This window comes from Parambassis ranga, chromosome 5 (genome assembly GCF_900634625.1).
Source record: "Parambassis ranga chromosome 5, fParRan2.1, whole genome shotgun sequence".
Taxonomy (NCBI): domain Eukaryota; kingdom Metazoa; phylum Chordata; class Actinopteri; family Ambassidae; genus Parambassis; species Parambassis ranga.
In genome coordinates this window covers 29,179,776-29,251,242 of record NC_041026.1, presented here as the reverse complement: position 1 = coordinate 29,251,242, position 71,467 = coordinate 29,179,776, and the positions used below count along the sequence as shown (strand labels likewise).

The 71,467-nt window shown below is 40.9% G+C and overlaps 4 protein-coding genes and 1 non-coding gene across 6 annotated transcripts; 3 read left to right on the top strand and 2 right to left on the bottom strand.

Moving 5' to 3' along the window:
• The first annotated feature begins 336 nt into the window (after nucleotides 1–336).
• On the top strand, nucleotides 337–449 carry LOC114436932 (U5 spliceosomal RNA). The gene has a single exon (XR_003670819.1). It is a non-coding gene; the product is annotated as a U5 spliceosomal RNA (small nuclear RNA).
• Nucleotides 450–686: 237 nt separating this feature from the next.
• On the top strand, nucleotides 687–14,663 carry LOC114435943 (solute carrier family 41 member 1-like). Its single transcript, XM_028405932.1, has 8 exons — nucleotides 687–695; nucleotides 1,325–1,469; nucleotides 5,781–5,927; nucleotides 6,793–6,937; nucleotides 10,795–10,874; nucleotides 12,029–12,163; nucleotides 12,546–12,694; nucleotides 12,776–14,663. The coding sequence occupies exons 1-8, from the start codon at nucleotides 687–689 to the stop codon at nucleotides 12,953–12,955; spliced, it is 990 nt and encodes a 329-aa protein (XP_028261733.1). The 3' UTR covers nucleotides 12,956–14,663.
• An 18,774-nt stretch (nucleotides 14,664–33,437) lies between these two features.
• LOC114435942 (solute carrier family 41 member 1-like) lies at nucleotides 33,438–35,932 on the top strand. Its single transcript, XM_028405931.1, has 7 exons — nucleotides 33,438–33,508; nucleotides 33,603–33,682; nucleotides 34,821–34,947; nucleotides 35,476–35,495; nucleotides 35,579–35,637; nucleotides 35,719–35,853; nucleotides 35,927–35,932. Exons 1-7 carry the CDS (start codon nucleotides 33,438–33,440, stop codon nucleotides 35,930–35,932), a joined length of 498 nt encoding a protein of 165 aa, XP_028261732.1.
• A 775-nt stretch (nucleotides 35,933–36,707) lies between these two features.
• LOC114436117 (carbohydrate sulfotransferase 11-like) lies at nucleotides 36,708–54,118 on the bottom strand. 2 transcript variants are annotated; one of them, XM_028406217.1, is made up of 4 exons: nucleotides 53,577–53,626; nucleotides 43,885–43,964; nucleotides 43,599–43,773; nucleotides 36,708–37,925 (listed from the first exon to the last, which is right to left on the bottom strand). In XM_028406217.1, the coding sequence occupies exons 3-4, from the start codon at nucleotides 43,626–43,628 to the stop codon at nucleotides 37,080–37,082; spliced, it is 876 nt and encodes a 291-aa protein (XP_028262018.1). In that variant the 5' UTR covers nucleotides 43,629–43,773; nucleotides 43,885–43,964; nucleotides 53,577–53,626; the 3' UTR covers nucleotides 36,708–37,079. The 2 variants fall into 2 exon arrangements, with proteins under 2 accessions (XP_028262018.1, XP_028262016.1); XM_028406215.1 differs by lacking the exon at nucleotides 43,599–43,773 and having other exon boundaries at nucleotides 53,577–54,118.
• Nucleotides 54,119–60,841: 6,723 nt separating this feature from the next.
• On the bottom strand, nucleotides 60,842–69,112 carry txnrd3 (thioredoxin reductase 3). Its single transcript, XM_028406290.1, has 16 exons — nucleotides 68,755–69,112; nucleotides 68,101–68,161; nucleotides 66,966–67,075; nucleotides 66,069–66,176; nucleotides 65,814–65,886; nucleotides 65,610–65,729; nucleotides 65,366–65,508; nucleotides 65,061–65,176; nucleotides 64,485–64,710; nucleotides 64,300–64,392; nucleotides 64,128–64,204; nucleotides 63,296–63,452; nucleotides 63,050–63,157; nucleotides 62,763–62,858; nucleotides 62,534–62,668; nucleotides 60,842–61,907 (listed from the first exon to the last, which is right to left on the bottom strand). The coding sequence occupies exons 1-16, from the start codon at nucleotides 68,869–68,871 to the stop codon at nucleotides 61,845–61,847; spliced, it is 1,803 nt and encodes a 600-aa protein (XP_028262091.1). The 5' UTR covers nucleotides 68,872–69,112; the 3' UTR covers nucleotides 60,842–61,844.
• Nucleotides 69,113–71,467: the final 2,355 nt, after the last annotated feature.

The window sequence follows — 71,467 nt, the reverse complement described above, 5'->3', positions numbered from 1 at the left end:
TTTCTGTCAGGTCACATGATCCATCGCAGCTGGATTCAGTCAGTGTGTTTGTGGTTCAGACCCATCAGTGTGCTTTGAGGAACCAGGCAATGTTAGAGGCCTGTTCCATATATTGCATTTACATGGACACTCAATTTACTGGGAGACAACCTGTCAGAGATGATGATTCGTCTCATCACTTTCAAGTTATAAAAACACAGTAAAGTGAGAATGTATCACATTCATAGAATGAATAATGAAAACAACACACATTTGAACATTTTCTCCCACATTAAACCATAGGTGAGGTACTTGTTTCCAAAATGGCAGACCCCTTGATGGGAGCAGAAACAACATCGCTTTTGTTTCTCTTCAACTTGTATAAATCTTTCGCCTTTTACTAAAGATTTCCGTGGAGGGGAACCACAAGAGTTTATTCCAATTTTTGATGCCCTGCATCTGTGTGGGGTTTCTGATGGGTTTAAGAACAAACAGAACATGACTGGTCTTTAGAGCACATGTCGATATGCCCTGCAGTAATCAATCTGTGAGGATTTGCAGTAGGTGAGAGAACACTGTGTCATGTTGCACAAAGATTACTTTGCATTTGTTTTGGATTCTATCGAACCACTTCATCAGTTGTACCGAGTATGGGTTCATTCATCCAAACCTTCATTTTAGTGACATCTAGTGGTGAAGGATTTACAATGAACAGAGTAAAGTGTCACATTCATAGAATGAATATTGAAAACAACACACATTTGTGTGTTTCAGACCCATCATTGTGCTTTGAGGAACCAGCCAATGTTAGAGGCCTGTTCCATATAATGCATTTACATGGACACTGTATTTAGTAAAAGATAACCTGTCAGAGATGGTGATTCATCTAATCACTTTCAAGTGATAAACACACACCGTTTTTCACTGTAAAGTTAGAATATTATTACAAAAATGTGGTTCTATTTGGCTTCAGTTTCAGATGTGTGTAAACACACTTGCATGTCTTGTGGGTTTCTGACCGGTTAAAAAAAGTGGGATTTTGTTTTTTACTTTAAAGTCACCCAATACACTCATCTCTTTCCTTTTTTGCTCTGTATTTAAAATTTATGCCCACACTGTACAGATGTTGTTAAACAGGTGGGCTTCTGGTTGACCAGTCAGTCAACTGCATGCATATTTTTGGTTCTTCTCCCATTTTCACTGCTCAGGAATGTATTTTGTGTGACAGCTGTACAATGTGTTAATAGATCAGACTGTCTTTACACACAGACAAATTTTTACTGGTCTCTAATGACACCCTCCATAAAAACCCTTGTGTCCCTTTTTATTGTGTGTTTGTCCACAGGTCCAGGCAACGGTTGTGGGATTCTTGGCATCAGTTGCAGCAGTGGTTCTCGGGGCTCTGACCAGGAGCAGAGTGGATTTTATTCAGGTTGCTGTCCTGTGTGCCAGCAGCGTCACCACCGCTTTCATCGCTGCACTCTGTCTTGGTCAGTCAGGAATCAACATAAAAAAATAAAACCCAGGACAGTAGTCGCTTTTGTTGCGTCTCCCCTAATTCAATTAAATTCCATTTTATTAATTTATATAGCACCTTTCACAATCAAAAAAAATAAAATATAGGTGTCTATAGGTGTTTTATAGCAACACAGAGCCTGAACCCTGAGCAAGCTGACAGTGGCAAGGAAAAACTCCCTTTAAACAGGAAGAAACCTTGAACAAGACCCACTCATTAGAGGGGAATCATCCTACTCAGAGCCAGCCAGGTAAAGGAGGAGAAGAAGAGGTCAATAGGACAGAGAAAATGAATGAGCAAAGAGAGAGAGAGAGAGTGAGAAACATAACACATTGTAATTCTTGTATGTTTTAAAATGTATTAATTATACTAGCACTAGATCAACGATATAGGTGGGTGTTGACAGTAAACATTGTGTTAGAGGGCCAGACACAGGTCAGAGAGAGGAAGAAACACAAAACAGCAGCATAGGCCTATAGCAGCTTGGCTATGATAAAGATTAAAGGTTACCTGTGGCTGTAGCCATACAACAAGAGACTGTAACGTACCTACCGTTCCTACACACTATTTTAGACTAGTTATACACCTTACTAAACAGAAAGGTTTTGAGTCTACTCTGGGAGGCGGAGGAGGTGTCTGCCTCTCAGACCCAGATTGGTAACTGGTTCCATAGTAGCGGTGCCTGATAGCTAAAGGCTCGTCCTCCCATTCTACTTTTATTCTAGTTTTATATATTCTAGGTACTGCAAGTAGTTCTGCACTCTGAGTGTTGTATCAGGAATATATGGTATTCTATCCTGTAGGTACAATTGAGCTAGTTCAGAGAATTTTCTATTCAAGTCTATTATGAATTTCCCAGAAGCTAGTAAAGGGAAGCTAAAATGGGGGATATAGGATCCCTTTTGCTTATTCCTGTCAGAACTCTAGCTGCTGTGTTCTGGATCAACTGCAGAAGTAGCTGTAGTAAACCTTTTTGTCATGTGCTGTTAAAGGTAGGGTAGGAGATTTTGAAAACAGATTTTGAAGGTAAACACATGCCCCTTTCTCTCGGAGCTCACCCCCAAGCCACGCCTCCAATCACATGGACGTGCATTACCTGAAGACAAGCTGCGGTCTGTGACTTCGACCATCATGCACGTACCTCTCTGGTGCGTGCAGAGCAGGAAGAGAGTGACAACCAGCCAATACTCCGCGCAGGGTCGTCCCGGAGGATTGGCTGATGTTTTTAGTGTTTTATAGCTTCCACAGATGATTAATATTCTTCGTTTTAACGCGAACTACCTAACTAATTGGTTGCTATCGGATTGTAAAGAGAAGTTACACTAATATAACAAAAAGTGCATCATAATGAATAGGGATGTCCCGATCAGGTTTTTTTGCCTTTGAGTCCGAGTCATTTGATTTTATCTGCCGATACCAAGTCCCGATCCGATACTTCCAAGATTCTCCATAAGATCAATAAACTTTAATTTCTAAAGAACATTTAACCTTGGAAAGGCCCCCAATCATCAACTTTATTATTATTATGATTGTTATTATTAATGATATTAATATTAATGTTAATATTATTATTATGAGTAGTGGTAGGCCTATTACCATAGCTTATCTGAGCATAGTCAATGGAGTTAAGTCAAACCAACTAGCACGTCATGAGCAACAGAGCCAAACAACACGCACTCTCTGGGAGTGGGCTCACCTGTGCGCATCAGGCTGCAGTGAATTTTACAAACGCCACCATGTAGACAGAAACACATAGAAACTGATAGCAGAGATGGCACAAGAGGACTGGGCAACTAGAATGGGCGGCGCTGCAGCGAGTGCCGCCAGTGAGAAGGCAGAGAACTTCACTCGTACAACGCGGACTCTCTCTGAGAGCAGGTTCTATACATGAGCATGTTTAGTGTCGTGGTGAATTGTGGAAAAGTGTTGAAACGGTGTTCTGCAGCTTCACAGCTCTCTGTGTTGCTGTAACGTCCAAGCCCTGCAGCGCTGTGACGCACCGTGGCGACGCAGACAGCGAGCTGACTGTGGTCTGCTCAGAACATCCCGTAAACGTTGCACAATGAGTTAAAAAAATAAGAACTACCTTTTGATTTGACACATTTTAAGACAGAAGCCGCGGGCCATATAAAGTTCGACGGCCTTTATACGCTACGACGCACCGGAGTGACGCCTTTTGTCATCCAGTCTCTTTGGCAGCGAGAGGGAGAGAGAGAGAGAAAGAGAGGAAAACAAACCAGCATGCAAATGTAATTTATCGCAGCGGAAAAACTTAATTTATCGTGCAATTAATTGATTTATCGCGACAGGCCTAGTCAGAGCCACCCTGCACAGAAGGCGTTAACTTTGAGAGCCCTAATAAATATATATCCGAGTCCTGATCGGGAGGTAACAGCCGATTCCGATCGAGTCTGAAATCACGTAATCGGGCCCGATTTCCGATCACGTGATCGGATCGGGACATCCCTAATAATGAAATCTCCGACCCTACCTTTAAGTCTGTTAGAGTAAATTCAAAAGTTAATAAATAGTGGACAGGATTTTGAGACCGCTCTAGCAGGTTCTAGGTTCTAGGTCGTAGGTGAGAGCCAGATAGAGGGTGTGATTGTCACAGTGTGTGGGTTCATTTACTAACTGAGAGACTCCAACTGAACCAATCACGCTTGGTTAGTCGCTTGGTGAGTCGACATCCATATGAATGTTAAAATCTCCCCCTATAATGACTTTATCTGTGCTGAGCACTAAACTTGATACAAAGTCTGAAAACTCCAGCAGCAGCAGGTGAATGATACACTACGACGAGTAAAACAAATTCTGTCTTCCAGCTTCCGTAAGACAGGCTGACCCCGGATTTATACCAGATGCATTACTGCAGCGCAGCGTCAAGCGCTGTGAACCGGATCCAGCGCGTTTTTAGAAACGTCCCAGAAGCGTTGCTGCACGATGCTCCGCGAGTGATACGCTGCAGTTCTATTTTGGAGATGTGTCGTGCCCAAGACGCGTCTATTTGAGTTTCCGGTGGATTTTCAAAATAAAACACTGTCAGACTGAACTCTCGCTGATTTAACATCGCTACCGGCAGATAAACAGCCACAGCCATGTACAAGGAGAGATTCCGTTTGAAAATTAGAGAAACGGCATTTTATATGATAGAACATGCTTTTATACGGACAACATCAGAAATGAATTTAGGCAGGGAGAGAAGCAGCAGCTGTTCTCAGAGTGCAAGTTGAGGAGCTGCCCTGTGTGTTGAGGGAGTAAACTGAGTTTTCAGTAACTGCTCTGTAACCCAGCCTGACACATAGAGAGGACATTAACCATCAGATAAACAGGCAGATTACTACGTGACTTGTGAATCTCACGAGAGTGTGGAGGCAGCGCTACGCTTCTGAAACGCTCCTGGTGTAAATTCATGTTGTGAGACAGACGGGCGTGATACTATCGCAAGCCATTCATATCACATTTCGTACGCCGTACGGCGTTTTCCAAACGGCCACTCATAACGCCATACGGAGTTTTCTAATATTCTAATGATCTCCGCCCCATAACTTGCTCAGCCACTACAGTTCACTTTTCAACAGCCTATCAGCAGAGAAGAAGGACGGACCGCACTGATTCAGCACCGATCTCCTTTGCTGTATCACTTTGGTCTGAGTCATGCAAAACTTTCATTTCTCGTTAAAGAAATAAACTGAATTATCTTGACAATAACATTTGTTGTACTTACTCCAGTCTCTCTCTGAAACGCCCCAAAACAGGGAACAGTTTGTTAGAACTTTAAACAAAAAAGGACTGAAAATAAGTGAACACCAGTGGGTGAGGAATTTGTTGTGTTTGTTGTAATATTACATTCAGAATAATCCGGTAGTTATGTGGACCGAAGTGTAGTACTGGCGAAATGTGATATGAATTGCTTGCGATATATATTACGTCCGTAAAGCGCCACGGTGCGTTTTCACGTCCAGTATAAATCCAGGGTGAGAGTGAGACTCTCAAAAGAACTATGAGTAGATTTAGGTTTAGGATTAATCCGGAGAGTGGAGCGGTAGATTGCTGCCACTCCTCCTCCTCAGCCTGTGCCTTCAGGAATAAGGGGTTGAATCATTTCAACATATCAGACTGATGATCAATGATCAAATTAATACATAAGAGGGATTTAGAAATGAGAGATCAAAATCAGTTCTGTTTAATAGGTTCTAAGTGCTTGTTAGTGTGTATTTTTACTAAGGGTTCTTTTGATTAACACCTTTTCGATTTTGTGCCCATTCGTCACATATTGTATCAGGTCTGGTGATGGTGGCAGTGATCATCGGTTCCAGGAAGGTGGGCATCAACCCAGATAATGTGGCTACGCCCATCGCTGCCAGCCTCGGTGACCTCATCACTCTGTCTTTGCTGGCTGGAGTCAGCAGCCTCTTCTTCTGTTACAAAGGTCTGAAGTCACAAAAACAATATTTCATAGTAGTAGTCTAACTACAGTGCTGCTTGAGTTTATAAACCATTTAGATTTTTATATATTTCGGCATAAGTATAACCCAAAACATCAGCTAAAGTTCTGACAGTGGAGAAAGAGAACCTAATCAAACAGATAATCAAATATGGCTATGTGTAGGTGACAAAGTATGTGAACCTTTGCTTTCAGCACCATCTTTAACTCCTTAATCAGTTGTCCACTATGAGGAATTTTAGCCCATTCTTCGATACAGAATGTGAGATGTTGAAGGCTAACAATGGACTCTCACGCACTCTCATTGTGTTTGAAATTGTGCAGTTAAAACACCTTGGAGATTGTTGGATAAACGTTTCCAACCTTACCCTCAGGACCTCAGAAATGTCCTTTGAATATTATTGATTATTATAACTTCCACAAACACGTTGTGAAGATCAGACTTTAATAGATCACTGTTGTTTAAGATAAACAGAGCGCTCACTGTCATCCTCTATTGAACCACCTCTGATGGATGAATGGATTCTTATTTGGCCTTCAAATCAACTGATAATCCTTCAGGTTAATATTGTGCCACTCAAACAAAGACAATATTGTATCATTTTCTTCAATACATTTTCTGTGAAAAAAATGATGTGTGGGTTTATATTCATGCGGAAATATATTTTTTAAAAATTCTTTACAAATTCTCAAGCAGTACTATATTTCAGCCAGAGGAGGGCAGCAAGGTTAATATTTTATTCTTTAAAAGCCTACCAGGAGGCAGCAGCATTGTGTTTTTTAGACATGCTGTTATATACAGTGTGCAGTGTGTAATCACAGATTTACAGTAGTTCATACTGTTCTCCAGACATTTGGTACCTTCCTTCTCTGGTATGTGGCTTCTTCCTCCTCCTCATCCCTGCATGGGTTGTTATTGCCAGCCGCTCCCCACCAATCAAAGAAGTCCTAAAGTCTGGCTGGCAGCCTGTCATTTTGGCCATGTCCATCAGCAGGTGAGCTGTATTAATCTATGTTGATGAAGATTCTCAGTCATCCAGGTCATCATACGTAGAGAAGATTGAAGGCGTCTGGACTTGTAGAGTTTTCTAGAAGACGTTTCGCTGCTCATCCAAGCAGCTTCATCAGTTCTAACTGTTTGGTGGGGAAACATGATTTATATGTGGTTACAGACCTATGTGGGTGGGTCTGGGTAAAACTTAAAAAAAACTTACAAACAATAGCACTAAATGTTTCCATACTTACCTGTGATGTTCTGGCTGACTGGGCCAGGTGTGTCTAACGACTGGCTAACGACTACGAAACTGCCGGAGGGGGACTGGTTGACAGCCCTTTGTTCTTACTGTGAGTATGTGCAAACTTCCTGGGAATGGATGGAATCACTGCATTGTATGTGGTAGAAAGATGATGTCTGAGGCCACCACCTCTGTTAAGGGAAGGTTTTTCCAGCTTAACATAGATGGCTTCCTTGACTCCTCTTTCATACCACCTTTCCTCCCTGTCTAAAATGTGAACGTTGTTGTCCTCAAAGGAGTGTCCTTTGTCTTTGAGGTGGAGGTGAACAGCTGAGTCTTGTCCTGAGGAGGTGGCTCTCCTGTGCTGAGCCATTCTTCTGTGGAGTGGTTGTTTAGTTTCTCCAATGTACAGACCAGAGCATTCCTCACTGCACTGGACTGCATATATCACATTGCTGTGTTTCTCCCTGGGAATCTTATCCTTCGGGTGAACCAGTCTCTGTCTCAGTGTTGTCATAGGTTTGAAATGGACCGGTATGTCATGGTTGTTGAAGATCCTGCGGAGTTTCTCTGATACTCCTGACACATATGGAATGGAGATGTTCTTTCTCCGCCTGGTGTTGTCATTCTTCTTGTTGTTGGGGGGTCTTGTTTTTGTGGCTTTGATGAGTGCCCACTTCAGGTAGCCACATGTTTGCAGGGCCTTCCTGATGTGGTGTTGCTCCTTCTTCTTCCCCTCTGAGCTGGTGGGTACAGTTTGTGCTCTGTGCTGCAGGGTCCTGATGACTCCCAGTTTGTGTTCCAGTGGGTGGTGTGAATCAAACAACAGGTACTGGTCCGTGTGTGTGGGTTTCCTGTACACTTCCACATTGAGGCTCCTGTCCTCATCAATATGTACTGTGCAGTCCAAGAAGGCCAGATTGTTGTCCTTGGTGTCCTCGCGAGTGAACTTGATGTTGTTATCCACTGCGTTGATGTGTTCTGTGAACCGTTCCACTTCGTTGGTCTTGATTTTGACCCAGGTGTCATCCACATATCTAAACCAGTGGGTGGGGGTGGTTCCAGGATAGGAACTCAGGGCTCTTCTCTCCACTTCTTCCATGTAGAGGTTGGCCACAATAGCAGACACAGGTGATCCCATCGCACAGCCGTGCTTCTGTCTGTAAAAGTTCCCATTGTACTGGAAATAAGTGGTGGTCAGGCAGAGGTCCAGCAGGTCACAGATGTGGTCTGGCATTAGGTTGGTTCTCTCCTTGAGTGTGCTGTCTTGTGTGAGGCACATCCTTACCATCTCTGTGGCTTCTGATGTAGGGATGCAGGTGAACAAGGAGGTGACATCAAATGAGACCATGGTGTCATCTGGGTCCATTTGGATCTTCTCCACCTTGTTCACAAAGTCCTGCGAGTTGTGAATGTGATGTGGTGTGTCACCTACCAGTGGTGTCAGGAGTTCAGCCAAGTGCTTAGCCACGTTGTATGTGACTGAGTTTGTGCTGCTGACGATGGGTCTGAGGGGGACTCCTTCCTTGTGTATCTTGGGGAGTCCATACAGGCGTGGAGTGGCTTCCCCAGGATACAGTCGAAAGTAGAGCTTGTGGTTGATGATTTGGTCCTTCTCCAGTTTTTGTAGGTAGCTGACTAGTTTCTTCTTGTAGTTTCCGGTGGGGTCCCTCTTCAGTGTCTCATATGTGGCTGTGTCACTGAGGAGATCTGTCACTTTGGAGTGGTAGTCCTGTGTGTTGAGCACCACTGTGCATCTTCCTTTGTCTGCTGATAAGATGGTAATGTCCCGGTCCTTTTGTAGTGCAATCAGGGCCTTCCTTTCATCACTGGAGAGGTTGGATGGCGGTGCTTTAGCAGTGGAGAGTGTGGCTGTGACCTTCAAGCGGAGTTGCTCAGCTTCTGTCTGTCAGGTTGTTGTTCTTGATGGCTGACTCTGTGGCTGTGATGAGGTCCACCACTGGAATCTGCTCTGGCGAGATGGCAAAGTTGAGTCCTTTGGCCAACACGTCTTTTTCCGGCTGGCTCAGTTGTCTGTCTGAAAGGTTCTTTACCCATTTGTCCTGGGTGTCCTGCTGTGGCAGTGAGTGGTCCTCCCTCCTCCATGTGTGAAGGTTAGCTGCATTTTTAACAGAGAAAGTTTTCAATTTATGGAATTTGCGTTTTTGTCGTTCCTTACCCCTGGTGTGCTGTGCCGTCTGGACTTTTTCAGTCAGTTTGATGACTTCATCCATGACTTCGCTGGGTAGGAGGGTGGCAAGCTGTGATCTTGTTTGCTCCGTGGTGACCATGAGAGTGTCTATGGTGAAGTTGACACTCTCACCACCCCCACCCACTGGTTTAGATATGTGGATGTCAAAATCAAGACCAACGAAGTGGAACGGTTCACAGAACACATCAACGCAGTGGATAACAACATCAAGTTCAAGGACAAGGACAACAATCTGGCCTTCTTGGACTGCACAGTACATATTGAGGAGGACAGGAGCCTCAATGTGGAAGTGTACAGGAAACCCACACACACGGACCAGTACCTGTTGTTTGATTCACACCACCCACTGGAACACAAACTGGGAGTCATCAGGACCCTGCAGCACAGAGCACAAACTGTACCCACCAGCTCAGAGGGGAAGAAGAAGGAGCAACACCACATCAGGAAGGCCCTGCAAACATGTGGCTACCCAAAGTGGGCACTCATCAAAGCCACAAAAACAAGACCCCCCAACAACAAGAAGAATGACAACACCAGGCGGAGAAAGAACATCTCCATTCCATATGTGTCAGGAGTATCAGAGAAACTCCGCAGGATCTTCAACAACCATGACATACCGGTCCATTTCAAACCTATGACAACACTGAGACAGAGACTGGTTCACCCGAAGGATAAGATTCCCAGGGAGAAACACAGCAATGTGATATATGCAGTCCAGTGCAGTGAGGAATGCTCTGGTCTGTACATTGGAGAAACTAAACAACCACTCCACAGAAGAATGGCTCAGCACAGGAGAGCCACCTCCTCAGGACAAGACTCAGCTGTTCACCTCCACCTCAAAGACAAAGGACACTCCTTTGAGGACAACAACGTTCACATTTTAGACAGGGAGGAAAGGTGGTATGAAAGAGGAGTCAAGGAAGCCATCTATGTTAAGCTGGAAAAACCTTCCCTTAACAGAGGTGGTGGCCTCAGACATCATCTTTCTACCACATACAATGCAGTGATTCCATCCATTCCCAGGAAGTTTGCACATACTCACAGTAAGAACAAAGGGCTGTCAACCAGTCCCCCTCCGGCAGTTTCATAGTCGTTAGCCAGTCGTTAGACACACCTGGCCCAGTCAGCCAGAACATCACAGGTAAGTATGGAAACATTTAGTGCTATTGTTTGTAAGTTTTTTTTAAGTTTTACCCAGACCCACCCACATAGGTCTGTAACCACATATAAACCATGTTTCCCCACCAAACAGAACTGATGAAGCTGCTTGGATGAGCAGCGAAACGTCTTCTAGAAAACTCTACAAGTCCAGACGCCTTGCTTCAATCTTCTCTACCCTGTTTGATTGTGTGCAGGTGATCTCCTTGCTCACTTTCATGCACTGTGTGTCTTTGTTCCTCCAAAGCATCGGTGGCCTCATTCTAGATAAAACTGTGAGCAATCCAAACTTTGAAGGTATGGCAGTGTTCACTCCCGTCATCAATGGTGAGTAGAAGATCATGATAAGCACAGTACACTTATGTTGCATTCCAGTGCAGTCAGAGATTAGAATTTCCTTGCACCCTGCCTGTTATTACATACTATATTTATAGCATGTGTTCATTTGATCAAAACACTTTCTAATATGTCTTCCTTGTACAGTATTGTATTTTTTCCTCTTAAGACGTTGGAAAATCTCACTTACCAGTTGCCTGAAACGCAGCATTAGACCATTACATAAAACGTCCACACTTATAAACAATATGAGTCTGAGTTTATACTGGCCGCTTTGTCAGGATGTACTTATTATACAGCTCATTGCTAACATAAACATGCTTTTAGTTATAAATCTAACATATAATATAATATCAAACAGGTGTTGACCAATCAATCTTGAAACATGCTAAACCCGTAATGGGTAATGGCTTGAAACATGCTAAACCCGTAATGGGTTTAGTATGTTTCAAGATTGAAGGCCACAATACTTACATAAACCACAAGCCTGATCAGAATGCCAACTATGCATTGAGTGGCTCTGGTTTATCTAGCCTCAGTGCTACTAAAAGTACAGGAAGTGCATTTGCATTCCAATTCTATCCAAGGATTGTTTTTTGAAGATGTTTCGCCACTCCCCCAAGTGGCTTCTTCAGTTCTGCAACTATTCTGGTTGGGAATCTGAGTTTTATGTGTTAAGGACCTCTGTGGGTGGATCTTGCAGGAACTAACATTACTATTATCCCTATAGTTGGTTAATGGTCAGTTAACGACCAGAAACTGTGTCTGGGTCATGTGCAGGACTAGTTGACGGCCCATCGTTAGAGTTTGAATGGGAGTAGAGTCTGCTAGGAAGGGATGAAGGGGCAGAGTCACCTATTCACAACTCTGTCCCTTCATCCCTTCCTGCTTTTTTTTCCTTTTTACCCATCAGTTCATCCTACTGGTACAATAATGTACCTTTCGCTCTCAGCAGTGATTTTGTACCCGTAATGGTCCTCATTTGTCACCCTGAGGACCATCTCTGTACTTCCAGGGTACATTCCTGACAAATTTACCTTTTAGGTACAAAAATGATCCCCTTATTTTTCTGTGTGTAATGTGATGTTCTTTGATTATGCAACATTGTTATTTTGTGTAAATATTGAAATGTACTTGTGTTTAAGGTGTAGGTGGAAATCTTGTGGCCATTCAGGCCAGCAGGATGTCTACCTACCTCCACTACTGGAGTGTTCCTGGAGCTCTTCCAGCTAAAATGAGCGGGAAGTGTCCTGGACCCTGTGCCACCTTCTGCTCTTCAGGTCAGACACACAAAAATACTCCAAAAACGCTAGATTTAGTTTTTTAGTCATGTAATCAGTGGATCTGAGAGAGACACAGAGCTTAATGGGATGACCAGGTATGTGATTAGATGAGTGGTTCCCAAACTTACCTTGTCAAGGTAACTCAATTTCTGGATATTAAAAAAGAAATACAATATTACGATTAATTAAAAATGGTAAGAAATATATGTCATTTTATTTTTGCCCTAGAAATGAAGCGAAGATAGATAACAAGTTTTGCCAAATCAAAAAGCAAAAAAATGTGTGACTAAACATATCAAGCCTGCCATCTACATGTTAAAACTACAAGTTAAAAGCCAGGATGAGTGGTTGATTTTTGTTTATTTTTCTGTTTACTTAGATGTAAACTCCAAATCTGCCAGTGTGCTGATCACCATGGTAGTCCCGGGTCACCTCCTCTTCCTGTACACCATCCACCTCCTGCATGGAGGCCACACTGCCATGTCAGCCACCTTCATCATCTGCTACCTGTCTGCAGCTCTGCTTCAGGTTAGCCAACCCGGGGAAGGTTTATTAATTAATGTAACCAGATAATCTCATTTAAAACTCAACATAATTGTTACTATCCAGGTGATGATTTTGCTCCATGTAGCCAGCCTGATGGTGCGCTGGCTGTGGCGAAGGGGCCTGGATCCAGACAACTTCTCCATCCCCTACCTCACAGCTCTGGGTGACCTGCTGGGGACCGGCTTCTTGGCTCTGAGTTTCAGGCTTATTCTGATGATCAGTTCTACTGGGACTGGAGCCTGACACAGATACTGTGGTCCTGCATGTTCTGAATGGACTCATTTACTCACTCATGTACTCCTCACTATATGCAAGTGGCTGAAACATACTGCAAAGCTTGTTGGAATAAAGACAGACAGTGAGGTAGAAGACAAGAGGAGATTAGTATGGAGTTGTATTTTTGCCTTAATGCTGAGCCGGGTATAGTAGATTGGGATCAGAATAAATACAAAATATTTTTTATGTTATTAACCATAGGGACAATAATAAGTGGGGACACCCAGCTCACAAAATTTTTTTTAATTAAATTTTTTCAAAATAAGTGGGTGGCAATTCATGTGTTATGTAGGTGTTAGCTACTGCTAATCTAGCAAGTGCTAGCTACAGAAGCAGCAAGATGTTTATATAAAGACCTGAATGCAGATTTTTATCAGTCATAAAATTGAGTATGTAACTAAAATTACAGACAAGCACTTCATTTTGCCACCTTAGCTGAGTGGGTAGCAGTTTAAGTGTTATTTAGGGCTGTGTTCAAAATCACCCTTACTTAGGAGTGTGTTGTAGGGGACAATAAAGTGACCTCATCAGGAAAATGAAAAATACATTTCAAACACTACCAGCATCATTTTCTTGGTGGTGTTAATTGCTTTGTTGCTGTTGCATGATTAACACATGCTGCATCGTGATGTTAGATAATGCTAGTGAGCTATGCTTGTACACTGCTTTTCATGATGAATTGTAGGATAAAGTAAGTGCACTTTATGGGGTTTAATAATCCTCAATACACATTCAGATAGTACTACAACATGGCAAACTCTACTATAGTGTGAGTAGGGGTGATTTTGGACACAGGTTAGCTACTGATAATATGGCAAATTCTGGGTACAGAGGCACAGAGGCTGCCTACCAAGATATTTAAAGACCTATGTGCAGATTTTTATTAGAAGTTTTTCAACTAGGGTATGTAACCAACTATACATGCATGTTGTCTAGAATGTCTTTCCATCCATTTTGTGATCCCAGCTTTGTCCTGACAGTGCTAACCACGGAACCACTATGGCATTCTTGCCTAGCTTGTGATCCTGGTAATTAGTGTTAAATGGGATATGATTGGCAATAAAATCAATACTTTCACAAAGCCCCACCCGTTCCAGTGGACCCTTGGATATAAGGGTCAGGCCTTCATCCTGTGAGATCATTGTGCACTGCGGACAGATGTATGTATCTTCAACAAACAGATTAAATTATCTTTTCATGCTCAGGATTAAGGTACAAATATAACACTGTGTGAAGAAATGCCTGCAAATAGATAGAGTAAGATGAGGACAGTGTCTGACTTGCAATTTGCCAGCTCACTGCAGTCAATATTTGTACACTGTTCCCTGGAGTCTCTCTGGCCTCTAGTATATTAACAGCACTGAGCTCAGGCTTTGCAGAAACAAGTGGAAATCAAATACAAGCACCGTATTACACATCTGTCAGCTCTTGTGTTAGATGGCAAATGATAGTATTAAGGCAATAATAACCTATATAATTGAGTGTATATTAATCTGTTAGTCTGAATGAATGTTAGATTTGTATTTGGTTTGATGTAGATTTGTGCCTTTTAAACCTGGATGAGCCTTGTGTTCACATGAGTACTGGGTATAGCCTGTTGTATTCACAGCAACCGTCTCAGTGTTAGTATGTGTGATTTACTTGCATCTGTGTACGGGGCCTTTTTCCATTGCTTTGATATGCACTTTTAGAAGGGTGCTTGTCCTCTGTCTGAAATGAACACCCTAATATGGTTATATTTTGACAGACATTAAGCTTGAGAATTTGTAGTGCTTTTATGTTTGTAAACATGTGTAGAAGAATCTCTTTGCAGCCATGATTCAATAAAATGCTGACATGTAAGTTCTTGCAGAAATGAATTTATTTGAAAATTGTCAGAGAAACTATATATCTATTTTGGTTTGGCAGTCTGAAATAACACAATAAATGAAAACAATATCATAGTTACACAGACATCGCTGCCTACACTCTAAAAAAAATCAAAGGCACGTACGTTTAGAGACATTCAGCATCTAAATAGGATTTAAAATTTTGCTAGAGAGACCATCTGTTGTGCACTTAAAAACGACAAAAGACATTGAATGGTGTCTCAGACATTCAGAGTAAAATAAAATCTGATCACATCCTGATCGTTTCCTTCGCTTCCTGAGCTGTCATCAGGATGATGCTTTAAAACAGGAATTTGTAACATCTTTAAAACAAAAAACTGGACTTCAAGTCAAGTCTGTGGTGGAGTGATATCCCAGCCCCTGAACTTGAGGTAGGCTGGTATAGAGTAGTTGAAGAGCAGGCGATCATCTGTCCAGAGAAAGCATACTTTTGGTCTCAACCATATCTTTCCTCTGAGAATCAGACAAATGAGGGAAGATACTGTTAAGTTTAGGAAACATATCAGAGTTTTCAGTCGCCCATGAACAACTGCACCAGAGGGAATTTCAACATCAACCTCAGACCCCGACTGTTTATCACAACCATCAGCATTAGACAACGGTGTAGACAGAGCAGCCCCACTAGCAGTTTCAGCACTGGACAGCGCCACCAGGATACAGCGGGTCAATGATTTCAGCACCGGACAGCGACAGAACATATACAATATGGTCAGAAATTACAGTTTTTTCTGATTGCTTAAGCACATTTCTGTAACTATTGGCTATTTGTGCAAAACTCTACACACAAATAAAAAAACCTTACACCAAATCAGCAAAACATTGTAGATCTCTTGCAAAAGCCAATACATCTTGCTTAACTCTTCAAACCTTTGTAAAAATGGTATTTTTGTACCACACAGTTAACACAAACCATCATTTTACTAAGCACACAATGTGCCAACTACACACTGATGGTATTAACTGAAAACACATCTGGCTTTTGCTTTCTCTGTGCACAAGGTATGTCCATGTGAGGGCAAACTTTTGTCATAAATAGTTCTAGAAACACAGGGATTCAAATTTCAAGTATGAATGTTTATTCACACACATCAAAACAAACACAAGAAAACATACAATTTCACTGAAAGAGAGAGAGAGAGAGAAAATCAGTCTCATTGTCTCTCTGGGTCCGGCCACAGAATTTCATCAACGTCGCATGCAATGTCTTCTAGTCCAAGGCACCGGGGAACATGTCTCCTGGAGTGCCGTATCCAGGCCTGACATGATGCCTGGTCCATATCCTCGCATGCCTCCTTCCAGATGCTGGATGTCTAGTAATTCTGTGGAGTAGCAGTTTCAGTTTTACATGTACAGTATTGTTGTTTTTCTCATTAGAGTATGGTACACCTACAAAAGTTAGAGTGAGGGAACTGTACTAACCCATTCTCATCAATATGTCCTTATGATGCTTGCTACAGTGTAGCGGCTCAGGCTGAACCCGTTGTCCAGCTTCCCTCAGGGTCATTCCATGGTTGATCACATGATCCACTATTGTAGCTCCGATGACATCAGTAATTCTATTTCTTCTTACCCTTCCTCCTTCCTCTTCACCTCCTCGTCCTCTTCCTCTAAATTCACCTCCTAGTCTTCGTCCTCCTCCTCTTCCTCATGTTCCTCCTCTAATTCTCACTCTTCTCAGTTTCCTTCTCTCTCCATTGTTCTCCACACTGAAGCTTACCTGTGGCTTATTCACAGAGCTCATGCTGATTGCAAAGTGAACTAATGATGTAAAACAGTTCTCACATGTGACAGTGTAGCCAGACAGTTGGCAAAATAGTGTAAATACTAGCCATACATGTGTATAGTTTTACTAGGAGTGTGTTGATCATTTGGAAATTGTGTGTAAAGCAGTGAGTTGTGTTTACAGTTCAGCAAAAAGAGTGCTGTGAAGTGGATTATATTTATACAATTGCAAATTGTGTGTTACAAAAGTGCAAATTGAGTGTAAAGCAGTTTTTTGGCTTTTAGTTTTGCAAACTCAGTGAGTGATTTTGCTATAACTATTAAGAGTTTTAGAAATTGTGCTATAAGAATCATTGTTAGTGTTTACAGTTTTTTCTGATTGCTTAAACACTATCAATGATTCTTATAGCACAATTTCTAAAACTATTAATAGTTATAGCAAAACCACTCACTGAGTTTGCAAAACTAAAAGCAAAAAAACTGCTTTACACTCAATTTGCACTTTTGTAACACACAATTTGCAATTGTATAAATATAATCCACTGCACAGCACTCTTTTTGCTGAACTGTAAACACAACTCACTGCTTTACACACAATTTCTAAATAATCAACACACTCCTAGTAAAACTACACACATTTATGGCTGGTATTTACACTATTTTGCCAACTGTCTGGCTACACTGTCACATGTGAGAACTGTTTTACATCATTAGTTCACTTTGCAATCAGCATGAGCTCTGTAAATAAGCCACAGGTAAGCTTCAGTGTGGAGAACAATGGAGGAAGAAGAAGACTGAGAAGAGTGAGAATTAGAGGAGGATGAGAACATGAGGAAGCAGGAGGAAGAGGAGGAGGACGAAGACTAGGAGGTGAATTTAGAGGAAGAGGACGAGGAGGTGAAGAGGAAGGAGGAAGAGTAAGAAGAAATAGAATTACTGATGTCATCGGAGCTACAATAGTGGATCATGTGATCAACCATGGAATGACCCTGAGGGAAACTGGACAACAGGTTCAGCCTGAGCCGCTACACTGTAGCAAGCATCATAAGGACATATTGATGAGAATGGGTTAGTACAGTTCCCTCACACTAAGTTTTGTAGGTGTACCATACTCTAATGAGAAAAACAACAATACTGTACATGTAAAACTGAAACTGTTACTCCACAGAATTACTAGACATCCAGCATCTGGAAGGAGGCATGCGAGGATATGGACCAGGCATCATGTCAGGCCTGGATACGGCACTCCAGGAGACATGTTCCCCGGTGCCTTGGACTAGAAGACATTGCATGTGATGTTGATGAAATTCTGTGGCCGGACCCAGAGAGACAATGAGACTGATTTTCTCTCTCTCTCTCTCTCTTTCAGTGAAATTGTATATTTTCTTGTGATTGTTTTGATGTGTGTGAATAAACATTCATACTTGAAATTTGAATCCCTGTGTGTTTATAGAACTATTTATGACAAAAGTTTGACCTCACATGGACAGACCTTGTGCACAGAGAAAGCAAAAGCCAGATGTGTTTTCAGTTACAGTTTTTTCTGATTGCTTAAGCACATTTCTGTAACTATTGGCTATTTGTGCAAAACTCTACACACAAATAAAAAAACCTTACACCAAATCAGCAAAACATTGTAGATCTCTTGCAAAAGCTAATACATCTTGCTTAACTCTTCAAACTTTTGTAAAAATGGTATTTTTGTACCACACAGTTAACACAAACCATCATATTACTAAGCACACAATGTGCCAACTACACACTGATGGTATTAACTGAAAACACATCTGGCTTTTGCTTTCTCTGTGCATAAGGTCTGTCCATGTGAGGCCAAACTTTTGTCATAAATAGTTCTATAAACACACAGGGATTCAAATTTCAAGTATGAATGTTTATTCACACACATCAAAACAAACACAAGAAAACATACAATTTCACTGAAAGAGAGAGAAAATCAGTCTCATTGTCTCTCTGGGTCCGGCCACAGAATTTCATCGTCTCATGCAATGTCTTCTAGTCCAAGGCACCGGGGAACATGTCTCCTGGAGTGCCGTATCCAGGCCTGACATGATGCCTGGTCCATATCCTCGCATGCCTCCTTCCAGATGCTGGATGTCTAGTAATTCTGTGGAGTAGCAGTTTCAGTTTTACATGTACAGTATTGTTGTTTTTCTCATTAGAGTATGGTACACCTACAAAACTTAGTGTGAGGGAACTGTACTAACCCATTCTCATCAATATGTCCTTATGATGCTTGCTACAGTGTAGCGGCTCAGGCTGAACCCGTTGTCCAGCTTCCCTCAGGGTCAATCCATGGTTCATCACATGATCCACTATTGTAGCTCCGATGACATCAGTAATTCTATTTCTTCTTACCCTTCCTCCTTCCTCTTCACCCCCTCGTCCTCTTCCTCTAAATTCACCTCCTAGTCTTCGTCCTCCTCCTCTTCCTCATGTTCCTCCTCTAATTCTCACTCTTCTCAGTCTCCTTCTCCCTCCATTGTTCTCCACACTGAAGCTTACCTGTGGCTTATTCACAGTAATCATGCTGATTGCAAAGTGAACTAATGATGTAAAACAGTTCTCACATGTGACAGTGTAGCAAGACAGTTGGCAAAATAGTGTAAATACCAGCCATAAATGTGTGTAGTTTTACTAGGAGTGTGTTGATCATTTGGAAGTTGTGTGTAAAGCAGTGAGTTGTGTTTACAGTTCAGCAAAAACAGTGCTGTGAAGTGGATTATATTTATACAATTGCAAATTGTGTGTTACAAAAGTGCAAATTGAGTGTAAAGCAGTTTTTTTGCTTTTAGTTTTGCAAACTCAGTGAGTGATTTTGCTATAACTATTAATAGTTTTAGAAATTGTGCTATAAGAATCATAGTTAGTGTTTAAGCAATCAGAAAAAACTGTAATACCATCAGTGTGTAGTTGGCACATTGTGTGCTTAGTAATATGATGGTTTGTGTTAACTGTGTGGTACAAAAATACCATTTTTACAAAGGTTTGAAGAGTTAAGCAAGATGTATTAGCTTTTGCAAGAGATCTACAATGTTTTGCTGATTTGGTGTAAGGTTTTTTTATTTGTGTGTAGAGTTTTGCACAAATAGCCAATAGTTACAGAAATGTGCTTAAGCAATCAGAAAAAACTGTAATACCATCAGTGTGTAGTTGGCACATTGTATGCTTCTAGTTATGTGAACACACACTACATGATAATACAATGCAGAATAAAATTCTTTAACCCACCTCATCATTGTTGAAGGACATTATAAAACACAACACGCAGCATCCTCAGTCCATCTCTCTTCACAAATAGGTCTCTTAGTTTTCCAGAAATTTCCCCTAAAATAAGTTTTGATTTTCTCTTAAGAGACAAAATAAGACTTTATTGATTGATTTGTTACAGCAGCTGTTGTGGATGTCATTCCTGTTCTCTGTTTTTGGTTTTTCTCCTCCCTGATTGTTTCCACCTGTGTCTTGTCTTCCTCCTTTTCTTTAGTTCTGTGCTCCCCTTTGTCCTTGTCGGATCATTGTTCATCATACCTGCGTGTTGTGGTTTGCTTGTTTTCGTGTCCTCCTTGTCTTTTTGTCCTCTTGTTCCTTTCCTTGGATTTATTTTTTATTTTAGTATTTATTCCTTGGTTTTATTTTGTACTTTGGTTGAACTCTTGGAATTCCTTCTTAGATTTTGTTCCTTGCCTTTTATGTTGTCAAGCCCTGGACCTTGTGTTGTGTTTTGACTTTGACTTCACCTATTGTTGGACTAGTATCTTTTCTGCATTTGGGACCTCCTTAATCACGCACAGCAGCAGAACAAATAATAAGACAATACACAGTGTGCTACTAGAGAAGCATGAAAATGAGGAAACTAGAATTAAAAATAAAAGAGAAAAAATAAAAATAAGAACGTTCTTAGCAACAGATGCTTGCTCCAAACCTTGTGTGGTAAGTCCTCAAACACTGAAACTGAGTGGACATGCTGTCCAAAATTGGAACTTCTTGAGACTGGTGCCTCTGATAATTGGTGACAAAGTGCAGGACCCCCAAGACAATGTGTGGCAGTTAATTTTGTGGCTTAAGGACATTGTTGACCTGACCAGTTACCAGTTACATTTCCTGTTTTATTTTTTAGTCACTGTTCTCCCTCTTGTTTCTGGTGTTTTGACTTCCCCTTCCTCGTGCGTGTTCCCTCCTCCTCCTGTTGATTACCTGCTCCGCCCTAATGTGCCTCACCTGTGTCCTATTGTCTTCCCGCCCTCTTTTGTATAAAGTCTGTGTTTCTTCCCTCTCGTTGCCAGTTCGTTTTGGGAGTAATCCAAGTGTTCCAGCCTTTCTTCAGCCTGTTGGTTTCAGTGAGTAATTTGGTGTAGCTTTCAGCCCTGTGTTTTTGGATTCCTTGTGTTTGACCCTGTTTGGACTTTGGAACTACGCTTTTGTCTTTTGTACTTTTGTTCACGCTGACTGATCACCCGTGTACCGAACCCTGGCTAGCATTAAAGGAACTGAGTTTTTTTCACCTCCGGCTTCGTCTGCATTTGTGTCCGCCATCTTACAATCCCTGACAGCAAATTTCCAAGGCTCAGGTCGCTTACCTGGATGTTCTCATCCAAGAATATTTGGAAACCAGGAAGGCACTATTTCCAGAAAACAATTTGAGACCTAAACACCATTACTTGCAGCATTATCCAGGACTAATCCTGAAATTTGGCCAACTCATTCGGCTATGGACTATGCGTTTAGAGAGCAAACATAGTTACTTCAAAAGATGTACAAGGCATCTTAAAAATTTCACAAATCTGTGTTTGTCTCTTTCAGAGAGGCATCAGATGTTTCAGGCCTGTCTTTATGCTGGTTGGGTGAGTCCTCCAGCTTTGCAAATAAAAGATGGCTCACCATTTTACTCAGAGCTTTACAGTGAGCAAGTTAAAGATGCAATCTTCCAGTTTGGCTTCACTAAAAGAAATGCAAAAACTCCTGTTGATGTGCAGTATAATCGGATAATTTACAGGTAGGGACAATTTGTTGTCACAAAGAATGATCCTCATTCTCATTAAAGATGATATTGCACTTCATTTTCTGACGAGACTGTATGATGGGGAATTTCTTTCACACTACCACATGTACTCTGTAAAAAAACAGCACTGGAAGATTAGAGTGCAAAAAGGTTAGTGAACTGAATGACATCCTTTATTTTTTCTTTTTATTTTTTTATTACATATTCAATGAATACCAGGTTGTCCCATTGAAGCACAGTCTCATGTCACACTAAATCAGAAGGCCAGATGCTAAACTGACTTTTGTGTCTTAACAGATATGGCTGAATCACACAGGTTAAGCGATGTTGTAACAGCAGTGCTTCCCAGTCTTCCTGATCAAGTTGTCCGTTGAAGATACTTTGAAGGCACTTGGTGCAGCAACAACAGACGATTTACAGTACATTACAGAGGGAGACTTGCTGCCAGTATTAAAGCCCATACAAGCCAGGAGATTGGTTGCTGCCTGTGCCTGATGAGTGTGAGTGTAAATCATTGCCACTACAAAACTGCACAATTCTCATATAGCAAGTAATCTAATTTTTATATAAATGCAATGTTTTTTAATATTATTTTGAAGCCTTACAAATGTATCAACATGCTACATTCTGTTACAGAGTACAAAAAACATTAAAGGCTCAATAATTTAAAATTGTTGTGCCAAACTGGGTATAAATTTTCAGATACCATGGGAGGAGCTTCCGATGGAGAATGTGCCACCAACACCCTGCCTTATTGTGTGTGGTAAGTAAACAACCAAATCTGTAAGCTTTCTCTACCGGTATACTAACACCACATTTTACCTGATAATAAGTTCTGCCATGAATCTCATCCTATATTGAAATACTTTATTTATTTTTTTTATTTATGTTTATTATTATGGTCTTCCTGCTTTGCCGCTGAGACATTTATGTTAAGCATCCACAAAAAGATCGTCAACGACCACAACACTGCCTTCACATCTGCTCTGCCTGATGTTTGGGAGTTACTACTGCTTCAACATACACTACCCAGTGGAACTACGGTCTGCACTGGAGTTTCTCCAAAGGCAAAATTTCTTTCGTTTTTTAAAATATCACAAAATGCAAGGCATTTGATATCAGATTTAAGTCTGAGATCAGAGTGAAGACTCTCAGACTGACTGAGTGTGTACTCAGTCAGTCTCCAAACTCCAATTTTTCTTCTTCTTCCACTAAATACTTAAATATTCTGAAATTAAAAATCGGCTATTACACGCGAGACAGATCTACTTGTGCAGCCTTCACAGCTTCACAGCCATAATCATTTCCAAAGCTTGTGCACAAATAAATCTTCTCTTCATGCTGCTTGCTGCTCTTGTCACAATCAAAGGACCAGGAAGATGCATGCAAGACCACTAGTTTTTTTTTTTTTGTTTAGTCTGAACCGCTCAGAATCAAAGGGCCACACACTTACTTTTAGGGCTGCAACTAACTATTTTAGTTGACTAAAGTGTAGATTAGGTGTGGTTAGTCAATGATTATTTATTATTAAGTTATTTATCTATGGCATCTATTTAGTAACATGCACATGTACGTATAGTCGTGCGGAGCGCAACACGCCATGGAAAAGGGGCACTTGACTGTAATTCTCTCTCTCTCTCAACTGAGATCACACTAAGACACTAACCTAAAAGTAAAGTCACTCTACTGGAGGACATGTTTTCCAAAAGCTAAAAAAAAAAAACTTCAGACACCAGAACTCCTGGATGTTTTCATTTTACATTCTTATGCATTGCCATTGTACGCCTGCATTAGGTACACTTCACTTGCTTAGTAACTTTATTTTCCTTAAACACCCAGACTTTAGATCATCGCAGTCTCAGCCCATACACCATTTTAGGTCAAACTCCACCTGACGCTCAGTTCTTTTCAGTTGTAAACCTAGCTGATGCTTTCTTTTCTGTTCCAGTTCACCCTGATTCACAGTTCGGGTTTGCTTTTCAGTTCAAGGGCAAAAGAAACACAGACTCGTCTCTGTCAGGGCCTCACATGCAGCCCATTGAGGCATTCTTTGTTTGATCTTGTTTGATTAAGAATAATAATAATAGAGGGGAATTGTGGTGGGAAAATGAGTCCTATCATTTGTCCTTGTAAATAAGATAAAGGAGAACTGCAGCTGCATCACACTCATAGAAGGTTATTGCTATGGCGTTCATGTTCTTTAAAAATCTCGCCATCAAAACGATTGTAGCAGAATGAGTGGCATCATGCCTGGCTTGGTTGATATCCCACCTGAGAATATTTTCTCTCATTCATGAAGGTGGTTCTTTTCAATAAATCCTGAGAAAGGCACCAAAGTCGAGTGGAATAAGAAAACAGTGTACTCAGCCAGTCTGAGAGTCTTCACACTGGATATTATATATACCACAGCTGTTGTGTTAGTAAATATTTTATAAGGAAATCATGCTGATAAGAAGTCTGGTGGATGTCATATTCCTTAAGTATATGACTCACTTCTCTCAAGTGTTACATTTTAGACATTCTGTGCAGTCATATAGAAAGTATTTTTTTTTTAGATTTATGCTGCAAGATTTGACACTTTTGCTCTTTTATGGAAGATTGTATTTTGCCAATATGAAAATGATACACTGATGCCACTTTGTGGTTAGATTTAATTAACTTTACTTAAATCTTCTGAAATTAAAAATCGGCTGTTACACGAGAGACAGATCTATCATGCCTGGCTTGGTTGGGTCCCTATTGGCACATGGCCACTAGAGGGCAGCCTATAAAAGGCCTCTTGGCTTCCCTCTCTTGTCTCTTTGGCATAGGCCCGTCTCCTTGGTTGCCTCATTTCCTCTTCGACTGTCACCGGTGCAGGTTGGCTGATCGCGGTCACGCTGTCGTTCATGGCTGTGATTTATTTACCGATCGGGTTTGGGGTGGCCGCAAGGTAATGAACTCCTGCATGGTAACTCCACTCTTAGGTCTGCTACATATTTGTGCTGCTGGGTGAGCAGGAGGCCTCTTTCCCCGCTACGCGTAGCGTGATCAGCCTCACTGGTGCGTAGCCTGCATCTGTGGCGATGCTCCTACAGCAGACTCTCATGCTGCCTTTCAATGTAACCCGTAACAGGGAACGCAACGAGTGGCTGTCTGGAGCCTGCTGCGGGGTGGACGCCGCTGCTGCTTTGCCCTGTCCGGTCGTCTTCGTATGGGCTAGCGCCGGCGACTGTTAACTGCTAGCGCGCAGCTTCTTGGTTCTAATCAACCACTGTGGCGACGAACACGGGAGACGACAAACTTACAAGTCTCCGTGCATGAACCACACGCTCTTATTAACTGGATGAGTGTTGTATGGTTATTTTGGGGTTTATGTTTGGTTTGTTGATTAATATATTAGCGTACCGCAGGTATGGTTTAGTTTAAGTTCATTAAGTTGATTTATGCATGTTTTCGAAATTAATTTCTTTGTTTCGTTTTTCTTGGAGACTCGAGTAATTTCTTTGTTTTGTTCATTTCTGTGCGAGGAGTGATTTATTATTTTGCTTGATCTGGTATTTGATTAATTGATCTGTTTTTCTTTCAGTTGCTGAGCACCAGTGGTGGTGATTTGGGTGGTGGTGGTTCCCCCTACCTGTTTGCGTGCCGTTTTCCTGAGTTGGGTTCATTTTCACGAGTGTGTGCGTGTGCCTTCACATGTGTTTGGGTGATTTTTATTTTGGGACTGCCCCTCCTCACTGGTAAGGCTCGGCACCGAATAGACTTGCACTTTTATTTTATGTGTGAATGTGGCATGAAGATCATTTTATAATCATGAATAAAACTGTTTTAAACCTGGAACCTCTCTCTAGTCTGTCAGTACAACGAACCAGTTCTTCTTCTTCTGTTAAGAACCAGTTAGGGAAATATATTAACCTTTACAGTTTTTTCTGATTGCTTAAGCACATTTCTGTAACTATTGGCTATTTGTGCAAAACTCTACACACAAATAAAAAAACCTTACACCAAATCAGCAAAACATTGTAGATCTCTTGCAAAAGCTAATACATCTTGCTTAACTCTTCAAACCTTTGTAAAAATGGTATTTTTGTACCACACAGTTAACACAAACCATCATATTACTAAGCACACAATGTGCCAACTACACACTGATGGTATTAACTGAAAACACATCTGGCTTTTGCTTTCTCTGTGCATAAGGTCTGTCCATGTGAGGTCAAACTTTTGTCATAAATAGTTCTATAAACACAGGGATTCAAATGTCAAGTATGAATGTTTATTCACACACATCAAAACAAACACAAGAAAACATACAATTTCACTGAAAGAGAGAGAAAATCAGTCTCATTGTCTCTCTGGGTCCGGCCACAGAATTTCATCAACATCACATGCAATGTCTTCTAGTCCAAGGCACCGGGGAACATGTCTCCTGGAGTGCCGTATCCAGGCCTGACATGATGCCTGGTCCTTATCCTCGCATGCCTCCTTCCAGATGCTGGATGTCTAGTAATTCTGTGGAGTAACAGTTTCAGTTTTACATGTACAGTATTGTTGTTTTTCTCATTAGAGTATGGTACACCTACAAAACTTAGAGTGAAGGAACTGTACTAACCCATTCTCATCAATATGTCCTCATGATGCTTGCTACAGTGTAGCGGCTCAGGCTGAACCCGTTGTCCAGCTTCCCTCAGGGTCATTCCATGGTTGATCACATGATCCACTATTGTAGCTCCGATGACATCAGTAATTCTATTTCTTCTTACCCTTCCTCCTTCCTCTTCACCTCCTCGTCCTCTTCCTCCTGCTTCCTCATGTCCTCATCCTCCTCTAATTCTCTCTCTTCTCAGTCTCCTTCTCCCTCCATTGTTCTCCACACTGAAGCTTACCTGTGTCTTATTCAATTCAATTCAATTCAATTCAGTTTTATTTATATAGCGCATATTACAATCAGACATTGTCTCAAAGCGCTTCACAGGAACCCCCCTAAGAGCACTGTGGCAAGGAAAAACTCCCTTTAAGAGGAAGAAACCTTGAGCAGGACCCGTCAACTTAAGGGGGAACCAGTCCTGCTGCTAGTCAGAGAGGATGAGGGAGAGAGAGAGAGAGAGAGAGAGAGAGGATGAAGGAGAAAGAGAGAGAGGGAGAGAGGAGCAAACATGATACAAACATGATACAGTACAGAGCAAACATGACAGCAAGATGAAACAGTGATTATATTGTAATAGATATCTATATATATCGTCGGTCCATAAGTAGGAATAGTAATTTGATAGTAAAGATGAGCAGCAGGGGCTAGTGAAGTCGATGAGCACAGGAGAGACTGCAGGTCAGTATGCAGGTCTTGAGACCTGCAAAGAGAGAGAGCGAGAGCGAGGCACAGAACTACAAGGAAGACAGTTAACACAGATTATGAGACGATATTACCCAGTATGATCCAGACTAAGGAGAGTGGAGGAGAGGTCAGAGGGTGTTCAGAGGATCGTGTTTGTGCCCCCCGACAACGTAGAGCAAGAGAGACTTCACGGGCCGTGAAGTTCATCATCCAGGTCTTGAGACCAGTGTGAGCCAGACTAAGGAGAGAAAAGGAGAGGTTAGAGGGTGAGAGGGAAACTGCTCAGTGGATCATGTTTGTGCCCCCCGACAACGTAGGCCTAGAGCAGCATAGCTGTGCTACACACTAGGTCTAAGGCTAACTGTACGCCTTACTAAACAGAAAAGTTTTAAGTCTAGTCTTAAAGGTGGAGGCAGTGTCTGCCTCTCGGACCCAGATTGGTAACTGGTTCCATAATAGCGGTGCCTGATAGCTGAAAGCTCGTCCTCCCATTCTACTTCTATGAATCCTAGGAACTACTAGTAAACCTGCACTCAGAGATCTGAGTGTCCTATTAGGAACATATGGTACAATCAGGTCCTGCAGATACAATGGAGCAAGTCCATGAAGAGCCTTGTAGGTTAGAAGAAGGATCTTGAAGTGTATTCTTGAGTCCACTGGGAGCCAGTGAAGAGACGCTAGGACAGGAGAGATATGATCCCTTTGGCTGCTTCCTGTCAGAACTCTAGCTGCTGCGTTCTGGATCAGCTGCAGACTGTTGATGGAGTAATGTGGACATCCTGACAATAAAGAGTTGCAGTAGTCCAGTCTTGAAGTGACAAAAGCATGGATGAGCTTTTCAGCATCACTCTGAGAGAGGATGCTCCTGATCTTAGTAATATTACGCAGGTGAAAGAAAGCGGTCCTGGAGACCTGTTTAATATGAGAGACAAACGACATGTCTTGATCAAAGATAACTCCAAGGTTCCTCACAGTCGTACTGGAGGCCAGAGTAATTCCATCCAGGGAGAAAGTATTATCTGATAAACTAGTTCTGAGATGTTTCGGTCCAAAAACAATGACCTCAGTCTTGTCCGAGTTTAATAGTAAAAAGTTGGAGGACATCCAGTCCTTTATGTCCTTTAGACACGCCTGTAGTCTGACTAGCGGCTCCGTTTCTTCAGGCTTCATGGATAAATACAGCTGGGTATCATCAGCATAACAATGAAAGTTTATGCCGTGCTTCTGGATGATGTATCCTAGAGGGAGCATGTAGAGGGTGAACAGGATCGGTCCGAGCACAGAACCCTGTGGAACACCGTGGTTAACCCTTGTACCTGTGGAAGACACATCGTTAGTGTGAACAAAATGAAATCTGTCAGATAAATATGATTTAAACCAGCGCAGTGCTGTTCCTGTAATCCTGATCTCGTGTTCCAATCTGTGTAGCAGGATGCGATGGTCTACGGTGTCGAAGGCAGCACTGAGATCCAGTAGAACGAGTACAGAGACGAGACCCCGGTCCGATGCCATGAGGAGGTCATTGGTGACTTTAAGCAGTGCTGTTTCTGTGCTGTGATGGGCTCTGAAACCAGACTGGAAAGCATCAAACAGACTGTTACTACACAGGTGGTCGTTTAGCTGACTTACAACAGCTCTTTCAAGTAGTTTGGAGATAAAGGTGAGGTTGGAGATCGGTCTGTAGTTTCCTAGGACGTCCGGGTCCAGTGAAGGTTTTTTAAGTATCGGAATGATCACAGCAGTTTTAAAAGCCTGTGGTACATATCCTGTTTCCAGAGACAAGTTGATCTGTCCTAATATAGAGTCTCCGATCAGAGGAATAGCATCCTTGAGGAGCTGTGAAGGGATCGGATCCAGAAGACAGGTAGTAGGTTTAGACTTGCTGATGCTGGTGGTCAGCTCAGGGAGGCCGATGGGCGCGAAGCAGTCCAGAGTTAGATCAGGATCCATTTCCAGAAGTGGCGGTGTATCCTCAGCGGTCACAGAGAGATTGTGGTTGATTTGTCCTCTAATAGAAGCTCATGAAGTCTTCACTACTAAGAGCTGCAGGAATGCGAGGCTCCACAGAGCTGTGGCTCTTTGTCAGCCTGGCCACGGCGTTAAAGAGAAAGCGCGGGTTGTTCTTGTTTTCTTCTATTAGTGATGAATAGTAGGCTGTCCTGGCTTTACGAAGGGCCTTCTTATACGTCAGCAGACTGTCTCTCCAGATCCTCCGGGAGTCATCTGATTTAGAGGACTGCCACATCCTCTCCATCCTACGTGTAATCCGTTTCAGTGATCGGATGTTTGAGTTGTACCACGGAGCTAGCCTCTTCTGGTTTGTAGTTTTCTTCTTCTTCAGTGGAGCAATCCTGTTTAAGACTGAGTGTAGTGTGTCTGCAGTGTTGTTGACAAAGCGGTCCAGCTCTGCAGGAGTAACATTTAAGTTGGTACCCCCATCAGTACTTGGGACTGTGGGGAGTACTGGTAGGATTGCTGTCCTAAACTGCTTTACGGCGTCTTCAGACAGACATCTGCTGTAGTAGACCTTTTCCTCAGGTGCTGGTAGGTCTGAAAGAGAGAAGTCAAAAGTTATTAATGAGTGATCTGAAAGAACAGGATTTTGAGACCACACTAGCAGGTTCTCAGCTTCCAGGCCGTAGGTGAGAACCAGGTCGAGGGTGTGACTGTGACAGTGTGTGGGTTCATTTACTAACTGAGAGAACCCAACTGAATCCAAGAGTGAGTTGAAGGCAATCTTCAGACTGTCGGAGTCGACGTCCATATGAATGTTAAAGTCACCCACTATAATGACTTTATCTGTGCTAAGCACTAAACTTGATAAGAAGTCTGAAAACTCCAGCAGAGCTTCACAGAGCTCATGCTGATTGCAAAGTGAACTAATGATGTAAAACAGTTCTCACATGTGACAGTGTAGCCAGACAGTTGGCAAAATAGTGTAAATACCAGCCATAAATGTGTGTAGTTTGACTAGGAGTGTGTTGATCATTTGGAAGTTGTGTGTAAAGCAGTGAGTTGTGTTTACAGTTCAGCAATAAGAGTGCTGTGCAGTGGATTATATTTATACAATTGCAAATTGTATGTTACAAAAGTGCAAATTGAGTGTAAAGCAGTTTTTTTGCTTTTAGTTTTGCAAACTCAGTGAGTGATTTTGCTAAAACTATTAATAGTTTTAGAAATTGTGCTATAAGAATCATTGTTAGTGTTTAAGCAATCAGAAAAAACTGTAATTTCTTGGGTGGTAGTGCCAGGTGCCAACTGCTGCCCTGGAAGTGCCACACAGGGTTCCGCTTCCGTGACTCACACACACGTTCCAAAAATTACAAACTGAAGCTTGGCTCAATCCATTGTTTTATTTTGCCTTCAATTTGAATCCACAAAAACAAATTATGTTTACGTGAGGTCAAAGACCGTGTCGATGCCCCGTCCTTCAAAATGTTTTTCCCTAAGCAAACAAAAGCATCTGTTCCACCCCCTCACCTGGTGATGAACAGCTGATCTTAATTTGACGTTGCTTTGCCGATTTACTAACTAGACTTCATTCTATGAATATAGAAAACGTAAATAAAGAACATAAACAAATGGCTCTAACGGTTATTGTTTGCAGCCACAATGTCTCATATGGAAGTTGAAGGAGTGAGACCACTGAGAGCTATCAGACCTGTTCGTGTGCTTCTCCCCATGCAGCTGCTTGTAATAAACGGACTTTTCAGTGATTTCAGAATCTTTATTTTTTTGACAAAACATCCTGCTCAGAGCCAGCTGGGTAAAGGAGAAGAAGAAGTCAATAAGACAGAGAAAATGAATGAGCAAAGAGACACAGAGAGTGGGAAACATAACACATGGCAGGTTGTTGTATTTGTAATTCAGCAGCATAGCTGTGCTACACACTAGGTCTAAGGCTAACTGTACCCCTTACTAAACAGAAAAGTTTTAAGTCTAGTCTTAAAGGTGGAGGCAGTGTCTGCCTCTCGGACCCAGATTGGTAACTGGTTCCATTGTAGCGGTGCCTGATAGCTAAAAGCTCGTCCTCCCATTCTACTATTATGAATCCTAGGAACTACAAGTAAACCTGCACTCAGAGATCTGAGTGTCCTATTAGGAACATATGGTACAATCAGGTCCTGCAGATACAATGGAGCAAGTCCATGAAGAGCCTTGTAGGTTAGAAGAAGGATCTTGAAGTGTATTCTTGAGTCCACTGGGAGCCAGTGAAGAGTTGCTAGGACAGGAGAGATATGATCCCTTTGGCTGCTTCCTGTCAGAACTCTAGCTGCTGCGTTCTGGATCAGCTGCAGACTGTTGATGGAGTAATGTGGACATCCAGACAATAAAGAGTTGCAGTAGTCCAGTCTTGAAGTGACAAAAGCATGGATGAGCTTTTCAGCATCACTCTGAGAGAGGATGCTCCTGATCTTAGCAATATTATGCAGGTGAAAGAAAGTGGTCTTGGGGACCTGTTTAATATGACAAACGATATGTCTTGGTCAAAGATAACTCCAAGGTTCCTCACAGTCGTACTGGAGGCCAGAGTAATTCCATCCAGAGATAAAGTATTATCTGATAAACTAGTTCTGAGATGTTTAGGTCCAAAAACAATGGCCTAAGTCTTATCCGAGTTTAATAGTAAAAAGATTAACCCTTGTACCTGTGGAGGAAACATCATTAACATGAACAAAGTGAAATCTGTCAGATAAATATGATTTAAACCAGCGCAGTGCTGTAATGTAATCCTGATCTTGTGTTCTAATCTGTGTAGCAGGATGCGATGATCTATTGTGTCAAAGGCAGCACTGAGATCCAGTAGAATGAGTACAAGTCCACGGTCCGATGCCATGAGGAGGTCATTAGTGACTTTGAGCAGTGCTGTTTCTGTGCTGTGATGGGCTCTGAATCCAGACTGGAAAGCATTGAGCAGACTGTATGCAGGTGGTCATTTAGCTGACTTACAACAGCTCTTTCAAGTATTTTGGAGATAAAGGTGAGGTTGGAGATCGGTCTGTAGTTTCCTAAGACGTCCGGGTCCAGTGAAGGTTTTTTTAAGTATTGGAATGATCACAGCAGTTTTAAAAGCCTGCGGTACATATCCTGTTTCCAGAGACAGGTTGATTTGTCCTAATATAGAGTATCCGATCAGACAGGTAGTAGGTTTAGACTTGCTGATGCTGGTGGTCAGCTCAGGGAGACCGATGGGGATGAAGCAGTCCAGAGTTAGATCAGGATCTGTTTCCAGAAGTGGCGGTGTATCCTCAGCGGTCACAGGGAGATTGTGGTTGATTAGTCCTCTAATAGTGGTGATTTTATCAGTGAAGAAGCTCATGAAGTCTTCACTACTAAGAGCTGCAGGAATGTGAGGCTCTACAGAGCTGTGGCTCTTTGTCAGCCTGGCTACAGCGTTAAAGAGAAAGCGTGGGTTGTTCTTGTTTTCTTCTATTACTGATGAATAGTAGGCTGTCCTAGCTTTACAGAGGGCCTTCTTATACTTCAGCAAACTGTATCTCCAGGCCCTCTGGGAGTCATCTGATTTAGAGGACTGCCACTTCCTCTCCATCCTTCGTGTAGTCTGTTTCAGTGATCGAATATTTGAGTTGTACCACAGAGCTGGCCTCTTTTTTTCTTCTTCAGTGGAGCAATCCTGTTTAAGACTGAGTGTAATGTGTCTGCGTCAGGTCAGAATGCTGAGACAGACTGGAAAATAATACAGAGAGAGCGACAGAAAACTATGAGAAAGACTGGACACACAGTGACGTAAAATACTGGATCATGAATATGGGTCAGCTTGATGGGAGGTGAGACGAGGAGAGGAGGTGGGGGAATAGGGGTCGTCGTGGTGGTGTTGAGAAGGTGGAACTGCTCAGTGGATCATGTTTGTGTTCCCAGGCAGTGTAGGCCTATAGCAGCTTGGCTATGATAAAGATTAAAGGCTACCTGTGGCTGTAACCATACCTACCAGTCCTACACACTATTTTAGATTAGTTATACACCTTACTTAACAGAACGGTTTTAAGTCTAGTCTTAAAGCTGGAGGAGGTGTCTGCCTCTCGTGCCTGACAGCTAAAGGCTCGTCCTCCCATTCTACTTCTATGAATCCTAGGAACTACAAGTAAACTTGCACTCTGAGTGTTCTATCAGCAATATATGCTATTATATCCTGTAGGTACAATGGAGCTAGTCCATTCAGAACATTATATGTAAGGAGAATTTTCTATTCAAGTCTATTCTGAATTTTACTGGGAACCATGTAAAGAGAAGCTAAGATAGAAAAAAAAGATGTTTGGGGTCATATTCATGCAGAAATATATTTTTAAAAATTCTTCACAAATTCTCAAGCACTACTGTATTTCAGCCAGAAGAGGTCAGCAAGGTTCATATTTTATTCTTTAAAAGCCTACCAGGAGGCAGCAACAGTATTTTTTTTAGACATGCTGTTACAGTGCGCAGTGTGTAATCACAGATTTACAGTAGTTCATACTGTTCTCCAGACATTTGGTACCTTCTTTCTCTGGTATGTGGCTTCTTCCTCCTCCTCATCCCAAGTCTGGCTGGCAGCCTGTCATTTTGGCCATGTCCATCAGCAGGTGAGCTGTATTAATCTAATAACATAGGGTTAGATTGTGTGCAGGTGATCTCCTTGCTCACTTTCATGCACTGTGTGTTTCTGTTCCTCCAAAGCATCGGTGGCCTCATTCTAGATAAAACTGTGAGCAATCCAAACTTTGAAGGTATGGCAGTGTTCACTCCCGTCATCAATGGTGAGTAGAAGATCATGATAAGCACAGTACACTTATGTTGCATTCCAGTGCAGTCAGAGATTAGAATTTTCTTGTTGAAATTTCTAAACGTTTCAGCCGCACTACCCAAAATGCACCCTGCCTGTTAATACATACTATATTTATAGCATTTGTTCATTTGATCAAAACACTTTCTACTATGTCTTCCTTCTACAGTATTGTATTTTTTTCTCTTAAGGAGTTGGAAAGTCTCACTTACCAGATGCCTGAAACGCAGCATTAGACCATTACATAAAACGTCCACACTTATAAACAATATGAGTCTGAGTTTATACTGGCCGCTCTGTCTGGTTGTACTTATTATACAGCTCATTGCTAACATAAACATGCTTTTAGATACAAAGCTAATAGGCTAATATTAAACAGGTGTTGACCATTACGGGTTTAGCATGTTTAAAGACTGAATGCAAAAATACTTACAAATATTCATTTTAAAATGTCAAAGTCTCCTCCCTGTCAGATGATCCTCAAAGACACATCAGAGGCCAGATCTTCCCTGACTGAAGTCTGCTGACCACAAAGTGGCATACTAAGTAGCGAGGCACGACAATGGTCTTTACATAAACCACAAGCCTGATCAGAATGCTAACTCTGCATTGACTGGCTCTGGTTTCTGTAGCCTCGGTGCTACTAAAGATTCCTGCATGTGTTGCCATCCCAGTACAGGAAGTGCATTTGCATTCCAATTCTCCTCTCCTGCCTCACTGACCAGAAACACTCCTTTTGTTTTGTTCAAATGATCCATATACAAGCTAACAAGTTTTGTTATGCTTTTAATGAAGTCAGCCTGAGGGGCGAGCACCATTAAATATGGAACAACAATGAGATCTCCTTTTCCAGACATTCAAGAAAAAAAATGTCCCTGAGGACACAGTGTGTTTGGAAGAACTGCTGAATGGATTTCAAGCTAAATCACTGTTTGAATGGTGAATTATTTTTCCAAGTTTGTTTGCTCTGCATTCAGCCTCTCATATATCCCTCAGTAGTGATGGTACAGTTTGTTCCTGATCATTCTATGAGAACAAACTAATAACCACAATGTGATTTTCTTTGAAACATTGTCATTTTGGGTAAATATTGAAATGTACTTGTGTTTAAGGTGTAGGTGGAAATCTTGTGGTCATTCAGGCCAGCAGGATGTCTACCTACCTCCACTACTGGCTTGTTCCTGGAGCTCTTCCTGAGATAGAAGTGTCCTGGACCCTGTGCCACCTCCTGCTCTTCAGGTTAGATACACAAAAATACTCCACAAATGCTAGAATTACTTTAAAAAGTAATGTAATCAGTCTGTATAAACGGATCTGAGAGAGAAACATAGCTTTATGGGATGACCAGGTATAATAAGTATGTGATTAGATGAGTGGTTCCCACACCTAGCTTGTCAAGCTAACCCAATTTCTGGATATTAAAAAAGAAATACAATATTACGATTAATAAAAAATGGTAAGAAATATGACATAGTTTTGCCAATGCAAAAAGCAAAGTAATCGGTGTGTGACTAAACACATCAAGCCTGCATACTACCTGTTAACAGTGAAAAATATTTCTGCAGTTTGTAATGAAGAGCTACTCTACAGAAAAAAATGGTGGAGGTCAAAACTAAGCTAAAAGGATTTCAATGTGATACCAACTGTCTAGCAGCCACCTTTGAACACACTAACTCCTGCATGTCTCCAGTATGACCTTTAATTAGCAAGGAATACACAATGTCATCGCTCTGAGTGTCAGATGCAGGGTTTTTTTTTATTCTTCAGTCAGTGTGCTGATCACCATGGTAGTACATCATCCACCTCGGATGATGTACTACCATGGTGATCAGCACACTGACTGAAGAATAAAAAAAAACCCTGCATGGAGGCCACACTGCCATGACAGCCACCTTCATCATCTGCTACCTGTCTGCAGCTCTGCTTCAGGTCAGACAACCCGGGGAAGGTTTATAAATTTATTCAACCAGATAATCTCATTTAAAACTCAACATAATTGTTACTATCCAGGTGATGATTTTGCTCCATGTAGCCAGCCTGATGGTGCACTGGCTGTGGCGAAGGGGCCTTGATCCAGACAACTTCTCCATCCCCTACCTCACAGCTCTGGGTGACCTGCTGGGGACCGACTTCTTGTGTCATCCTGTGAGATCATTGTGCACTACGGACAGATGTATGTATATTCGACAAACAGATTAAATTCTCTTTTCATGCTCAGGATTAAGGTACAAATATAACACTGTGAGAAGAAATGCCTGCAAATAGATAGAGTAAGATGAGGACAGTGTCTGACTTTGCACTTTGCCTTCCATATTTGCCAGCTCACTGCAGTCAATATTTGTACACTGTTCCCTGGAGTCTCTCTGGCTGAGCTCAGGATCTGCAGAAACAAGTGGAAATCAAATAGAAGCACTGTATTACACATCTGTACACCTATTGTTAGCTCTTGTGTTAGATGGCAAATGATTGTATTAAGGCAATAATAACCTATATAAGTGAGTGTATATGTAACATTAATCAGTCTGAATGAATGTTAGATTTGTATTTGGTTTGATGCAGATTTGTGCCTTTTAAACCTGGATGAGTCTCGTGTTCACGTTAGCACTAGGTATAGCCTGTTGTATTCACAGCAACCGTCTCAGTGTTAGTATGTGTGATTTACTTGTGCACAAATTCATCTGTTTACGGGGCCTTTTTCTATTGTTTTGATATGCACTTTTAGAAGGGTGCTATGTCTGTCTGAAATGAACACTCTAATATGGTCATATTTTGACAAGCTTGACCAGAATTTGTTGTGCTTTTACGTTTGTAAACATGTATAGAAGAATCTCTTTGCAGCTATGATTCAATAAAATGCTGACGTGTAAGTTCTTGCAGAAATGAATTTATTTGAAAATTGTCAGAGAAACTATATATCTATTTTGGGTTTTCTGACACTGCAGAGTCTGAAATAACACAATAAATAAAAACAATATAGTTACACAAACATCTCTGCCTACAATGTAAAAAAAAATCACAGTTACAAAAGTTGTCGTCCGGTGACAAAGTAAGGCCCTTGATCAAAGGCACGTACGTTTGGAGACATTCAGCATCTAAATAGGATTTTAAATTTTGCTAGAGATACCATCTGTCGTGCAAATACACTTCTGAAAACAGTAGACGACAAAAGACATTGAATGGTGTCTCAGACATTCAGAGTAAAATAAAACCTGCCGTCTTCAGGCAGTGACCTTGTGATAGATGTCATCTGCAACACATCCTGATCGTTTTCTTTGGAACTTTCATCAGGACGATGCTTTAAAACAGGAGTTTGTAACATCTTTAAAACTAAAAACTGAACTTCAATTCTGTGGTGGAGTGATATCCCAGCCTCATCTGAACTTGAGGTAGGCTGGTATAGAGTAGTTGAAGAGCAGGAAGTCCATGCGATAGAGGTTGTATAGTTTCTTCTGGTAAAAAGGGCTGATGTTGTGGAAGAACTGTGCTGCCATGTCCCCTGTAGTCCTGGTGCTCTTGGAGGAGGTGGGAAAGCTGACCTGGTCTTCCACCCCGGCCAGCTGGAGCACGTAGCGGGAGTCCTGCTCCAGCGTCTCGTATTTCCCCACCACGTCGTAGTGTATGAGGCAAGGGTGGCACAGTGAGTGGACGCGCTCCCAGTGCTCATTGAAGGGCTCTTCTCGCTGGGTGGCCGGGTCCACAAGGTAATACACAAATTCCTCGAAGGAGACGTCATTTCCTCTCTCCAGGGCTTCTGGCTGCGGGTCAGGCCTGTGCCGCCGCACTATCTTTGTGCCATATCGTTTATGAAAAGCTGTGTTGTAGCTCCGTGTGAACTTGTTGCGGTAAGCAGACACAAGGCGCTCAAAGGGTTCACGTACGAAGACGAACTTCAGGTACGAGCGCAGGCGCTGGTTAATCTGGGAGGTGGTGTACTCTGAAAGGGTGCGGAGGTTCCCTGGGACGTGGGCCTCATTAGCAGGGATGGCCAGTGGGTCTCTGTGGGGTCCGGCAACTCCTGTCAGAACCATCAGCACCCGCTTCCAGTTGGTACAGGCCACCTTGGGCACATAGCAATACAGCAAGCCGTGTTGGTCGTCCACGATGACGTGCTTTAGGTCCTCGGGGATGAGGACCCTACGTTTGCGGGTGTAGGAGCGGCAGGCTTCTTCTAGCAGCTCCCGTCGACCCTGGTGGATGGCTTGTACAGCTGACTCAACCTATGGCACAAAAGGAAAGAAGCATGAAGCTTGTGTATACTGTGTCTTGCATTTATTCTCCAATTAGAAACAATACACAATCTCATCCATAGACTGTATATAAAAATGGACAACATGACAGATTCCTAAGAGTGTGGATGAACTCAGACACTGCCAACATGTTGTCCCACACGGTCTTATGGAAAGATCCTCTTATTTATCTATGCAAGAATATGATCACAGGAACTCAAAACAGCACAGCACAAAAACCTACAGGTGACATAAGGGAAGCTTTGTCCATAGTTTTTTACTGTTGCCTCGGGTCTTTGGCATTTTGGAAAACAATGAGAACAGCCAATTTTGCTGATGACTGCTTTAGGTTTTCTTTCAAGATAATTGTGTTTTTTTTCACGATTCTTTCCACTCTGACAAGATTCCTAGCTCCAGAAAGGCATCCCTACATCATTATACTGCCAACACTGTGTTTGACTCTGGGGACTGTGTTCTTTGGGTTATACACCTCTCCTATCTTTCTCCAAACAAAGACAACATCTCTGTGACCAGAATCATTTCTCATCCATTGGCTGCTTGGCTTGAGTGACTAGTAGCTGCAAGGGCAGCAGGGTTTCATGCTACTTTAAAGTATTAAACACTTAACCACAACGCTGATCTCAGGCTGATCTGACCAAGGATGAAGGAGAAACATAGCATTTGGTTACAGAGATCTGATGGTTCTTTCCAGCTCTGCACTTTTACTGATGATGACAACAGAGGGCATCACTTAATGTTATTGAACTAATTTTACCCTTTTAACCTACCACATCATACACACTCATACAGCCAGGTGTGTGTAAATACATTCACTGCTATTTCTCCTCTGGTGGTCCTAATTATGGTCCATGGTCCATCCTCCACCATCCGCACACTGCCTAACTACAGGTCACCCAGTTCAGCCTGGCCTTTCTGTGGCACAAATGTCTTATTTACTCCTTTCATTTGCTCAGCCTGGCTCACCGCTGTAGCGGTTGGAGCCCTGAGACTCACAGTTTGACTCGGTGCCTGACCCGATGTGTGGCTCTATGTGTTTACTTGCAGACACTGGAACATCAAGGATACACCGGAGTGGCCAAAGACTGCAGAGCCAGCGCTAACCCTCTGTGTATACAGACATAAAGTGTGATATTAATAGCCACTACGCTGCACCACAAGACATGTCATTCAGAGAGAAGATCTTTTTAAGTTTGTTGGGTAAATATGTGCACGTGCAAAAAAGCTGCAAGATTCAATAAGCATAAATGCATACATTCAACTTGAATGTATGCATGTATACTCTCTGAAAGCATAGCCAGTAGCTTTAGTAAATCAGCTTCACAAATCACTAGCTGAGTGACTTTTAGCTTGGTGTTTTGCTTTTCTGTCACTGCTGTCATCTATGCTCCAGCTGTTGTCTATGAGTATGAGTCTGAGTAGTTCACATTGACCTTGTTCATTTGAACATGTGAAAATGCTGTCATACAAATATAGACTGTTGTACTGTTGTAAATATAATGATCGTTTAAAGAATGTAGCGTGACCGGTTGTGTTTGTTTTATTGATGTTTTTCCATAAAACGTTTATTGAGCTATAACAGCACAAATTATTAGTGCTAACAACATAGTTTGTTTAGCCGGCAGAGATCGGCTTGTTTAATTTGGACAGCAACGACGTAATTAACAGCAACAGATAATGAGGTAGTGTCCGAAATGTCCGAAAATGCTTTCACAATGAGTTCACTATATGGTGCCCTACATTGAACTCCCCATATGGGGAGAAGGGAGTAGGGAGTGAGTGAGTGATTTTGAACACAGCCCTAGTGTTTTCCTTTCTTTTGGATTGATTTGTTTCACCTGTGTCTTGCTACCCTTCCTTGTATTTAAGACCCCGTTTACACATGTATTTTGAAACATTTTTTCCCTTTGTTTGTGCCTTTCATTTACACATAAACAGAGTTTTCGCCTCTGTAAACGAATCTTTCTAATAACTCCAGCAAAAGTGGAGATTTTGGAAAATGCCGTATTTGCGTTTTAATTTGAACTGACAAAAACAGAGAAAACCGGAGTTTGCGGTAGTCTGCGTGTCAGTTGGTGCAACCTTTTTTGTGTAGTACGGCTGTCAGAGCAGCTGTAGTCGTTATGGAAGCAATCCAGGTAGCGTTTGCATTTCTGTTAGTGTAAGCATTTTTTATGAGTTTGCATTTGCAAATACAGCTCCTCTTACTGTGTAGAGGAGCAGAGACATGTTAGGTCTCCAGGTTCAGCAATTTTAGAACAACTTCTGACTCAAAGAGCCAGACTGCAAGAGGCCTCTGATTGGCTTGCTCAGCTTTCTCCTTTTTCCTACACTGCCATTCACAGGCTCAGCGTAGTCGTGATCGCTGGGGGCGTATTTATGCGGGTTATTGTAAACAAAACATTTTTTGAAAATGATGACGTGTGCACAATGTTATTTTGGAAAACAGAGGAAAGAAAATATTTGTTTTTCAAAATACCCGGCTATGTGTAAACGGGGTCTAAGTCTTGTGCTCCCTCTCTGTCTGTCTGTCTGTGTTGCTACTAACTTACTCCTGCATCTAGTGTTGCTTCGTTATGAGTCTATTGTGGTTGGTGTTCAGATATGTTTTTGGTCTTTTGTTTGTATTTATTTATATAGTTTGGGTGTTTGCTTTTTTGTTTTTTTGGGGGGGATTTTTCTCTGGTTTTACTTTCATAAAGCTCTCCTTTTGTTGTAATACATTTTTTGTGTCTTCATTTGGGTCCTAATCGAAAGGTGTCTTGTACTGTATCTTTTTGCGTTTGATTTGGTAGGTTCTCTAAAAAATAAAAAGCAGTAGTTGTTTTATTTTTTTTGGCCATGCTCACGCTGAAGTTTCTAGCCTGGTTTTTAAATAAATCTTTATTTTCTATAGGATGAAAAACCCTGACTGCTGGATTTCTTAGAAGCATCCATGACCACATCAAACAGTGACCTCCAGTGCTGAGAAATTAAAGCTAAAGGCTTCTTACGGCAAACATGGTATTGGACTACTACTCAGAAACCTACGGGTGATGTCAGAAGTTTCATCTTTAATTACATATTGTCTGTGGTAAAGGTGTTTGAAGAATGGATGTGGGAAGTTCTGACAATTATCATGTTGTCAGCATATTGAAAGCCATGCATGATTAAGGGTGTGACTCTGAGCTTCACATATTGTAATTTGATTCAGAAACCAATGAGTGACCTCCATCTCCTGCAAAAGCATAACTTTTGATGACAGCATTTTCCCTAACTAGACCCCTGTATATGTTTGTGTTTAATATTTAGGCAAAGTCAGAGCTTATTTTTTTCTAATTTTGATGGTTGTTAGAGCATTTCTGTAAAGTTGAACAGCCCTGCTGTTTTTTCCACATTGGCTTCATCTCTGAGATCTGGAGGTTGGTGCTTGTGCAAACCTCTTATCAAAAGGTGTGTGACACTTTATAACAAACAAAAAACCCTTATTTCTGCTGCCTGCCTCATCAAATGACTATGTATGTGTTTCCTCTTGTCACTGTAACAAGTGTAAATAAGCAAATAAAATAAGTTTGTAATTTAATTTAGCAAATATGAAGAATACCCTGGAGATATTCTTGAGATATTGATTTTGTTCACAGGACTGTTGAATCCAAATGACCGGTTGTAACTAGTCTGGAAGAATGATGTTAATGAGATATTGCATTCTCGATAGCATGGACACACATCCTTAAAAATGTGATGACTCTGGCCATGACTGTCACCAGCATAGAGGTCAGACACCTATCAGAATGAAAGTGTTCTATGACCAATTAGGACTAATCAGCAGAGCGTAATCCTCCACTCCACATCAGCATAGCAAGAGAACACAAAATGGGCCACATACTGTGTTTACAGATGTAAATAAAGACATAAATCTGCCTGTTTCAAGCTTATCGGTTTCCTCTTGTTGGGAAATGATATAAGTGGACTGGAAGAAAGAAAATATCACAAGCAATTAAAAGTAAATGATGTCTGCTGGAGCTGCTTTGTTTTCTGGCATGTACACCTTCCTTCTCCTCACAGGGAGAATTAAGTGGGAACAGCTGTTAGAGAGCAGCTAATGACAGCTCTGCATCTCAGGGCCATGCTAATGGGTGAATTAAGGGAGTATATGGATTCATAGAGGGTGAAAATCCCCTCTGATTGTCCAAAAGCCAAATGAAAATGTGGACATGCTATTATTTAAATGGAGGCTTCTGTGTGTTGAGTACTAAACACAGCAGAGGCTCAACGGTTGTCACATATTTCAGTGATGCTAGTCCTGTTATTAAAGCCAAGTGAAATGATACATTCAGGGTGGAGTCATATTATTATGATTGCATGCTTTAGGATCTCTGTGTAACTATAAGCTCCATACTTTTAACTCATTGTTGTGTCGGTTACCTCTACTGCTGGAAGCTGGTCCAAAAAACCATCATCATCTCATTTATCCCGATCATCATCATTTATTTATTCCTAACAAAATAAGTGCTCATGTGACTGATCGTAATTGTACTGTTTCATACTTTATGGAATCTGTACATGACTTAACAAGTCAGTCATTAAACGCAGCTCCAGAGTTTTTACATTGTCTGCAGCCTGACAGTGACTGTACAAAGTCATGAATCCTCCCATAAATGTCACCAATGTAATTCAGCAAAAAAAAAAAGATGGCCGACAGCAGGATGGAAGCAGCTGCACATGACATGAAAAATTACAGCAATCAAGATATCAGAGTGTTCAGGAGTTATGTGTGCATTTGCTGTTCTCAGAGATTCTCATTTAATGAGGGACAACAGATGTTTCTAATGGTGCTGATGGCTGCTCATATACTTCTATATCAAACCTAGGGGAGCACATCCTACGCTTAGTGATGCAACACCTACATGTGACAGCTCAATTATACAAATGATTATTCATTTATTCATCAACATAATCTTCCACTGACTGTGTGTTACCTTTTATCATATTTATATCACATCTGTAATATCAATCATCTAATTCCAAATACTCTCAGATTTTAACAATAATTTCAGACATCTCTTACTTATACTATTTAACCATACAGTTAACTATTTAGCTGTTTATCACATATGTTTTTATGAATTCATTTTCAAATTTTGCATTAATTTTTTTCCTGTTCTTATTGCATGATAAAACTATTTTATTTTCTTTATATATCTACATAATAACTGATCAATTAGATATATAAATTGTATATAACTTTATATATAAATAAAACATATGAATACATACAAACAATAAATAAATACAACAAAAAACAAAATAAAGTAGTGGAAAATAAAATAGTTTCATTATGCAATAAGAACAGAATATTTTTTTATTAAAAAAAAACTGGCCTGAATGTCATTTAATACTGTGAGCCAAAAGGAGCTCTAACATTTCTGCTGTAATGAAGTCACATAACAAGCTGATAACCCTTTTGAAGGCTTTAATGAAGAATCTCGTTTAAAATATCTGTTTTTTAATAATTTCCTTTGATTGACGTTACATTGATTTTATGATTTTACATTTAAACACTACAAATTCATCAATAATTAAAAATGAAATGTGCAATTACTTGGACACTTCTTTTTTTCTTTTTTACTTGGCAGCCCTGTAAAACAATAATGTCATGCTGCTTACAGGAGGAATACATTTCACTTGCTGGAACATCACTGTGAACTCATGAAGTCAGACTCCTGCTTATCATTAAACATTTGGCCAAGCTGATGAATGCGGTTTCCTCTCTCTGCCAGTTATTGTTTTGGCCTTTCACTGCACTGACAAAGGTCCTCTGTGCCAGGAACACACAAGGAATCTGGAGCACAAATTGTTCCTTGTTACTTTGCCGATAGTGAACTTATTAGATTGAGTTTGCAAAAGATGAACAAATGCTTACAAAGAACTATATGTGGAACAGAAGACTGACCTGGTCACCATCGTACAGCGTCTGCAGAGGGCTCCTCCTCGACTTCTGCTCGCTGCTTCCTTCACCCGCCGGCTCTGAGGCTGAGGAAACACAACAATATGATACGTGTTAAAAGTAAAGCAACAACTGTACTGTAAACTGTAGGTACTGGAAAAAAATACCTACTCCACTGACGATCACAGGATACTAGGGCTGTAATCAACTGAAGAAAGTCTTGGTCGACTGAAAACCTCAAATTCTGACTAAAAATCGACTAATCCTGTGTTACCTGTGTGCTCGTACCTGTGACGGTGCGCGTACCCGTGACGGTGTGCTGCTCCTGACTATGGCGGGGAAGTTGAAGCAATAAAGTTCAACAAATTAAGTAACATAAAGACTACAAAGAGTAGTAATTTTATTATTTTATTATTTATTATTTATTTTTATCTTATTATTACATCGTTTTGACCTGATTATTTCGAGCTTAAATTAATCACACACTCGAGTCTGTCGGCTCCGACAGCGTTTTGATTCACGTGCATCTGCGCAATATCACATTTCTGAAAAATATACCCTCATCTAGTGATATCAGCACAAAACCTGTGGAGGAATATTTAGACAATTTTTGTCATGTTATAATATTTACAGACACTATCATGTCACTCTGCACATGTCCTGTGCACAGAGCGAGACTGAACACAGGAGCGCTGCTTCGCTGAATGACGCTTGGAGGATGGTTTAACATCCAGCCTGGTATGGGTATGTCTGAAGCATGCTGCCGCTGCTGCGAGCGGGTGAGCCTACAACTTAATAGACTAAAACATTAAAATACGCCAATGTTCATATGCTTAAAACGGACGGGGCAGCCTGTTTGTAGTTGAGCTGTGACAGACACTTAATTGATCCGCGAGGGGGAAAATCAGGATGCAAACTTTTCCATTGTCTATTTCCATGAACCGCTGCCACACTGCAGATGTTTCTGACATGATAGAGGAGGACTGACTTAAATGACACGGTCAAAACTAAAGAAATATTTAGAAAACCACTACTTCAATCTATCTGTCTGTAGTGGGTCGGGCTAAACCAAAGTAGTGAAAATAAGGGGGGGGTTCAAAGATCGACTGTTACTGAAACGGGTGCGCCGAAAATACCCCCATTAGCACTTGGTACATTCCTCCTGATAAAATTAATGCTACAAAAAGTCGACCAATCAGAATTTTGGTCGAGCCAGAACGTGTCAACCAATAAATCGACCAGTCGACTGGGAGATTACAGCCCTACAGGATACAGTATCATTTTAAAGCAACAATACAACAAAAATGACACGCAGGTTTTAATATAACTCCAGAGTTTCATATGGACTTTGGTTCTGATTTCATTGATGACTGATCCAACTTTTTCAGTCTTTATGCCGATATCTGTGCTTTGCATTTGATTCTACACCAATTGTCTACCATTTTCCTTTGCAGATATTGCAAGCAGCAGTTCAATGATTGAACTTGTCAGCATAGCAAATGTAAAACACCCTCATACGGCTGACTGTGGCTCGTTTCATGCTGTTCATCTATGTGTTTGTTGTGGGGCAAGACTAGCAAGTAGCATGTACTTCTGATGCAAAATGTAGCTCTTGTTGCAAACACAGAATCGACGTGAACTGATCGGCCCCATTTACCTGTGGATACCATCTATCCATTTTCTTTACCTAATTAGTCCTGTAAATACAGATCAATTAAGAATGATTGAAGATGCTTACTAACAAATACAATACAAAAACATACACTGTGATGTGTTTTTTCTTCTCATTTATTTGAAAATGAAGAATATAAGTGTGGTGAGATGCTCTGTCGCCCTCTGTTGGTCTGTTTCTAACTTGCCTTTTTTCTCCCTCAAGAACCACTCAGCCCTGGTGTCCTCCAGCCTACACTGCACAGAGTATCTGTTCAAGACAGTTTTTTCTCCTTAATGGATGCTTTTAGTTATCTTTCCTGTTAGGGAAATAAACTGTTTAAACTTGCTTTTTGATCCTACTCTATGTTGTAATGAATGAAAGGACAATACTTACAATATTCTTCTCTCTAATGAAGCAGCTATTGTTTACTGTATCTGTATTAACTTTTAATTAATTTTTTTGTGTTTTTTTATATTCAAAGACATGTAATACTGCAAAAATAGAAAGTAAACAGTAGAAAAACACTACAATGGAACAACAAATCAAACTTTATAGGTTTATTATTGCCACAGTTGTGTTTTGTTCTCTTTTAATGGTAGAAAAAAAAGATTTTGGAAATATGATTCTATTTATAAGACAGAGCTTTTCTTAGACTCTGTGGGCAGTGATAAGGTCAGTATATTGAGAAGCACTGCTTGGTATCTGAGCTTGAGCTATTGTTTGCAGGGGTGAGCTTTCACCTCGGCATCAATTACACGGCTTCACAAGCTCACAGTACACAGCTTCACCACAAAGTTAACACTCTGCAATGGCAACATGTAACATTTGAGGAACTGTATATTACTGTTTCAATATTAGGTGAAGATACACACAGATTCAAAAGGTTGGAGCAAGGCAACTGAAGCCTGTAAACAAACAGAGGTGTAAGGGTGTCAATCAGTCAACCATCTTATCTGATTTGATTTTGTTCAAAGGAAAAATGTTAGAAAGTGAGGTTCCATTACTCAAGAAATATTCTAATGTACAACATGTACCAGAACTAGGTGTGGACAGAGCAAGAGATGAGCACAGGCTAGAAAAATAGCTGTCTGATCTTGGGGCGAATTAGCTGGGACGTCCACTACACAGGACTGATAAACAGCAGCACCTGCAGCAGCTCAACTAATTAGATTCTATGGAAGCAGTAAGAGAGGAATGAACACTTTTTTTTCTTTTTGGCTTCAGTGTGATAAATAATGGCACTGTGAAAAAAGTTAGATGTAATTTTTCTGAGGTTGTATTTGCCTAACACCAAGATCCACTATGATCAGATGATTTTTATAGTATTTTTACACCAAAAATATACACAATTTCTTCACAAAATGATAAATCAATAATGCAGTGAAAACACTTTGACTGTGCTGCTGCGTCATAATTGAAAACTGGCAGTGCAGCCTGAGCTCAGTCACACGTCACATTCATAGGTCAGCCTGTAGCACTTAAAGAAGCAAGCTTATCCTATGCATTTGGTCCTGCAATAAAATATTGTCAAAGTGAAATACACTGTGTGTGTGTGTCCCTTATTTGTTTACAAGGGAATAAACAGTGAATAACACCTGTTTCCTCACACTTTCCACTGGAGTAAACATCTCCAAACAGCCGCCAAAACATATGAGTCATTGTGCTGTGTCATCATTCAAGTCTCATTAACTTCATTATGTGCCTCCTGTATAATTTTATGGTCTCATCAAGCTCCAAAGTTGTATAAACAGCAACAACGAAAAAATGTGTCACCTGGGTGCAACTGCAATACAAGGACTCAGTCTGGCGATAATTAGCAGCAGTGATAACACAGCAGCACTTTCACTACAGGGTGCAGACTACAGGAAGACTCAGGTGACTACATTCCTGTGTGTGTCTGACTCTACACAGGGGTGTGATCAGGCCCGTCATGGCTGCTGAGCTGCTATAAACCCAGTGACACCAGGGTTCTGGCAGGTTTTAGTAAGTTAAATTTAAGACCTTTGTGAATGAAATTTTAGACCAACACAACGCGTTACCTGAAACAAGATGCTGCAAATATCAGTACAACTGTTAAATGACAGATGTTTTGTAATTGACTGGAGAATCCAAAGCATCTCTGATTTTGATGTCTCAGTGGAACCAAATGTAGCTTGAAGGTCGAAGTGGTGGTGACACTGTGCTGGAGTGCGGAGGGACAGGGCGCTCACAAAGGTGAGGGCAGCGGGGGTGATATACAAAACTGGGTGATAGCTTCAGCCCGCTGAAGGCTTTTTACAGCAAGCTGGTGTTTGTCTGCCTTGGAGTGAGACTGCTTTCACACCCAAGGTCCCTAACTGGATGGTCCTCTTGCAAGGTTTACAACAAGCTTGCTGGTTGCAAGGAACCCCTTATTTGAAAAAAAATGAAAAAATATAAAAATTAAGACTTGACCAGATTAAATTTAAGATGAAAATTTAAGGTGAAAATCTGGTAGTTTTAAGACATTTTAAGGCCTTAAATTTAAAGTTTTAAATTTTTAGACTTTTTAAGACCCTGCAAGAACCCTGAGTGACACACACAGAGCTGTGACAGCACATGTCTGACTAGTTTGTACCCATTACTGTGTGTTCACACTGTTATAGCTACAAGCTATACAATTATTATTTTTACTGTCCTACACACATAAATACCTAGAGCACCTTGCCTAATCTGTACCATCTGGTTTATGTTACTTCCTTTTCCCTAGCAAAATGGGACATAACAATGATCATAAATCATTATCTCTAGTGCGGGAATTATCTACATACAAATGTTGCCTAGTTTATTACATCTTATCTGTAATAAGGTGTGGAATCTGCGTAAATGTGTCTGTCTCTCTCTCTAAAACCTGGTATAGTCGGGCATCTACAATTCTGACTTGACTGAGCTTTTTCACAGTAAAAACTCCTCATTGATCAAAGGCGTTCACTCCTCCCATTATCTACTCAAGTGTCGATGCCAACAACCAGGGCAGAGAAGCATTGAATCTTACATAGGCATACATACACAGGCATATTTTGACATTTTAAAAATATAAATACATAGAATCACTTTTTAAAATATAATTGATTGATGATTAGTGGATTCATTTAATGTTGCCTACTAATGCACTGTGGGTAAGGGATGCCCCTGGATGCTACCTCCAAAAGGAGATTTGTCCTCTACCCTGAGGTACCAAAGTGAGTGGATCATTCTGATACACTAGTCCGATTTACTCTTTACCACTTCCTTCTGGAAAGTACCAATGACTCAGGTACACGTTTACAGCATGACCACTCCCAAGGCCATCTTTTTTTTCTTTTTTCCCCTTTTTATATGAAGGCCAAGTCAGCAGAGGTAATGTCTGAGATAATTTAGGAACTGACAAATACCTGGCAGACTGTAAGGGTTTCAGCAACAAGCTGAGATGGCACACTGAAAGAGCGCATTGTGTGTCATCGCCCCACTGCTAATGTGGCATCACTCATCGGGCAAGGAAATTTACGATCCACGTTTTGAGCGCTCGATAAAAATATCACGAATATCAAATGATGAGATGCAGAGATTGTGATACTACAAAGACACAAATATCCTCCCAACACTCACGAGCCAAACACTGTCACAACTTCTAAACTTCCATAGTGACTCATGAGATTCACCACCTAAGAACTATTGAAAGGAAGCAGCAGTCCTGTTAGTTTAACCCTGTCTAGACCCGAAACGCTGCAGCATTCCAGCACAGAACTAAAAGGCGTAGGAAATGCAAAAACATAGAAAGGCTGATGTGTGTTCCCCCTGTCCAGGCCATAAACGGAGCTCTGTGTTTAGGTCCCACTGGGAAAACTAGGGCCCCCTTTTCCCCTCCCCTCCTCGACCTCTCCTGCCAAAGAGTAGCCTTACTGAGAGACACGCAGTACAAGGGAAAGCCTGATCCTTTTTACGCCACAAATGTGTGTTTAAAGGGTGGCGGCGGCATGTGGGTGGTGTAGTGTCTGTTGAGTCTTAGAAGAATGCATGCAGATGTGAGGGTGTACCTGATCCCCCGCTGGAGGCATGAGGGTACACAGGTCTGACGTATGACTTGGCTGACGGGGACAGTTTTTAGGACACCTGCAGCTGAGCAGGAAGAGCGAGTATCTCTCTGCACACTGAGTGAGTGATGATAAAGACCAAAAGAAAATCAAACACTGGGCATTGACGTACGCAGCTGCTGGAATGATATTCCAAGATGTCTCATCTGTTCTTCTGGATCGTCTCCAGTGTTTAAATCATTAACTGGAGAGATGACTGCCTGCCACACTGCACTTCAAAATCTGTCAGTTGTTTTAGCTTAAGTCATCATTAATAAATCCCAAGGTGAAATATTGAACTGAAAATGGCAAGAGTTGAATAGCTAAAGGAACAATATTTAAACTGTATTGCCCCAATACTAAAGCAAAGGTTTCAATGTGTGATTAAGCAGAGTAGTAGGAGTAGGAACCATTGTGTGTAAAAGTTGTTGTATATCATCACACAAAGGGAAACATGATGGCTGGTCTACTTCCCCACCTGTCACAGAGTTGCTGTAAATACACCATGCACCACCTCTGTTGCTAAGCAACACTTCTCAACAGAGCACGCACGGGTGACATATTTTTGTAGCCACAAAGAAAATTAATGTCATGATTGGTGGAATAATTTTATTGATCTGTTCAATTTTATGTTGTGTTAAGGTATGTTTTATTTCTTTGGTTCTATTTCCTGTTTTATTTTGAAAGTCATGTTTTCCTGCCTCCTCTTGTGTTGTGTCCATTTTTGATTACTTGTCCCACCCTAATTGTTCTCACCTGTGTCTAATGCTCCTTTTGTATTCCAGTCCTTGTCTGTTTCACTTTGTTTGTGTTCACTGCTGTGTCTCGGCCCTTGTGTTTTCATTGTTCCATCATGTGTCGTTTCCTCTTTTTTTCCAGTTTTTGTTTTATTTCTCCTTTGTTTGAACTTTGTTCAGTCAACCTTGGAGCTGGTACCCCCTCACAATAAACAAAACACATAACAAACTGGTCAATATGAATAGTATCACCAAAGTCTCCAAGGTGCATCCTCCTGGGACCAGGAATACCTGATTTGTGTGGATCACTGTAGCCATGAACGTATGAACTAAACGTCATTATAATTAAATATTTAATAAGATATGTCACTTTGGACCAAAATGGTGTCTAGTTTTCAGACTTACTTATTGTGCAGTCTCAGTAATAAAGTGAAAAAGACAAACTAACAAATCAAATCACTCGAGGATGTCAGCTATGAAAACAGATGGCCTTAATGAAATTTTAAAAAACCACAGTGTGGTTGCTGTATAACCAGCTCCTGTCAGGTCTTGACTGTGCAGCTGCCTAGAGGAGAACAGGATGGAACAGCAGGTCCACCCTGACCTGTCACCACATAGGCCTGGATGGCCCAGAATCTGACAGCAGCCCAGAGGCAGAACGCATTGCAACTGGCAACCATGCATGATCAGGTCACACACTGTTCCTTTGTGGACCATTTGTTCTGCCTTTAATTGGATAAAGACACATCCGCACTGATGCCATGTGCTGTCCTTTGTTTAATGTACTGCAGGTCTTACTGAACAGCTAATTTTTCTGACTTTCATGGCATCAACTCAAGCCCAGACAAGGACGGTATGAGTTGAGGGTACCTCTCTAGTACATGGATAATGACAGCTGCTCCCAGGGCCCAAACCATCACATTAAAAAGCAAGACCGAGCTACATTATAGCTATCAACTGACACGTGTATCTGCAATGTGTAAATCAAGGTTTCACTTCCTGGACTACGAAAGGTCCTGACAATGCTATAAAACCTTATACAACACATTCCAGGCCATCCTGCACTATATGGCCTTCCTCCTCCTCCTCGGTCCTTGTGTTTGTGTAAACCTTATGGAGAAAGCACAGCTGTCCTTGTAGTAAAAGACGTAAAACATGCAAGAAATGCCTCACAAAGTCTACCAGAGCAGAGATAGGATAGCTACAACCTACACATGAGGCTGAAAAATGACTGTTTCCATGCACAGTTAAATATATCCTAAATTTAGATCAGCACTTTGCAAAAACCATACAATTCAGTGCAAATTTTATACTCTGTAACTATGACTTGGCAGTACATTCCTTTGTTATGTGGCTGCTCACTTGCAGCTTTATATAGTCTTTGAAGAAACAATATGACCTTTACCCCAGATTGAGCAGGAGAGGGAAGGTGAAGGAAGCAGCTCCACTTGCAGATATAACTGAATATCTGCAACCAATTTAGGACCGACTTAAAACTGACAGGGTTAGGGTCTCTTAGGAATTTTTAGGAACAAAAAGTACCTACTGAGTACATGGCAATAAAAAGCTACAGGGTAGGGGTCCACTATGATTAGTTACACTCAACTTTGCGGCTATCATTGAGTTAAACTTAGCTTTAAAAAAAGGCTTACAGAAAAAAGAAGATGAGTTAGAAAAGTGAAAACAGATGTGAAGGTTTTTTGGGTTACTACAACACAGTCAGTGAAGTGACATTGATTTACTACCTATCCATGGGTCTGATCCATACTGCACTACAGGGGTAACACAAACACTGAGCAACCCTGATCAATGGGAGGATCTTATAAATAATCTTGCCTGTCCCAAGTTCCTGCAGTTGAAAACACCTTTTGGTGGAAATCAGCTTATGAGATAACTATTGAGTTACTGTTACTATTTGATGCACCAGTTGCACACACGCTGTTACTAGACTGCATTTAAGGGTTGTTGCAAGGTTTTAAGGGCCTTGCAGGGGGAGCACAGGTGTGACTAATGATGCTAACAGTGTCTACGTTTAATACGTCCAATTAAGTCATTATCCCTGTGGGACTGCCACAGTTATTAGTCATTAAACACAGCTGTGTTTCTCCTGCTAGCCAAATGTCTGCTTTTCTTATTGGCTAGTATGCTAACACCAATCACATCACGCCTTTGCTTTCGGCAAAGACATGATATAGTTAGCTTTAACTGGTGATCCGAATTCAAGTGTTTCTCTATTGTAAAGGGAACAGGTGTGTAAATGCATCATCAACACACACACACACACATATAAATCCTGGAATGCATGGAAGGCGACACGCTGATGTCTTGGCTGATGTTTTTTCTTCATCCTTGAATACATCTAATAGCAAAAATCTATGTAATCCTTCTGCTGCGCACATGAGATAGCCCTTTCATAGATCCCTATTAACCCTGTACATGTACATCACACATCCAGAACTAACCATGCTCTCTTCACAGTATGGACTATATAAACATATATATATATATATATATATATATATATATATATATATATATATATGCTTTTTTGGCCCCTGATAGGAACCACTCTGAATGAAGCCATTGTATGTAGCAGAGTTGGATGTGGAAGCAGCTCTGAGTGAGGGCCAACCCCACCATACCCACAGCTGCAACTGCTCCCAGCCTTCCTCCACGTAGCACAGGAAACACAATCAGTTTGCTAATAAAAGTGTTCCTCGACTGCTGCTCATAAAGAAATACAGACACGACGTGATGTCTTTTTAAGTGTGTCGACTGTGCTCAGTCGCCTCATTTCAAGCACTGCTGAGTCTATTGGACTCTGCCACTAACTGTATACAGGAGATGATATGAATTATTAAGACTGAGTGAACACAACAGACCATTCAAATGTATATAGTTGAAGGAAATGCAAGGTTTATAATGGATCCTGGAGAAATGATTTTGTAGCAGATTTATGGGGAAAACTTACATTTGAAAGCTCAAAACTATTGGCAGACATCTGGTGATAAACAAGTGAATAAGTGGGAGAAATAAGTGAAATATTTGCAATTTATGAATGTAGTTTGGTTATAACTTGTTTTGTAAGTGCTTTATTGTAATATTTAAATGTTTAGTTAATAGTTTATTCTTAGACTAATGAGTAAAAAGAGTTTCAAGGCAAACGCTGCAATAATATCTATAGGTGTGGAAGTGGGTTTAAAAATAAGACACCATATTTTGTTGGGCTGAGCTCACCTGGCTTCAGGCTGTTATTGAAGTAGAAGATGACCATAACGAAACATCCCAGGCACAAGGCAAAAACCATCCGGATCACTTTGGGTTTCCTCATCCTGAGTGTCTGGATAAGACCAAGGAGCCGAGCCGAATACACGGTTCATGCGAAAAACAGGCGTTTTTTGTGACTACTTAATCCCCGATAAGAGCATCGATCCGGCTCGCTGACCTTTGCTGCTCCTTATCTTCCCGAACATCCTCGTTGTGAAGGACGCAGCGGCCCAACCAGAAGGGAAAAGGGGCAGAAAGACACGAACCCCTATATAGCAGCGGAGGACCGCCGGTAAGCGACCCCCCCTCTCGGTTACCGCAGCGTGTCCGAGCGCTGCTGCGCTGGAAGCGGAGCGGGCTGCATTGCTGCCAGTGTAGACCGAGCAAAGGCCGCCGGCCTGTTTGTGTAAAGAGGATTTATATTCCCGAACAGACCTTCCAAACGTTTGCTTAACCCCTTTCTCCCCAAAACGCGGCAGTTTTACTGAGACCCGAGAACCTGCGCCTAGACTGTAGGGACACTTCCGGCCTGACCTTTCACAGTAAAATTCATACACATTACATTTTGCACATTGTTTTCGTGCTCCTTCTTCCTTATAGTCGCCTTATAGTTGTGTGTTGATGATTTTTATTTTATTGTATAGTCATTGTTTTTTCTCATTATATCCTTTTACAATATATTTGGATTTCATTTCATAAAAATGACTTGTCATTTATTACATTCACAACCCAAAACAACTACTAACACCTAATAATCTAAAGTATGTAGTATACAGTATAAAAAACAATTATTAGGCTCACATCGATACACAGTTAATGATGTATAGATCACATATTACTATTCAATCAATTTTAATGTTTTGACCTACCTTTTTGGCCTCAATGGAAGTAAAAGTACAAATTAAAAAAACATATAGGTAATCAATTACAAATACACATCATGCATTGAAAAGTATGGATTCATGAATACACCAACATGGAACATCATAAGATAGATATGAACTCGTAATACCATAATTTTATTTTGAAGACAGAGTCGTCGGATGTTCAGTTTTTTTTCCTCTGTGTGTCTTCACACACTAATATATGACAAACTGATGAATTTGTCTGTTTACAGGTTTTTCTTATTTATCTTTTCCCCAGTTGAATTCTTGGCTGGATTCTTCAGTACACATTAACAGAGCTCTTTGATGATCACAACAAAGATCAGGGTCACTTTAAACCTATTACTGAGGAACATCTTAGAGCTACACTTACAGAAACTTGGGATATTGAAATGATATACCCTAATTTACAAACAGAATGAAACACCACTTCATAAATGCAGACACAAAGTGCCACTAGTAATACTGAGATGAATCCTTCCCTGCTGAAATTCCTGCTGATTCTCCTACAAAAGCCATCAATCTCACTGCATTTTAGTGATGACGCACTTTTAGTGCTGCATTTGCCAGGCAGTCTGCGCGACACTGTGTTATAGCCTGCGCTCAGGATTATATGGGAAATTCTGCTCTTTCAGTGTGAGCCAGTTTAAAGAAAGCAGATCACTTCATAGGAATCTGATGGAACATTTTTACTCTTTTATAATGTGAGGATGAGAAGGACAAAAATATGAAGGCCTCATGGGGAGTTTAGCCCCCACATGACTGCAGCGAGCTGATGAATGTGACGTTTGATATGGCTGCTCCCGTTCTGAACCTGCTGAGGCAAACAGCATCTTGGAAATCCATCCACTCCAGGACATGACTCCAAGTCTAGCTAATTAGAGCAGAGGAGGCTTCCTGCAGAGCTACTTTTGACCTCTGACCCCTCTCACATTCCTCATGTCCATCGTCCCAGGCACCATGGGCCAGATCCCAGGGAGAAGTCAGGATTGGTTAGGAGACACGCGACTGATCAAACCCCCCCTTTCTGATGGCAAGGCGGTGTGAAGCCTGTCAGTATTTACAGTGAGAGAATGGAATGCTGGGTAATGGTTAGTGGGGTGATGCTGGCTAGGAGTCAGCACACATTCCCACAGCGACTGACCAATCAGACAGAGAGGTGTCAAGCAGAGTCAATACATGGTCAAAGGTTACAGAAGTAGGGCTGGCATGGAAAATTTTTAAGAGTGTTTCACATTTAGACACATTAGGAAACACACAAATAAGGTGCTCAATGACGCAAAGGAGTCCCAAACAACTACACAGTGAGGCAAATGACCAAAAACAATCATAAAAGACAGGAAAAAAATGTAATATTGTCACCAAAAATGATAAATGACTGAAAAACAACAGCAAAGAAACATAGAACAGCCACAAAACATGTGCAGAAAACCCACACAATCACTGCAAACAAACCCCCAGCAAGCACAGATGTGCAGACACTAATCATGTGGTACAAATGTCTTCTTCTGGCACTGTCAGAAAGGAGGAAACAGTGACATAATGCAGACAGAGGAGGTGTGTTTCATCTCTGTGTGTTGGACGCAAGTCAAAGGCTCAAATCTCAGCTGCAGAGACACTTGATACACTGCACAGTCTCCTCCCAGGCTGCAAAACCTGCCCTGAAAAATCATTGCAAACACATTTCATGCAGACGAGGAGGAAAGTGGAACATCTTGTACAAAAAGATTCAACTGCAGCAACTTAGAGTTGTATAGATAAGACAGATGTTAAAACACATTACAGTCCTCTTTTAGTCCGCTTCTAACTCATGCAACTTATCAGAATGAACCACATTCAATTTGTGTTACAGCAGAGTTAGAGTGTTAATGCTTTAAAACAGAGATTGTGTGTATTCAGTGGTGTCTTCATATTATAGTCATATTCTATTGAAGAGGACGTTATGATGTAACAGACAGCGTGTGCTCAGTGTTTGTAGAGGCCACAACAGGGTCCAGACGTCTGAGGGACAAGGGTGCCCTCTAAAGGCCACTGACTGTCAGCAGCAGCAGACTGTACATAAATCAAAGCGATCACAAAACAGAAAATATTATATTATATTATATTATATTATATTATATTATATTATATTATATTATATTATATTATATTATATTATATTATATTATATTATAGACATAATATATATATATATGATTTAATCTCCCAGGACTGCCCTCTTCTGTTAATTCTGACCAAAATTACACAATTCTTAAATAAATACCATTCTTAAAATTCTTATTTGAGTTAAAATTACCAGAGTTGTCTTTTACAGAGGCCTTGAACTTTCTTCATACATTAGTGTTAAATACTGATTATTACCTGTAATGTGACAATATGTTAACTATATGTAGATGGAAAATGAAATTCCATTTTAATCTTCAAACTCAACTTTGAACTTTTTTTTATTTTTCAGTAGTTTTTTTGCTTGTGGCTTCTTCAAACAGCAGATTAAAAGTTAATACTGAATTCTGCTGAGGAAAATAAGACCCCGCCCCCTCACTCAGCAAAGTGGTGGCCCTTTGGCACAATGTATTCACTGTGAAGTAGTGCGGGGTTAATGAGCAGTAGCTTCTCTTACCTCTTTAATGATGCTTTATTTCTACTTTAAATACGAATGTGGAGATGAGGGTGGTCTGATAGCAGATTAAGATTAAAACCAGATTTTTCATCTCAGACTTCTTAAATAATTCTTTAAATAAATAAATAACTACATTTGGATTTAAATCTTAGAATTCTAAGATAAAGTCATAACTTCTCTTCTGTATTTACAGGAAACAAAATAAAAACGGTTTAAACTGAACACATGACTCAGTTTCTAGTAAATGCAGGTAAAATCCAATTAGTCATTAACCATGTTGAAATGCATGACATTACATATTTGAAATGCAGTCATGTCTGATGACATGTCAGTTGATGATTGGCAGAAAGGACAGGACAAAGGGATTGTGTATGGCTGTAATATATGTAGGATTTGATTACATAAGTGTGGGTTTCACCAGAGGCTCGTGTGATGATAAGGAGTGTCGAAATCAGCAAGTCATAGTGAGACTGGACTGTCAGTAATCACACCCAGCAAATGTTTATATTTCCTTCAGCTTTACCAAACAGGGAATCAAAGGAAGCTCTTTGTCTGGTGATAATAACAAAATATCAGCATTAAGACAAGGGGAAGAGAAAATATTTACATCAACTGTGTTGTGGTTTGTTCTTGTCTAGTTAGCCGATTCAAATGTCACTTCCTTATTAGTGGGTGGTGAGTAAAAAGAATATTCTCAGTAAAGAAAGTAAAACAATGAAGTGTGTCACACAGTGAAGAGACTGAAGACTGTAAGACAAATCACTGTCAGGATCAAATGCACTTCATAAAATTATTAGTGTTTCAGCACCAGAAGATGTCTGACACCAACAAACAAAGAAAATGTCTGACCCAAACAACTACAGAGTTAGAAAACCACAGACAGACGTGACTACAGAGACACACACATCAGAGAGCCGACAGACACTTTGACACAGTGATTGTGTGGAGTTGTGTTGAATATCATTTCTCTGTGCCTTTCCTTAAAACCACTAACATCATCACAGATTTAGTGTTTGTGTACCTGTGCCTGTTTGTGTGTGTCTGACATAACAAACACCAGGTAATCATTTAGCTCAAGCCACTAATAGATCACAATCAAATGGGTATGGGCCGAATAAAACTCATCAAAGCCTGAGTTGTCATGGCAGCCTGTGCAGGTGACAGGGTTTTCAGATGTGAGTCGTGTACCCAAACAAAGGCTTCACACCAGCCCGGACGCCATTGATCAACGCCGCCACTTGTGGAGGCTGAATAGTCTCACAGAGCTATGAACGCCAAGAGGAAATGATGCTATTATTTCTGTGAGGCTCTCTGATGTGAATAGGCTGCCCACCTCAGTGGCATGATTTTCAACCACAGTACCTGTGAATGAGGAGCACTCAAAATATCCTTCTCTTCTCCATGTTATTTACACTGTGCTGCAGCAACGAGGTTCAGCACAGTGTCACAGGGGACACTTTATTTAATTATCACATTTCTTAATGCAGCTTTATTATTTATTTAATGATATCATTCAATCATTCAAACATCCATTTTCCTCCACTTAGCAGCCTAAGCAGGAAAACCCGGATGTCCCTCTTTCTAGCCTCCAAGACCAAGGCATTCACAGGCTAGCCGAGAGATACGCTGCTCAAAAAATAAAGGGAACACTTTATATGTGTGTGTTTTTTTAATATCCATACAGTTATACTTAAACCACCTATTTATCACTTGAGTAAATACAAGAATAAATAATCCATTCAGTCCATTTTATACCAATGACAACACTGAGACACTGAGACTGGTTCACCTGAAGGACAAAACTCCCAGAGAGAAACACAGCAATGTGATATATGCAGTCCAGTGCAGTGAGGAATGCTCTGATCTGTTCGTTGGAGAAACTAAACAACCACTCCACAGAAGAATGGCTCAGCACAGGAGAGCCACCTCCACAGGACAAGACTCAGCTGTCCACCTCCACCTCAAAGAGAAAGGACACTCCTTTGAGGACAATGTTCACATCTTGGACAGAGAGGACAGATAGTTTGGAAGAGTAGTCAAGAAAGCCATCTATGTTAAGCTGGAAAAACACTGGTATACACACAGAGGAGTTAATGGTCCACTCAGTGACTGCAAGGTGTCCAGGTCCTGTGACTGTAAAACAAGCCCAAATCATCAGACCTCCACCAATGTGCTTGACAGTGTGTATGAGGTGTTTCTGCTGAAATGCTGTGTTTGGTTTTCAGCACACATGGTGGTGAGCGTTAAGACCAAACAACTCCACTTTGGTCTCATCTGTCCACAGGACAGTAACAAATAATAATAAAACATGCATGGTGACATAAGCAACTATTATTATGAAATTGTTATGTGTATTTAAAAAACTTTATGTCATGGTGACATTTTTTCCAGTTATACTTATTCTGTTACCTACCCTTTATATGACATTGCCTATTTATAAAAACAAGTGCAATGATGAATGTTAAGAAACATTTTTAACTTATGAGTTAATACATTCTTAATTGCAACTCCCGTTTCTCATAATACATCTTTACCAACATACTACTGGATAAAATGTATTACAGTTTTGCAACAAACTTCAACCTTTTTGACCTTCTGAAAAAACCTTTTATGGTGAGCTACCTGCAGAACCTCTCCTTTATAGGGGTTGTCTTGATAACTGCCTCTCGTTTCCACCTGTTGTCTGTTCCATTTGCACAACAGCAGCTGAAACTGATTCACAATCAGTGTTGATCCTAACTGGACAGGCTGATTTCACTTCTGTGAAATCAAAAAACAAGCAAAACTGTAATACATTTTATCCAGTAGTATGTTGGTAAAGATGTATTATGAGAAACGGGAGTTGCAATTAAGAATGTATTAACTCATAAGTTAAAAATGTTTCTTAACATTCATCATTGCACTTGTTTTTATAAATAGGCAATGTCATATAAAGGGTAGGTAACAGAATAAGTATAACTGGAAAAAATGTCACCATGACATAAAGTTTTTTAAATACACATAACAATTTCATAATAATAGTTGCTTATGTCACCATGCATGTTTTATTATTATTTGTTACTGTCCTGTGGACAGATGAGACCAAAGTGGAGTTGTTTGGTCTTAACGCTCACCACCATGTCTGCTGAAAACCAAACACAGCATTTCAGCAGAAACACCTCATACACACTGTCAGCACATTGGTGGAGGTCTGATGATTTGGGCTTGTTTTACAGACACAGGACCTGGACACCTTGCAGTCACTGAGTGGACCGTTAACTCCTCTGTGTGTATACCAGTGTTTTTCCAGCTTAACATAGATGGCTTTCTTGACTACTCTTCCAAACTATCTGTCCTCTCTGTCCAAGATGTGAACATTGTCCTCAAAGGAGTGTCCTTTGTCTTTGAGGTGGAGGTGAACAGCTGAGTCTTGTCCTGAGGAGGTGGCTCTCCTGTGCTGAGCCATTCTTCTGTGGAGTGGTTGTTTAGTTTCTCCAATGAACAGATCAGAGCATTCCTCACTGCACTGGACTGCATATATCACATTGCTGTGTTTCTCTCTGGGAGTTTTGTCCTTCAGGTGAACCAGTCTCAGTGTCTCAGTGTTGTCATTGGTATAAAATGGACTGAATGGATTATTTATTCTTGTATTTACTCAAGTGATAAATAGGTGGTTTAAGTATAACTGTATGGATATTAAAAACACACACATATAAATTTAATTATAACACGAGAAAGTGTATGCACCACACTGACACTGAATATATCCTTTATTAAATTTCAACAGAATTGGTCTACAGTGGTTCGACAAACAAGTCATTTATACAGATGACCAACCTCCCTGACAGCAGTCAGTCAGTCTTCTTCTAGAAGATTGAATATATCTTTTACATACACATAATGCAAATGCAAACAGCAAGATGCAACAAACAAGCATTAAATTACTGAGTAAAAACTGAGCAAAGACACAACAATCAGGATCATTTTTCATTCAAGAGTTTCAAAATGTTTTTGAAAGGTGAATGTTTGCAGGCTCTGTGGATTGGTAGAGAAAGTTCACCTTGAGGCAGAAAATGCTGCCTTCATATAGTATAGATAAATATTGACAATGACAAATATACATCTCAAGCTCTTCTTAAAGACCTTGTAAAAAGAATGTGTGGAATGATGAAGGCACCAGAGCCGCACTTCACACCCTGGGTTTGTCAATTTATACCTGTTGATTTCAGCTTGAACATGCCCCACAAACAGGAGTGGGGTGGGGGGGGTGTTTGAAGTTGGGGGTTGGACGAAGGGTTTAGGCCACCATCAGGTGCTTCTGCAGACGAATATCGATCCTAACCCACCTTAGTATTTCAGGTTACGGGTCAGGATGTCACAAACAGCCCGAACACACACAAATGGTATGTGCTGGAGCTCCTCTGAGAAGGACACACTGGTGGAGCCAAGTGGAAGTATCAGCAGAGTAACCCCGCTGTTCAGCAGGCTGCCCTCATTCAAACTCCCTCAGCCAGAGATTCACACATTCCCTGGCCTGTTCCAGTCACCTCTATGCTCCCAGAAATCCTAAAGAGTGCACACACGGATTCAGATGCTGGCCAAGATGTCAGATTTGTCCTGAGAAACAACTGCCCTGTAAACTGTGTGTCTGGAGATGAGACTGAGCTTTAAGGTTTGACTGGGAACTAAGATGAAAGGGGTTTGGTTAGTGGAGTCTAATGTGAGAGCAGCCTGCTAAACGAGCAGGGTTTAACCTCAGCAGCCGGCCTGAGTGATGTCTCCACCGGACCTCTTGGTCACATCCAAAGTGGTAAAGACCTGAAAGGTAGAGGGGACTCACTTAAAGACTACAAAACTTACAGATCCATAAACATTAATGTAGAATATTAAACTTCAAAGGACATAATAAGGTTGCATTTAGTACTCTGTGTGAATTCCAGATGAAGATATGTGGGTCACCAAATTGATATGCAAATCATGTTAAAAAAAAAAAAAAAAAAAAAAAAAAACATCAAACAAGAGGAACCTGAGCAGATAAATGCACTGCAATTAGCACCACAGGACATTAACATAATGAATGAGTAATGCTGCTCTTTAAATAAGCTCATTAATACACAGCATGTGTCACTGCACATCTTAGAAACCATTTATTCAGTCACAGATCTCAGATATATGAAACATGGTTACAAATCTTCCAGTTTATGATGAATTAAAGTAAGTAAACAAACTGATAAATGTTTTGGAAAGACACTTAGCACAAAGCTTGTGTTGTGCAGTTTGCCAGGGAAAAGGTATTTTGTCAAACTGCAATTGGTTATTTCCTGTTTGGGAAGTGTCTGCTATAGGTGGCTACACTGTACGCACTGCTCCATAGCACTTTTTTTCCCCACCAACTAGTTGTAGTAGTAGTGCTCACTTGTAGTAGTAGTAGTATATACTCTTACCTCAGCACAAGTTGGGTGAATGCCAATGGTTCCATCCAGCTGCTCTTTGGTGGCACCACATTTCATGGCTGCACCGAAGCCCTGCGTCACCTCTCCAGCATTTGGACCCAGATAGTGGAATCCGATGACTCGTTCCTGCAGAGGCATCAGTCATAAAAAAAAAAAAAAAATGCCGACTTGCTAAGACCTCAATATAAACACAGTAGTGTAGAATTAGTTGTAGGCTTACATTGTCCAGTTTGCTACAGATGAGCTTGGAATAGCATTTGTTGTTGTCCCTGCCGGGCACAGTGAACTCCAGAGGCCAGAACAGACTGTGATACACCTGAACATAGACATAAGACTTCAGTCTACCATGTTTTTACTTTATTCTAAAGCTCAACATACAAAATCAAACAAACTGTGTTTTCATCAGTAAAAGGAAAACATGTACTATTCAAATGCAGTATTACACAATAATGCCACAATGCTCAGTCAGCTGAACCAAATCTGTCATGAATTATTCAGGTGTGTTACCTCGATGTTTTCTTGCCCGTACAGCTCAATGGCTTTCTCCTCTGACAGACCGCAGGCGCCATACTCCAGCGGGGTGAAAACAGTGGTGGGGACATTGATGTAGTCACACTGCATAACGCAATAATACATGTTTACTGGGAGAAATTCAGAAGATCTGATTATTCCAGATATGACTTGTGTAGGAGGTTCAGTAATCATACAAATGTAACATTTTTGGTGAGTTACAGGTTCATATAGGCATTATACCTTGAGCGTTGATCCCCCATAGAGGCGTCGTGCCAGCAACTTCCCGGCCTGTATGGCTACAGGTGTCAGCTCCCACTTGCCTTCCAGAATGTCACCAATGGCGTAGATGTGGGGCACATTGGTCTGCTCTTCGTCATTCACTGGAATTTTTCCATTCCTAGACGATGGTACAGATAAAAAAAATAAAACTTTTGTAAATTAAATTGACATTTTTATCTAACTTGAAACTGCTCAAATTATGTTCATTGTAAAACTTCAGGCTGTGTCTCTCCTTCATCTGAATATTGCTATGGTCATGAGACTGGAGCATATGACTCAGAGTGCTTTTTTAAGCTGGCCTCATGCCGTCTTAATCCCTGCTGGCCTAACAGGCTGAACTGTTCAGTCATTCACAAAACAATAGCAATCCTCAAAAAATGAAGCCTGCAAATTTCCATGCTTAAATTATCAGATTTAATTATTAGCCAATAAGAACAAGATGTATAAGGATGCAAACTTCAAAATAGTAAGAGGGTAAACAGAAAATGTATTGATTAACAGATTAACACCCGTAATTAAATTCAAGTGCCAATGCAACATAATGAGGCCTGGAAGAAAACACTAAATCTAGATAAAAGATTTTTCTTTCATTACAACCTTGATGGTATCGAGTACAGCCGCCTTCTCAGCTTACCAACAAGTCACCCCTTCTTTCTCCCTATCAAATCCCCCAGCACACTCGCCTCTGCAGAGAGCCATGGGGCAAACTGCTGAATCACCGTGACTGTACTGCAAGTCTTAAAGGCATAGTTCCCCACGTAATGGGATGAACATCCATAGCTACTGAACCTACTTGGGGTTGACTTTCACACCCGCCTTGTCCAAGCCAATCTTGTCTGTGCATGCATCTCGGCCGATCGCTACCAACACCTTAAGGACAAAGAAAAGGAAGTTTATGTAACCATTTAAAAAAAATATGAAAGATAACAGTGACAGGAAGAATGAGCTAATAATAGATTACATACAGTGTTGTACTCCCCCTCGATGATCTCATCAGTTTCTGTGGACTTGGCTGTGACCTTAAGCCTGCCTGGAGTACCTGGCTCCAGCTCTTCAATCTGGTGCAGAGAAAGAAAGAAAAATGTTCAGCTTTCTTGGAAGAAACAAAACGGTGTGACAACTAAGCTTGTACAATGCTGGGACATCTTACCTTTACAGGGACATATTGGCGGAGGAACTTGACGCCATGTTCCTCCATGTGCTCTCCTGCACGGTTAGCCATGTCCTGGTCGAAGCCCCTCAACAGGATGGACCGCACCATAACGGTGACATCCAGCCCCAGGCCAGCCAGGAAGCCGCCGCACTCAAGTGCAACGTACGATGCCCCAATCACCAGGGTCTTCCCCGGGCAGTAGGACAATGAGAAGAGGTCATCACTGTGGGACAAAGGACAGGGTGGACTGCTGTTATAGTGCATATAGAAAAGTATAGAAATACGTGAGGAGCAAAACGCCATTGCTCAAGGCAAGCAAGGCAAGGCAAGGCAAGCTTTATTTATATAACACCATTCATACACAAGGCAATTCATAGTGCAGCATAATCACCAAACACACCTGAGAATTACATAACATTCAGACAACTGGGAGATTAATGAAATTAGTAGGTGCCCTGACACAAGGCCACCTGCTAGGGTGTGTTCATGATTTTCCACACTACATCATGACATGTTGGGGCAAGAGACAGCTTTTCAGGCATCTGCTGAACACGCTTGGTGTAATGTACTTACCTGGTGATGCAGTACTCCTTGTCTCCAGGGATGCCCAGGTAGCGTGGCCTTTCTCCAGTAGCTAAGACAAACTTGGCTGCTGTGTAAAATGTCTCCTTCCCACGTTTGTTCGTCGCCTGTCAGAAAATAGAAAAATCATTCATTCTCACAGAAAAACATTTTTTTTTTAATTTCAGGTATTAGATTAAGGCTTGGTTCGTACAAGAGGCTAGATGCCATTTAAAACACTGAAAAGCATAGTGACAGGAATTTAAGTTAAAAATCTCTATGTTTACTCAATATTCCTTTATATAGTAGCCATTCACCTTGATTTTGTGTGGTTCAATAAATTCTGCATAGGCATTGACATAGTTGACATTCTTGTCTCTCAGTGCCACCCTATAGCCCCAGTTCAGTGAGCCAATGTAGTTGTTCACAGCAGTCTTCATCGTGTCCCAGTTATGTTTCACTGAAGGCAGACAGAGAGGGTTAAAAAAAAAAAACAACATGACTCTTGAAAAGTCACTGCAAACTGGTGTGACGTTGCCTCGGTCAACTCTGAACACTCACCTGTCTCCTCAAACTCCCAACCGAACTTGCGTGCGTCCTGCATGGCTGTGCCCAGCAAAGCTGTTTGGTGCATCAGCTTCTTGGGAATGCAGCCCACATTCACGCAAGTCCCACCGAGGCCTAATAACCACAGCAGTCAGTTAGATTCAAACGAGCACTGCGTAATGTGTTCCTCACTAGGTGTCATAAAAGGAAGTGTCTTACCCCAGGTGGTTCCTTTTGGTGTTGGTACAACATAGTCTAGTACCATGACCTTCTTCCCCAAAATGGCAGATTCCTGTTGACAAAACCAACATTAATACTACATTTGTAGTTCACACCACTTGTAACTGTTCCGTGTTTCAGCATTACAACATAAGCCTCAGTTTCGCATTGATTCTTTGACAATTTGCCAACCACTAAATTGAACAACAACATCTTAGCAGATAATGCTCAATGTGTTGCAGTTAGTCTTGTCACCTTTGAGCAGGCCAGGCCTCCAGAGCCTCCCCCAATGACGATCAGGTCGTAGTCATAGGCTTCGCTGTCTCCATTCAGGAGCTGCTGCAGGCTGCCATCTTTATGGGCCTGGTGGAAAATATCAAAACAATGTTATAAAGTGAGAATGAATTTCAGTCACATGATATTATTCCTGCTGAAATGCCTTCAACATGACATCAAAATGTCAGTCAACATGTCAATTCAACCAAACAACTGGAGGATAACAACTACAATATAACATAGGAGTATTTTTGTAAAACACTGATTTTTTTAGCAATCAAGTATTAATAACAGCACAAATAATGTATACAATGCAATCACATAGCCACTAAATGTATTTCAAATGAGTGGTAAAACCTACGGAAACCATACCAAACCATATTAAGCACAAGCGAACTGAGAAAGAAACAACTGTGCCCATGCCAAATAGTATTAGGGTACAAGAAGTTTTGCAGATTTGACTATTCATCTTTTATCAATAAAAAAAACGGAATTTGATAAAGGGTGCCATCGATGTGAAACCTTAGGTGGACACATTTAGGCAAGACATTTTACTTGCTGTATGTGACTACTACAGAAATGTTACTACTAACACAGAAACACATGAAAGGTACATCGGTCAAGACAGCATCAGGTGTCAGTGACGCATGCTACTGCTAAGATATAAACAAGATGTAAATCAGCGCAGGCTTTGCAACTATTCATCAACAAATCAATGCAAGCAAATTAAAAGTATAAAAATATAGTATGGATATACCAAATTAGGTTCATCCATGATGTAAGAAAGAAAGAGATACACATCACTTAGTCAAGCTTGGTATAAGAAGAACAATTTGATCCACCTGTTAAGATGCACTGAGGACATCCGTTTCTTACCTGCATTGTTTTGTCACAGCCACCAAGGTGCGTCTTGTTGATGAAGACATTAGGAACGGTTTTCTGTCCAGTCATTTCAAGCAGCATCTCCTGGTAGTTTGTCCCATCCTCTGAAGAGAAAAAAATGATTTAATGGAACAGCACTTATGTAAACAAAATGTTAATAAATAAAAACAGGAAGCATATGATTGCATTCAAGTGTTTCTTCTTCCACTATGTTTGTTATTCAGTACCGACCTGTAATGTTTCAGTACTAAGCTGCAATGTATGTGCTACTGGATGCTTGAATTTCACTTGGGATTAAAAAAAGTATCTAATCTATTGCATCAGTGTCTGATACTGATAGAGAGCTTGAATAGCCAGCTTAAATGTTGTTATGTATGTTAACAAAGCCTCACTGCTGCAATCACAGTTACTTTATAAACACAACAATACTGTTTTCTGGAAGGCAGATTTCTCAAAAATAGTACTACCATGTAGCACATGTTCTATTGTTGCTAGATAAGAAATCTCCTTACCTGAAACTATAATATTTTATACATATATGAACAGTAGTGTAGCTATTTTTACTGCATGAACAATCATATACTTGGTAATGGCAAACTGATTCATTACCAGAGTCCCTAAATGTCACCATCAAGATAACATTGGACTCTGTGACAGACAAAGGAGCAAGACAAAGCAGAGTAACTGGAGTTTACAGAGGCAAGGCAGGAGGCCATCTTCAGAGAGTGACTCAGCACATTTGGTGCTGTTCTAAAGGAAGACTACATAGCACAGACTGGGCTGACACAACATCCAAACTACATGCACTGTTGCAATCCGAGAGTGTGGGGTGGATTCAAACTTAAACAAAAATACCAAATCATTTTTTAAGCACTGCATAACTTTGACATTCATGTCTTGTTCTTGTAGTAAATGTGTTGTTAGCATCTAAAATGAGCACATATTCTTAATGAACAAAACTGCTATCTATACTTGATGGACTGTCTAAACACTATTCTACATCATTTATTTACAGAGTAAAAAGCAAATATGGTCTGAAGTTGAACACAGACAAAACTTGAAAGTACTTTCAAATAAAACATTTACATTTATTATCTCTAAGTAATATGCAAATGTCATTTTATCTTACCTATAAGATCCAACTCCACCACATTACACTCGACTTTCAGCTCTTTGAACAAGTCTTTCACCTACAAAGACACAAACGTGGAAGAGACATATTAGTTTCGTTATCATTGTCTATACACGGTCCATATATACTACTTTGCTATATGACCTAACATATCCAACATCAGCTAACTGCCTCAGGGTATAAGTTAAGGCTACAGAGGACAGTGTTTAGCTTAGTGTTTATCAAAGTGTAATGCCATTCTGTAAACATAACTGACACAAAACAGACCTGCTTCTACCTCGAGGTCGAGCTAATTGCGTGCGCAGTTAGCTTACATAATTTATTGCTTAAGCTAACTTTTTTAAGTGTTACAACATTCAGACAAAACCTGGGGCGATACAGAAGTGACCGTACAAGGCTTATTATTCATCTGTGATGTATGTTCTACAAAATGTAGAATAAATACGTTCGTTGATTTGACTGAAATTATGCTAGCAATAACCTCTGAATTTAGTCTTAAGTAGCCACAGTTGCTGGGCTGCATCGAAGCAGCAATGACAAGCCAGCAATTAGACCGAGCCCGCGAAGTTCGCGGGAGAGGCTGGAAGTTTCCTACCGGCACAAGTCGGGTCTCACTCGTCGAAAAAGACCTTACACGTTAAAACACCTTACCTTCACGCAAAACGGACAATAGCTTTTGCTGAAAACCAGCACTTGATTGGAGTCGATAAGCTGCTGTATCCGAGATTTGAGTTCATTCTTCCCGGAGTCATTCTCGATGGGAGGCATTTTTCAGGTATTTCCGTCTGCCTGCGCTGGGCAAGCTTCGAAGAACGGTAAAAATATTAACGCCGCACGGACTCTCACGCTTTCTAAGTCAACGCTCTCGGTTTTATCTCTAAGAGGAAACACCAAGAAAGCGGCCGGATCACAAGTCTGACCTCCGCTCCTCTCCCTCTGCTGTCAGTAGTGTCAGCCGCGCCAAACGTCTCGTTATCGTTTCTTCTCTTGCTGCATTAGGGAACGCTCGATCCGAGTCACCACATTCGCCGTACACTACATTGCCTGTAAGTATGAACCGGAAGAACCCCGCCCACACGGCAAATATCGTGCAACGAAACGCACCTACCCTTAAATGCGTCCCAGAGTCTACAGTTTACATGCGTAAAGAGCATGAATGTATCACCAGGAAAACTTTATTGTATTCGAATGATTTAGAATGAAACTCACATCTACGACAAAGTTTAAACGTCCTACCATTCAGGAGGACGGCAACATTAGTGCGAGGGGGCCTACAGGCGACTCTACAAGACAGCTAAACCCAGTGGCGTGTCCAGACTTTTTCATTGGGGTGCCCCTAGTGGGGCACTTGGGTTTGCGAGGGTGGCACCAGTGGCTCAGTGGTATGGGGGATACCAGAGGACTGAACGCTTAATTTCTTGCATTTTGGTGAAGATTTGATGATTTGACAACATACTGAAGGCTAATTAAAATTGACATAACGATTAATGTGTTTGAAGACAATTATCAGGTATTAATACCTGAAGAGGCACTTTACAAATGTAATATATATTTAGAAAATATATTCTTTATTCTAAAAAAAAATGTAAAGCTTCATATAAAGGTCAAACATCAAGAATGCCATCATACTGCAAAACAGAGGTACTAAAAGCTACATAATGCATATACAGTATAAAGTGCACATTAAACCAATACACATAAAATAATTCTGCTACAAAATACAGTGTCTACAGAATTTCAATGTGTTAAATGGTTAGGCGTTGTCCATCAGGTCCCTTTGGAGCATTAAGGGCCAACACATTACTGCTCTCTCTGGATCCCACTGGGCCTGCAGATACTGTTGGCTGCTCCTCACTGTCAGCCATGATCGGAGATTGACAACCAATACAGATTCCTATTAGAATTGTAGGCCTATTATTAATTTAACTGTCATATTTTTAGCTTATTCCAAAAAATATTCAAGGCTAATTTAATGCATGTGTACCTTGATGAACATATGCCACTGAAGGGCCTTCATTACCAGAATCCTCGTCCAACTCTACAAAAACACATTTAGTACGATGATTAAATCATTTCAAGTATTGTTATACCTAGTAGGCTCACCTGGCCTCTTCCTGCCCATTACAGATTTCCTGATTTCTTCGGTCCACACAACTACAGGATTTTTTAATCTGATTGTAATATTACAACAAATATAACATGCAAATTCCTCACCCACTGGTGTCCACTTGTCAGTCAGTGACCTTTTTTGTTTGAAGTTCTAACTAAAAATGTACCCTGTTTTGGGGTGTTTCAGAGTGATGCATATTATTTATTTTATTGTATTTAATCTGTTTCTTAGTCTCTTATGCCATCTGCTGGTCATATAGGATAACAGCATGAATTGTAAATAAATATTTTTTTCTTCTCTGTGGTTTCTGTGTGTATGAGAAGAAGAAGTAAGTAGGACAAATGTTATTGTTAACAAAATTCAGTTTATTTCTTTAATGAAAAATAAAGTTTTGCATGACTCAGACCAAAGTGATCCGAGTAAGGAGATCAGTAATGTATTGGTGTTCAGGTCCGTCCTTTTGTCTGCTGATAGGCTGATAAAGAGTGAACGACGTGAAACTCCAAAAAACGCCGTACGATGTGAAAAACAGCATTTTAATTATTGGCGAAATGTGATATGAATGGCTTGCGATATAGGTGGCGCACCAGCTCCTCTCTGTGCAGTTTTTCCTGAGTTGGGTTCATTTTTAATATAGTGGTTGTCTTTTCATGTGTGTCTGAGGTGATTTGCTTTTGTCGGGATACTCCTCACTCCAAACAACCTGCCTCTCATCGGTTAGGCTCAGCCACAGAATAGACTAGTGTAATCCTGTTTAAATTTAGGCTAATGTGTGAATGTGGAATTTACAGGTTATTGTTTAAGCTTGTTTACAGTTTTTTCTGATTGCTTAAGCACATTTCTGTAACTATTGGCTATTTGTGCAAAACTCTACACACAAATAAAAAAACCTTACACCAAATCAGCAAAACATTGTAGATCTTTTGCAAAAGCTAATACATCTTGCTTAACTCTTCAAACCTTTGTAAAAATGGTATTTTTGTACCACACAGTTAACACAAACCATCATATTACTAAGCACACAATGTGCCAACTACACACTGATGGTATTAACTGAAAACACATCTGGCTTTTGCTTTCTCTGTGCACAAGGTCTGTCCATGTGAGGTCAAACCTTTGTCATAAATAGTTCTATAAACACAGGGATTCAAATTTCAAGTATGAATGTTTATTCACACACATCAAAACAAACACAAGAAAACATACAATTTCACTGAAAGAGAGAGAAAATCAGTCTCATTGTCTCTCTGGGTC

Coding starts and splice junctions, on each gene's coding strand:
- LOC114435942 (XM_028405931.1), top strand. CDS start 33,438: ATGTGGCTTCTTCCTCCTCCTCATCCCAAGTCTGGCTGGCAGCCTGTC. Junction 34,948..35,475: donor TGCCACCTCCTGCTCTTCAG/GTTAGATACACA, acceptor TTTATTCTTCAG/TCAGTGTGCTGATCACCATG. Junction 35,496..35,578: donor TCAGTGTGCTGATCACCATG/GTAGTACATCAT, acceptor CCCTGCATGGAG/GCCACACTGCCATGACAGCC.
- LOC114435943 (XM_028405932.1), top strand. Junction 12,164..12,545: donor TGCCACCTTCTGCTCTTCAG/GTCAGACACACA, acceptor CTGTTTACTTAG/ATGTAAACTCCAAATCTGCC. Junction 12,695..12,775: donor TGTCTGCAGCTCTGCTTCAG/GTTAGCCAACCC, acceptor GTTACTATCCAG/GTGATGATTTTGCTCCATGT.
- txnrd3 (XM_028406290.1), bottom strand. CDS start 68,871: ATGCCTCCCATCGAGAATGACTCCGGGAAGAATGAACTCAAATCTCGG. Junction 65,730..65,813: donor ACCAAAAGGAACCACCTGGG/GTAAGACACTTC, acceptor TGTGGTTATTAG/GCCTCGGTGGGACTTGCGTG. Junction 61,908..62,533: donor TTCACCCAACTTGTGCTGAG/GTAAGAGTATAT, acceptor TCTACCTTTCAG/GTCTTTACCACTTTGGATGT.
- LOC114436117 (XM_028406215.1), bottom strand. CDS start 53,670: ATGAGGAAACCCAAAGTGATCCGGATGGTTTTTGCCTTGTGCCTGGGA. Junction 43,965..53,576: donor CAATAACAGCCTGAAGCCAG/GTGAGCTCAGCC, acceptor GTGTTTCCTCAG/CCTCAGAGCCGGCGGGTGAA. Junction 37,926..43,884: donor CGCTGTACGATGGTGACCAG/GTCAGTCTTCTG, acceptor TTTGTGCCATAG/GTTGAGTCAGCTGTACAAGC.